The sequence below is a fragment of the Salvelinus namaycush genome, chromosome 4 (genome assembly GCF_016432855.1).
Source record: "Salvelinus namaycush isolate Seneca chromosome 4, SaNama_1.0, whole genome shotgun sequence".
NCBI classification, from domain to species: Eukaryota; Metazoa; Chordata; class Actinopteri; order Salmoniformes; family Salmonidae; genus Salvelinus; species Salvelinus namaycush.
Window position 1 is genome coordinate 23476355 of NC_052310.1, and position 72089 is coordinate 23548443.

At 43.0% G+C, this 72089-nt stretch overlaps 2 protein-coding genes across 6 annotated transcripts; one reads left to right on the plus strand and one right to left on the minus strand.

The window, feature by feature from the left end:
* The first annotated feature begins 9834 nt into the window (after positions 1 to 9834).
* On the plus strand, positions 9835 to 23433 carry coasy (CoA synthase). Of its 4 annotated transcripts, none has more exons than XM_038991520.1 (9): positions 9835 to 10616; positions 11495 to 11709; positions 12226 to 12357; positions 13466 to 13664; positions 13796 to 13860; positions 19817 to 19901; positions 20138 to 20235; positions 20610 to 20756; positions 22740 to 23433. In XM_038991520.1, exons 1-9 carry the CDS (start codon positions 9905 to 9907, stop codon positions 22809 to 22811), a joined length of 1725 nt encoding a protein of 574 aa, XP_038847448.1. In that variant the 5' UTR covers positions 9835 to 9904; the 3' UTR covers positions 22812 to 23433. The 4 variants fall into 4 exon arrangements, with proteins under 4 accessions (XP_038847448.1, XP_038847446.1, XP_038847445.1 ...); XM_038991518.1 differs by having other exon boundaries at positions 9857 to 10616; positions 13466 to 13658; XM_038991517.1 differs by having other exon boundaries at positions 9857 to 10616; positions 13469 to 13664.
* A 4359-nt stretch (positions 23434 to 27792) lies between these two features.
* On the minus strand, positions 27793 to 48420 carry LOC120046354 (myosin light chain kinase, smooth muscle-like). Of its 2 annotated transcripts, XM_038991522.1 has the most exons (15): positions 48328 to 48420; positions 47667 to 47854; positions 42580 to 42615; positions 42219 to 42349; positions 41832 to 41988; positions 40710 to 41021; positions 40411 to 40507; positions 39855 to 40058; positions 39207 to 39424; positions 31702 to 31825; positions 31156 to 31308; positions 30605 to 30734; positions 30212 to 30293; positions 29919 to 30059; positions 27793 to 29380 (listed from the first exon to the last, which is right to left on the minus strand). In XM_038991522.1, exons 2-15 carry the CDS (start codon positions 47827 to 47829, stop codon positions 29181 to 29183), a joined length of 2148 nt encoding a protein of 715 aa, XP_038847450.1. In that variant the 5' UTR covers positions 47830 to 47854; positions 48328 to 48420; the 3' UTR covers positions 27793 to 29180. The 2 variants fall into 2 exon arrangements, with proteins under 2 accessions (XP_038847450.1, XP_038847451.1); XM_038991523.1 differs by lacking the exons at positions 42580 to 42615; positions 48328 to 48420 and having other exon boundaries at positions 47667 to 48120.
* Positions 48421 to 72089: the final 23669 nt, after the last annotated feature.

The following is a 72089-nucleotide window of genomic DNA, read 5'->3' on the forward strand; positions in this document are numbered from 1 at the left end:
CCGACTGGGCACGCAGGGGCATGTGCCCAAGGGCCCTGACCTCCAGGAGGCCCCCAATGATTGTGTTAGTCACTCTCACTCAAACATGGTTAACATTGCATAAATCTTGGCAAAATGTGTAGAATTGCAGCAAATTCACTGTAATACTGCACCTTTTCTCTGCTCCGTGGCAAAATGAGTCTAATTGCATGAAATGTATTCAAAATTGCTAAACCTTTCCCTGCACAATGGCAAAATGGCCACAATTGAAATGTAAATATTTCAACAATTTCAATTTCTCTCCACCGTCAAGAGGGGGGAGGGCACTACAACGTTTTGCCAGCGAGGTGGGCAGCCCCCAAACCAAATATTGGTTAGGGCCCTCAAAAGCCATGTTAAGATCCAAATGAACAACATAACATGGACAGAGGGGGACCTGGGACTTCATCCACAAATCATCTCACAGTAATTGTTGATCTAGGATGTGTCTATAATCTTATTCTTGTTGTAAACTGCAAAACTGATCCGAGAGGAACACTCCTACTCTGAGACAGTTGATACGTAAGGCTCCAGGTTAGATGGAATGTTAACACTTGGCCCCTGGGGTTGAGTGGGGTCATATGGGTATCAAACTTCATGCTAATGAATTTATCTGGAGTAGGAGTGATGAGTTATTGCTGATGTGGACGAGGCAGAGGCTCAAGTGTTTCCACTGTACAAGATATCTGTGGAATGGTTACAGACAATATACAGGTGAGAGGTCAAAAGTATATTATATGCAAATAACAGGATTGGGTTGTGTAGCTGACAGTAGTGGCTCGCTCAATCTTTACATATATCCCTCCTTTTGTCCTCCTAAGGTGTAATCACTGAGTAGAAATGACTAGACAGGTTAATGCCATGTAGTGGAGCCCTTAGTTTCACCTGCCCATTCCTGTCTAAGCAGTGATTACTTCAAGGAGGGAGGAAGGAGTTGCTCAGTAATTTGTATCAAACATCTCAGTTCTCCCAAAGTGCCCCCTTTCAATTCTCTGCATGAACAGGAAATATGGTGGAAACTCCTTTTGGGCCATGCATACGCCAATCTAATGCTTTTACATTTATGGCGAATAGTGAATCATATTATGTACGCCCTTCAGGAGAAGTGAGTGTTTGATGTCATTACACTAAATTGAAATATTGATCATCATAAGTGATTTCTTACAGACATCCCACCAAATGATGTTAAATATATTTCAAAAGGACAAATTAAGAAAGACTACAAATGAAATGCATCACCCACATATGAAACATATTCAATGTCTACATGAACAAATATAGCAATGTGCAGAATAAATTAGCAATTTCAATTGTCATTGATTGACATTTCCCCTCATCCCAAATCACATGTCATGTCTACATCAAGTAGCACTTTTCCATCTAACTGCACCGTAGGTCAGCCCACATGGGACAAGTGAGAGGGATTTTTTTTTTCACACGCTAGATCAAACAATGAAAGTTCAGCAGGATGTCATCCAGAATGTGGAAATTTAAGGCCCTTTGCAAGGGGTCAAAGGTTACAATAGTGCAGAATGGAAAGTATCACCAATAACCAGAGACTGGATGTATTATTAGTGTATTTGTATACTGTTCTGCATATACACAGAAAGAACCGGATGAATTTTTCACCCGTTAGTTGGAATTTCTCTACCCCACACTGTCAGATCGTCAAGTTGTAGTTCATGAATGTCTTTGACAGGAAAGTTGTGGTTAGCTAATGGCCAACTTTCACCAAAATTTAGAAATGTGTTGTTGTATATGTAAGACTTAAAGCATAATAAATGCAAAAAGTAACTAAATGTTTTCTGGTAGGGTCCACTACATCATAGGCCCTGTCCGGGGGAATCATAGGACATGGCCACAGTGTCTCCCTACCCCTCGTATCTCAGCCTCCAGTATTTATGCTGCAAAAGTTTGTGTCAGAGGGCTAGGGTCAATCTGTTATATCTGGAGTATTTCTCCTGTCTCATGCACCCTGTAATTCTCTCTCTCTCTCCCTCACCCTCCCCTCCCAGAGGACCTGAGCCCTGGAACCATGCCTCAGGACTTCCTGGCCTGATGACAACAACCTCTCCCTCAATGTGAGCAAGACAAAGGGGCTGATCGTGGACTTTAGGAAAAGGAGGGCCGAACAGGCCCCCATTAACATCGACGGGGCTGAAGTTGAGCGAGTCGAGAGTTCCAAGTTCCTTGGTGTCCACATCACCAACAAACTATCATGGTCGAAACACACCAACACAGTTGTGAAGAGGGCACGACAAAACCTTTCCCCCTCAGGAGACTGACAATATTTAGCATGGATCCCCAGATCCTCAAAAAGTTCTACAGCTGCACCATCGAGAGCATCCTGAGAGGTTGTATAACCGCCTGGTACTGCAACTGCTGGGCATCTGGCCATAAGGCGCTACAGAGGGTAGTGCGTACGACCCAGTACATTACTGGGGCAAAGCTTCCTGACATCAAGGACCTATATACTAAGCGTTGTCACAGGAAGGGCAAAAAAATTGTCAAAGAGCCCCCACCCCCCCCAGTGTTTTTACACTGCTGCTACTCACTGTTAATTATAAATGCAAAGTCACTTTACAAATGACCTCAACTAACCTGTACCCCCGCACATTGACTCTGTACCGGTACCCCATGTATATAGCCTCGTTATTGTTATGTAATTGTCTTGTGTTACTTATGGATTTAATAAAAAAAATAGACTTTAGTTTATTAAAACTTTTCTTAACTCTATTTCTTGACCTGCATTGTTGGTTCAGGGCTTGTAAGTAAGACCTTCACAGTAAGGTCCACAGCTGTTGTATTCGGCGCATGTGACAAATAAAATTTGATTTGATTTGGCTTGGTTTTTGCTCTGGCATGCACTGTCAACTGTGGGACCTTATATAGACAGGTGTGTGCCTTTCCAAATCATGTCCAATCAATTGAATTTACCACAGGTGGACTCCAATGAAGTTGTAGAAACAGCTCTAGGATGATCAATGGAAACAGGATGCACCTGAGCTCAATTTGAGACTCATTGCAAAGGGGAAGAATCATTATGTAAATAAGGTATTTCTGTTTTTTATTTGTAATTAATTTGCTAAAATGTATAAACACGGTATTCACTTTGTCATCATAGGGTATTGTGTGTAGATTGAGGGAAAATATTAACATAATCGATTTTAGAATAAGGTTGTTAGGTTATAGCATGTGAAAAAGAAAAAGGAGTCTCTGCATGTGAAAAGTAAAAGGAGTCTGTCTGTCTGGTAGAGTAGTGGTTATGGCGTTTGCTCCCCGAACCAGAGTTTGAGAGTTCAAATCTGAGAAGAGTAATTTTTAGAGAGCCATTTTTGATGTTGCGTTTTGTTGGCATGAAAGAGCTATTTTGAGGTGTGTAGGGGGGTAGGGGCTAGTTCCCATCAAATAGAAGGACTGAAGTGACACCTTGTATAGAATGTCCTTTTAATAGAGTTGTGATAACATACTTTGTCGTGGAGTAACAATATAATCCTTGTCTGCAAAAAGCCAATTTTGACCTGGGGGCATGCTTTGTAGACCATTCAAAAGCGTTCCGATACCTTGTCCCCAAGAAAAAACCCACATGTCATGATAGCTTATAGACAGTAGTAGGCAAATGAAGGGACAAAGTTCCAATATTAAGATTTTGGAATAACATTTCTAGGGTCTATTTGCTGGTAATTGGAAACACGTCCCTTTTGAATTTCGTCCCCTGTTCCTAAACACAACCATCCTATAGTGTAGGTTTTGAAGATTCATAATCTATGTTTGTAATCATCAGAAGAAGATTGAGGAACGGTTGGTGGACCCAAGAAGTACAAGCCCCCACACCATTCTCCAACCTCTGAAATGTTGTCTTTGATGTGTGCATTTTGAAGTATCCATTAGCATTTAGTCTCTGTCTGTCTGGTAGAGTAGTGGTTATGGCGGTTGCTCCCCGAACCAGAGTTTGAGAGTTCAAATCTGAGAAGAGTAATTTTTAGAGAGCCATTTTTGATGTTGCGTTTTGTTGGCATGAAAGAGCTATTTTGAGGTGTGTAGGGGGGTAGGGGCTAGTTCCCATCAAATAGAAGGACTGAAGTGACACCTTGTATAGAATGTCCTTTTAATAGAGTTGTGATAACATACTTTGTCGTGGAGTAACAATATAATCCTTGTCTGCAAAAAGCCAATTTTGACCTGGGGGCATGCTTTGTAGACCATTCAAAAGCGTTCCGATACCTTGTCCCCAAGAAAAAAACCACATGTCATGATAGCTTATAGACAGTAGTAGGCAAATGAAGGGACAAAGTTCCAATATTAAGATTTTGGAATAACATTTCTAGGGTCTATTTGCTGGTAATTGGAAACACGTCCCTTTCGAATTTCGTCCCCCGTTCCTAAACACATCCATTCTATAGTGTAGGTTTTGAAGATTCATAATCTATGTTTGTAATCATCAGAAGAAGATTGAGGAACGGTTGGTGGACCCAAGAAGTACAAGCCCCCACACCATTCTCCAACCTCTGAAATGTTGTCTTTGATGTGTGCATTTTGAAGTATCCATTAGCATTTAGTCTCTGTCTGTCTGGTAGAGTAGTGGTTATGGCGTTTGCTCCCCGAACCAGAGTTTGAGAGTTCAAATCTGAGAAGAGTAATTTTTAGAGAGCCATTTTTGATGTTGCGTTTTGTTGGCATGAAAGAGCTATTTTGAGGTGTGTAGGGGGGTAGGGGCTAGTTCCCATCAAATAGAAGGACTGAAAGTGACACCTTGTATAGAATGTCCTTTTAATAGAGTTGTGATAACATACTTTGTCGTGGAGTAACAATATAATCCTTGTCTGCAAAAAGCCAATTTTGACCTGGGGGCATGCTTTGTAGACCATTCAAAAGCGTTCCGATACCTTGTCCCCAAGAAAAAACCCACATGTCATGATAGCTTATAGACAGTAGTAGGCAAATGAAGGGACAAAGTTCCAATATTAAGATTTTGGAATAACATTTCTAGGGTCTATTTGCTGGTAATTGGAAACACGTCCCTTTTGAATTTCGTCCCCTGTTCCTAAACACAACCATCCTATAGTGTAGGTTTTGAAGATTCATAATCTATGTTTGTAATCATCAGAAGAAGATTGAGGAACGGTTGGTGGACCCAAGAAGTACAAGCCCCCACACCATTCTCCAACCTCTGAAATGTTGTCTTTGATGTGTGCATTTTGAAGTATCCATTAGCATTTAGTCTCTGTCTGTCTGGTAGAGTAGTGGTTATGGCGGTTGCTCCCCGAACCAGAGTTTGAGAGTTCAAATCTGAGAAGAGTAATTTTTAGAGAGCCATTTTTGATGTTGCGTTTTGTTGGCATGAAAGAGCTATTTTGAGGTGTGTAGGGGGGTAGGGGCTAGTTCCCATCAAATAGAAGGACTGAAGTGACACCTTGTATAGAATGTCCTTTTAATAGAGTTGTGATAACATACTTTGTCGTGGAGTAACAATATAATCCTTGTCTGCAAAAAGCCAATTTTGACCTGGGGGCATGCTTTGTAGACCATTCAAAAGCGTTCCGATACCTTGTCCCCAAGAAAAAACCCACATGTCATGATAGCTTATAGACAGTAGTAGGCAAATGAAGGGACAAAGTTCCAATATTAAGATTTTGGAATAACATTTCTAGGGTCTATTTGCTGGTAATTGGAAACACGTCCCTTTCGAATTTCGTCCCCCGTTCCTAAACACATCCATTCTATAGTGTAGGTTTTGAAGATTCATAATCTATGCTTGTAGTCATCAGAAGAAGATTAAGGAACGGTTGGTGGACCCAAGAAGTACAAGCCCCCACACCATTCTCCAACCTCTGAAATGTTGTCTTTGATGTGTGCATTTTCATGATCCCCTTAATGCTTAGTCTCTGTCTGTCTGGTAGAGTAGTGGTTATGGTGGTTGCTCCCCGAACCAGAGTTTGAGAGTTCAAATCCCAGAGAAACAGTTAATGTAGCACCTTCTTTCTTGTTGCCTTTGTGGGCCTGAAAGAGCAAACAAGAGGTATGTAGGGGAAAAGGGGCTAGTTCCCATCAAATAGCAAGAATGAAGTGACACCTTGTTTCAAATGTCATTTCAATAGAGTTGTGATATGCTGTGGGGTAACAATACAACCATACTCTGCAAAAGCCAACTTTTACCTGGGGCCATTCTTTGTAGACCATTCAAAGGTGTTCCTAGTCTTGGTCCCCCTGAAGAAAGCCACATGTTAAGATAGTTTAAAAATAGTTGTAGTAGTAGTTATGGTGGTGAATTCCCAAAGGAGAGGTTGTGAGTTAAATTCCTTTCAAGAGCATGCCAACTTGCTTTTGTTGCCTTGACAGAACAATGTTGAGGTGGGGTTCCGGAAGGACATAGACAGCAAGGGAAATTGGATTATAAAATGTTAGGGTACAGCAACTGTTGTTGAGTAGGAGTGCTGATCTATGATCAAACCCACCCCTGTCCATATAATCTTATTCCAGAGACAACTGATTCAGAATGATCAAGGCAAAGCTGATCGTAGAAAAGTGCTCCTCTGTACGCATTTATGAAATGTCTCAGGCTAAGAGTGCTGAACTGGAATCAGTACCCCCCACCCCCCGTCAAAGTAATGTTATTCATTCTACTCACAAATGCTAAACAGATCCTAGTTCAGCACTCCTACTTCAAGCCACCAAGTGAATGTTGGATATTGGGTGCTAAACGTCTTGAACAGTGGTTGAAAAAGTACCCAATTGTCATACTTGAGTAAAAGTAAAGATACCTTAATAGAAAATGTCTCAAGTAAAAGTCACCCAGTAAAATACTAAGTAAATGTCATTGCTAAAAGATACTTAAGTATCAGTGGTAAAAGTATAAATTATTTGACCTTCCATATATTAAGCCAACCAGACAGCACAATTCTCTTGTATTTTTATTTAAGAAATAGCCATGGGAACACTCAGACATAATTTACAAACGAAGCATGTGTTTAGTGAGTCTGCTAGATCAGAGGCAGTAGGGATGACCAGGGATGTTCTCTTGATAAGTGTGTGAATTGGACCATTTTCCTGTCCGGCTTAGCATTCAAAATGCAAAAAGTACTTTTGGGTGCCAGGGAAACTGTATGGAGTAAAAAAAATATTATTTTCTTTAGAAATGTGGTGAAGTAAAATATAATGTTGTAAAGAAACAGAAAGAGTAAAAGTACAGATACAAAAAAAACAGATATAAACGGAATGTAGTGGAGTAGTTTAAATACATTTTTGTTAAGTAATTTACACCACTGGACTTGAAAGGAACACCTCAATTACCTCGACTAACAGGTGCCCCGACACATTGACTCTGTACCGGTACCCCATGTATATAGGCTCGCTGTTTTTATTTTACTGCTGATCTTTAATTATTTGTTACTTTTATTTCTTATTTTTCTTACAACTAAATTGTTGGTTAAGGGCTTAATTTCAGCATTTCACTGCAAGGTCTACACATGTAGTATTCGGCGCATGTGACAAATACAATTTGATTTGTGACACATGAAAACATGTTGTGAACCTGGTGTGACATTATTGAAGCTGTGCTGACACCTAGTGGACATCAAGAGGACCTACACTACACACACATATACACACACACTATAACCTTAAAACAGATAGGATGCTTTACATAAGTTGCTCTTTTTTATTAGACACTAATATATATGTCCAATAAACAGACGTTCAAAAGTCGGAATGTAAAGCAAAAACGACTGGAAAGTTATTCAAAAGCAGGTGTAGTGAATCAAGCATCTTGGGGTTACCTGAAATAGGTCAAAGTATATATTTTAAATGTTCTAATTTATTTAATCTTTATTTAACTAGGCAAGATGAACTCAACAACATCGACAGACACAAGTTACCTGCTATATTTGGGAAACAGGATTAACACAGAGAGAACTTGGCAAAATGCATGTTTCTGTAGTAAGAGTAGGTATATACAGTATCATCGGTAACAATTGTGTACAACCCACCTAGCTAAAAAAATACTGGGACTAGCGGTCATTAGTTACATTTCAACCACAGCGATTCCCTAATTGAGGCGCAACAGAGTTCACCGGCAAATGCAGGAACACCGGAAATAATAACTAAACCAACGAACGAGAAATGGTGGAGGCTAGCAGAACGAAGAGACATTTTTCCGAATAAACGTGGTGAGTGAAAAACGTAATTACATAGCTCACTCCCTACCCGGTATGTCATTCTACTGTTATACGACTGTATGCGTTTTTTGTTGGCAACCTTGATATTTACGGAGTTTTTGGAACGGATTCCTGTTGGAACGTTCCACAAATTATACCCACCCGTAATAAGAAATCATTCGTCTTCATCTGTTTGTTTAGTCGTTATTGATTTACCAGACGTAGCTACCTACGGTTTACTCCTTGGTAAAAGGCCAGGGTGACAGCTTTCCCTTAAATAGGTCGTTATCAATAAAACGCCTCACGATATCTCTCAATATTGGCCACAATTAATTGGATATTTGAGTGATATAAAAGTGAACTATACCTGACAGGTATGAGTGGTTTAGGTTAATTTCCCATCCTTTATTTAAAAAATACATTAGGTCTACTTACCAATATGTTTAACCAATTGTGCGAAGTTTCTACCAGTAGATATAATTGTAAAGTAGAAACTACTTTGCAATTTCTACCGATAGAAACTTTTCACAGTTGGTTGAACATATTGGTAAGTAGACCTAAAGTACTTTTTTCCTCCAACGTAACTTTAAGCCTACCCAGTTTAGTTACCCAACATGATCCCCTTTTCATTGTTTTTAAGTGTTTAATCAAGATTGCAGCTGACAGACATGATAGGATATGTGTCAAATTTTCTAGCAGCATATAAGGGATAGCTTGTTATATAGACGTTATCTTTCAGGGGATAAATTAGATGGCTATATTTGCTCGCCATCTATAGTGCTCAAGACAGTAGTCCGATTTACAACTTTACCAGGAGGAGGATTTACCCATGTAAAGCTCTTTCCAAAAGCTTAATCTCTGAAGCAAGCTAAATGACACATGTTTGCTTAGCTAGCTAGGTACAGTACATGCCAATAGGTAAGGGTAGCCTATCCAATCTGAAAATAGATGATCAATTGATGTTTACTGATCATGAAAAGCATGCAGTTTCTTGCTGTATAACGCTGATGATATAGTTAAATGTGGAATAATAGGAAATGTGTAGTTCTGACTATGCTCTTCAAGAGGTGATGATATTAAAGCCAAATAGATAACATTTGTTTAGCAAACCCTTGAAAACGGCATGTAGTTGTCAACTCTTCATTGACCTGTCAAAGGCTTTCTATACTGTTGATCACTCCCTGCTAATTCAGAGGCTTTTCTCAATTGGCCTCGACCAGGCTGCATGTAACTGGTTTAAAAATTACTTGACAGATAGAACTCAATGTGTATCTACTGATGGTGTTAAATCAGGTTTCCTCAATATTACGAAAGGTGTCCCACAGGGGTCGATTCTAAGTATATGTTGTATATGTTCTCAAGAGTGCATAAAAATAACTCTGATTTAAGTATATGTACTTTGAAAGGTGTCCATATTAGTACCACATATACTTTGAAAGGTGTCCAGCCCTGCTTACAGATATCTGGATAGATAAAAAAATAACTCCTTGATAAAATAAAGGTTAAATAAATACAAATTTCAGCGGCGCTGGGGGTCTCCTTGCTCCCCAGCAGCCAAATCGAACGCTCTGCACGGTTTTGACTTTTTATTGATAACGACCTTTAGCTTAGGTAACCTATACCTATTAATTCGTTTTCTCAATGTTTTTTGTAATGGTGTGACCCTGCCTTTTGCTCTACCCCAGACATTGTGCCAAGCGTGTGTCCCTGCTCCTGTGACACATCTGGCCAACATGTCCATGTTCAGCACGGGCATCCTGGTGCTCACCTCTCCCCTCCACACCCTCCCCCTGCGCATTGCCCCTGTACTCAGCTCGGCTGCCCAGGTGGTGGAGCGCACCCTCTACGTCCATCTCCATCCAGGCCTGAACCTGGGTGTTGGCGGGGGCCAGCCCAGGCCCGTCTTCATCCCGCCCGTGGTGGATCTGTCCAGCCTTATCACCGGGCTCTACAGCAATGCTGCCAATGTGTGCGGCCACCTGGACGTACGAGTGCTCCTCACCAACGTCCGCGCCCAGCCCAACAATGCCTCCAGCCCAGAGACAGGTGGGACAGGGGTAGCATGTAACCCCTTCCCTTCCCCACAGCCCCTCTCCCACTCGCCCGAGGTGGTGCTAACAGACTTCGCCCTGCAGGACCCAGGCCAGTCCCCGCTGGTGGCCCAGTGTCTGCAGAGGTACACGGGCTACTGTTACGTCTGCACGCCCGGCTTGGCCTCGGTGCTGCTCCACCCGCAGCTGCAGAAGCTGGAGGAAGAGGTAGAGAAGGAGGGCCAAAAGGACGACTGGGATAGTAGGTCGGAGCGCATGGAGACTTACAGTGAGGTGGTTGTAGGGGGAACGTTCGACCGCCTCCACGGGGCGCACAAGACGCTGCTGAACATCTCTTGCCTCTTGGCGAACAAGCGGTTCCTTATCGGGGTGTGTGACCAAGAACTTCTAAAAAGTAAGTGGAATGATGAGAAAGAACAATGGTGCTGTGTAACCAAGTTTCTTTGGGCATTATTAGGTCTCCTTGTCTTCTATCCATACACAAGGTATTGTGTTCCTTACCCCATAGCGGGCTATATAATCTGATCTGGATTGGCATTTTTAAAAGGACTTTGGAATTCACTGTGCTCCAGGGTTTTTTTTCTGGATCAAAAAGGGTTTTAGGTGGTGGGCAGGGTGCGCAGACCGTCGGTGGTGCAACATTTGAGGTCCCCCATCTTGACAATGTAGAGACATTTTTGAATATTTAAGGCAATTTCCTGTTATTCAAATTCTTGGAGCTGAGAGAAAATAGTGCCGTTTTAAAGTTAATTTCCTATGCATTTTGCCATGGCAAATTCTGTGTTTTGCTCAAACATAATAACAAAATCAATACTGCTAAATTCATTGTTTTTTGGTATTTTAAATTCTCCCCGGTTGTCTAGTTTTTATTTTGGGGATTGTTCATTCTCATAGATGATATTATTGAAAAACATAGAGATCCATTATCTTTTCTAAATATTTTATCTGTTTTTAGTCATTTTAAGTTAACACTGAAAGTGTTTTCCCATCACAAATGTATAAAGTTTTTTTTATTATATATATTTTTTTACACTTTGGATTTAGGAGACCCGAAAAAAATGCTTAGGCGGCCTGCCCAAGGATTACAATGGCAGAAAATTCCCTGCACTCAACCTTGACATTGAAGAGTGTGGATTTACGGATACGTTTGCACAATAGCGGAATAAAACGTTTGATGTCCCATACCCTGCCATTTTCCTTGCCTCTTATTCTTCGTTCTCTTCTTCCTCTTTCTCCACCCTCTTTTTCTTATCTTTCTCTGCCTGTCCTCAGAGAAGGTGCTAAAGGAGCTAATCGAACCATATGCTCTGCGGGTGCAGCGGCTCCATGAGTTCCTGCAGGACGTCAAGCCCTCGCTGCAGTACGAGATCGTGCCCCTTTCGGACCCCTTTGGACCCTCTGTTATTGATGCCCAGCTGCAATGCATTGTGGTTAGCGAGGAGACCCGCAGGGGAGGCGAGGCTGTGAACAAGAAGCGCCTCGAAAACGTAAGTGCGTTGGGTTTAAATGGTCTTCTCTTGCCAAACTGCGCATGTGCAGGCTGTCAAATCAAAAGCACTCCTTCTATATAATTTAAAACATTTTAGTTTGTCACTTTGAGGTTGGAGTAATAACAACTAAAGATATTTGAACTAAAGATATTGGTTCAAATCCAGGTTGTGACTTTAGATTGAGACAATTAACAAACTACTAAGGAAGAATTCTTCACTTCTCTCATTGACTTCTCAAACCCCAAATTCAGGCCTGGTCTGTTTCGTAAGCGTTCCCGGAAGTCTCGTGATGTTGTGTGTCTGGGTTTAGAAACATACAGTACAACTTGAACAAGCTTCAATGGTGTCTAATAGCTGGCAAAGACAATCCTAGTGTTTTGAGTGGGCCTCTTGATACAGCACAGGCTGAGGGATGGCTGGCTATGTATTGTTTGTGTTACGTCTGGCTGAACATAGCCTATATATTGTCTTTGTTATGTCTGGTGTCTTGTCATCAACTGTCTGCCCTATTAGGGTCTTCCAGGACTGGTACTGCACGAGATCCAGCTGCTGAAGGATGCCCACCACACTGAGATGGAGGAGGAGAAGATCAGCTCCTCCAGCCTCCGCTCACGCCTCCTGGGGACACTCCTCACAGACCCAGAAGTACACACATTCCCCCTCTTCCCTTCCAGCCTGCTCATGGGTGTCACACATAGCATACTAATTTCTACTTGGTATTTGAGACAGAAAGAGATTTTGTGTACCCCTAAGTAGTTTCAGTCGCTGACACCGGCAAAAGATGGGGCTAATTTCAGTATTTTTGATCTCTATGCAAATAACAGGGACTGTGTCCCAAATGGCATCTTATTCCCCAAGTGGCACCTTATTCCCCATTTCAGGGCTACCCAACTGGCGGGATGAATTTCACCCTAAGGTGGTTTTATTTGGCTCCCCAATTTTCTTTTTTGGACATAAAAGACCAGGAAATCAGCCTCTAAGTGATTTTAATTTTGGAAGTCTGTTCCCACGTATTTCCATGCATAATAGAGAGACATGTCATCGTGGACAAATGTAAGCAAGATTTGAAATTATTGTTTTAGTCAAATATCTGTTTGTGCTGCTTGCGGTCTATTTTCAGTTTAATAATTATCTGTAATCGTGTTCCAGCCCCCCGATCATCCACTCAAGAAAAAAATCGACCAGCGGCTTAATTTAGTTGGTGATTCCTGCCCTATATAGTGCACTTATTTTGACTAGGGCTCTGGTCAAAAGTAGTGCACCATATAGGAAAAAAGGGGGCCATTAGGGACGCAGACAGGGCTTTTTCAGAACTGATAGTTACTCCAGCAAGGTTACCAGGGTAGAGAAGGCTATATTCAGGGACTCTGTTTCTCCTCAAGCAGAAGAAACATGCTATTCATCCAGCCTCGCTAACCGCAAATGATCTTTCAGTGGCAATTGCAGTCCCACAATAGACTACTATTCACTAATTGCCAGCGAGTGCTTTGTCAAGCACGTTGTTGGGATGCATCAGGTATCACAAGACCTGATTTTTCACAATTCAGTTTCTCTTTATCTCATTGTAGTCTAATTGGACCTCAGCCTTAAGTTAGTATATGATTTGAATTATGTGTATAGTCAGTATCGTAGATATATGATATGTCAGACATTTAGTGTGATTATTTACCACTTACACACAAGCCCCCATATGACTGCCAATGCATTTTGATGCCCCGTTCACCTTTACCCCTCTTGCCTATCCCCTGTGAAGCAGAACAAGTCCCATCTCCCCCTGGTGCCCTATGTGATTGGCCTGACCGGGAGCAGTGGCAGCGGGAAGAGCTCCATTGCCCAGCAGTTGGAGGCCATGGGTGCGGTCCGCATCGACAGCGACCAGCTGGGCCACGAGACCTACCAGCCGGGGGAAGTTGCCTACAACAGGGTGCTGGAGGAGTTTGGATCAGGTGCGGGTGGGTCTTCCGTCCACATAGCTGACAGAAGCTGTCGTCATATTCTGTATAGTGGAGAATTGATTTAACAGATATAATGTAAGGCTTTAACCAAAGCATCTGTTTCAATGAATGACTCTTATCATTTGCAGATCTTATTAACGAGGACAAAACTATCAACAGACGCGCACTAGGCAGGAAAGTTTTTGGAAACAAGGTAATGTTTGTGTATGGCATGTGTGAAATACAGCCCAATAATATTTGAGAACATAATATTTTATATTTTATACAAATGGCAAGGGATGTAAAAAAAAAAAAGAAAAAAAAAAGGGTTTATTTATTTGTATTTAGCATTTTCTTTTCAAATATCAATGGAATGGACTATATCAGCAGAGATATAGTGCCTTCAGAAATTATTCACACCCCTTGACGTGTCAAAGCTTAACTTTGCGTCACTTGCCAAGACTACCCCATTATGTCAAAGTGAAATTATGTTTTTATACATTTTTATAAATTAATTAAAGATGAAAAGCTGAAATGTCTTGAGTCAATAAGTATTCCACCGCTTTATGGCAAGCCTAAATAAGTTCAGGAGCAAACATTTGCTTAACAGGTCACAAAAGTTGCATGGACTCACTCTCTGTGCAATAGGTGTTTAACATGATTTTTGACTGACTACCTAATCTCTGTAAGGTCCCTCAGTCAAGCAGTGAATTTCAAACACCGATTCAACCACAAATACCAGGGAGGTTTTCCCAATACCTCGCAAAGAAGGGCACCAATTGGTAGATGGGTAAAAAAAAATATATATATATCCCTTTAAGCATGGTGAAGTTATTAATTACACTTTGGATGTAGTATCAATACATTCTGCCACTACAAAGATACAGGTGTCCTTCCAAACTCAGTTGCCGGAGAAGAAACTGCTCAGGGATTTCACCATGACTTTGGTGACTAAAACAGTTAGATTAATGGCTATGATAGGAGAAAATTGAGGATGTTTAATTACATTCTAGTTAGTACACAATACTAGCCTAAATGACCGAGTGAAAAGAAGGAAGTCTGTACAGAATACAAATATTCCAAAACATGCATCCTGTTTGAAATAAGGCACTAAAGTAAAACTGCAAAAAATGTTGCAAAGAAATTAACTGGGGCAAATCCAACACATAACTGAGTACTATATTTTCAAGCTTGGTGGTGGCTGCATCGTGTTATGTCATCGGCAAGAACTAGGGAGAACTAGGGAGTTTTTTTTATGATTAAAAAGAAATGGAATAGGCCTCCCGAGTGGTGCAGGGGTCTAAGGCACCACAGTGCCAGTGCTAGCTGTGCCACTAGAGATTCTGGGTTTGAGTCCAGGCTCTGTCGCAGCTGGCCGCGACCCGGGAGACACATTTGGCCCAGCGTCGTCCGGGCTAGGGGAGGGTTTGGCCGGCAGGCATGTCCTTGTCCCATCGCCCACTAGTGACTCTTGTGGCGGGCCGGGTGCAGTACATGCTGACGCGGTCGCCAGGTGCACAGTGTTTCCTCCGACACATTGGTGTGGCTGGCTTCCGGGTTAAGTGGGCATTGTGTCAAGAAGCAGTGTGGCTTGGTTGGGTTGTGTTTCGAAGGAAGCACGGCTCTCGACCTTCGCCTCTCCCGAGTTCGTACAGGAGTTGCAGCTTGAGACAAGACTAACTACCAATTTGATACCACGAAATTGGGGAGAGAACTGGGTAAAGGAAAAAGAAATGGAATGAAGCTAAGCACAGGCAAAATTCTAGAGGAAAACCTGGTTGTCTGCTTTTCAACAGACACTGGGAGACATTCACCTTTCAGCAGGACAATATCCTAAACCACAAGGCCAAATATACACTGGAGTTGCTTACCAAGATGATATTGAATGTTCCTGAGTGGCCTAGTTAGTTTTGAATTAAATGGCAACACTTGAAAATGGCTCTCTAGCAATGATCAACAACCAACTTGACAGAGCTTGAAGAATTTAAAAGAATAATGTGCAAATATTGTCCCCAAATAAATTTCTCAACCAAAAGAATGTTGTCCATGTCCAACTGCTAGCCATTTAAGTGTCTTTATCGAAAGAATAATAACAATATAGCACAGTGGTACTACAATAATGTAGTTAGCCATTGGGAGTACCCAGCTACAGATGAGATTAGCAAGGTAACGTCAGTTAAGTGACAAAGTATTTGTACAAGGTAAAGTAGCTAGCTATTGTCACTCTTCGTGTTTGTTATTTCCACTCACGAATGCTAGTGTCCGTGCTAGCTAGCTTACAGCAACCTACCTTGCTAGTTAGCTAGCTTGCTCGGTGCCCAGTTGTTTTGTCAGCTAGGGAAAAACTTCAATGATAGCTATGGTTTGTGTATGTTATGGTAGTCATTTCAATGTGTAGTCTTCTGACTACTCCGGGGTGTACGTCGTTAGCCAAGTAAAACTCAACTCCACATCAACGCGGAGTTGACCTGTACTTGTTGGCTATCCGGGGTGTTGCAAATGTTGTGATTTATCATAGCTAACTAGCTAACGTTAGGCCAGACAAAATTGATTCAGTTTAACGGATTTTCCCTCAAAAGTGAGGCGAGGGAGGGGGCGTGAAAATCATTAGGTGGATAAGGAATAACAGTACCACATTGTCCTAGGCTATATGGACAAAATATTCCAATTGACGGATTTTCAAATGTATTATCATTAATACAGAAATTAACATTAATGAACATTATTCACATAGAATATTGCATTCTATTTATTATACATCCTATCATGTTCAAAAATTATTGAAAGGTTATGAATGTATTATCAGTTTATTAATCTACTTAATTGTATAGCCTAACAAATTCAAGAATGATTAACAATAAATAATTGTAATCAAATGTATAATAATGAGTTCATTACCTGAATGTGTCAACAAAATATTCATACAAATATGATTAGGCCTGTCATAGACTAGAGGTCTTGTAGAAAGAGGGTCAATCAAGTTAGGTCTGCCAAATTAATTTAGTATTGGAAAAAAATACATAAATCCAGCCATAAAGTGTAACCTTTAATCATATTTTTTTTTTTAACATGCACAATTAGAAGCATCAAGCTATATAGAGCAAGCGTGACTAATTTCGAGCCCAGTAACTTTGCTCACCGCATCCTCATTCAATTGTCTCTCCTGGCTGCCACGAAAAGCCCCCACCTGCTGATCTACACGAAATGTGTGCGTGCCACTGGCGATGTACTTTGCTAAACATGCTAGCTGTTCTCGGCGGCGCATCATCACTTCAAATGCATTCCGTCGTGGTATCGGTTGGCCTTCTACTACTGGTAGTGCCGGTAAAATGTAAGTTATGAATCGCAAATCACCATAGAGCTGACACCTCGAATTCATCGATAATTTTGACAACTTTGGTTGTCCAAAATACTATCAGCTTGCACTGCGTCTTTGCTGATGGATGCCCTGCTCTCTGGCCAGTCAATTGGTTAAATTGCATTGTTTTGTCTATTCAACGCTTCTAATAGATCTGGAAATGATGCAATAACCATTCATTTAACCGACTATTTGTTTGTATTGAGAGATGTCCCACGTTTAACCTGGACACATAAATAGTAGGACTTTGCGCTGGCATCAGCCATGACGACATGAGAGAAATGAAACATCTACCGGTGCGAGTTGGCTGCAATTAACTAGCTAACAAAGAAGTAACTTAGGCTTGCTAGCTAAACACATATTTCCTCGAATTGTCCTATTTCTATAAGACACCTTGATCTTTGCTAACGTCAGCTAGCAAATAAGAAACCAAACTCTGTCTTCATCTGTTTTTAGTTGTTATTGATTTACCAGATGTAGCTACCTACTGTACCGTTAAGTCCTTTGTAAAGTTCCAGGGGGACAGCTTTCCCTTCAGTAGTTTATCAGTAAAACGTCACAATAAGGTGCAGAGTTATTTGCTTTACCTCCGCTAAAAACATTGACAACTGCCTGCCATTTTCATGGGATTGTAAATAAATGTTTGGTTGTACTGTCATAACCTCTTGAAGAGCATAGTCAGAACTTAATATTTCTCATTATTCCATGCAAAACAATTGCGCACAATTTAGCACTGTCATCGGTTAAACAGCAAGTAACTGCTTTCATGATCAGTAAACATCAAGTGATGTAATTTCAGATATGTGAGGGTAGCCTCACAATATCTCTCAGTATTGGTCACCTGGAGATTTGAGTGATGTGAACTACAGTGCATTCGGGAAGTATTCAGACACCATGACTTTTTCCACATTTTGTTACATTACAGCCTTATTTTAAAATGTATTAAATCGTTTTCCCCCCTCATCAATCTACACACAATACCCCATAATGACAAAGCAAAAACAGGTTTTTATATTTTTTTTGTTTTTAAACTTACATTTTACATTTACATAAGTATTCAGACCCTTCGGCAGCAATTACAGCCTTGAGTCTTCTTGGATATGACGCCACAAGCTTGGCACACCTGTATTTGGGGACTTTCTCCCATTATTCTCTGCAGATCCTCTCAAGCTCTGCCAGGTTGGATGGGGAGCGTCACTACACCGCTATTTTCAGGTCCCTCCAGAGATGTTTGATTGGGTTCAAGTCCGGGCTCGGCTGGGCCACTAAAGGACATTCAGAGACTTGTCCCGAAGCCACACCTGCATTGTCTTTGCTGTGTACTTAGGGTCGTTCTCCTGTTGGAACGTGAACCTTCGCCCCAGTCTGAGGTCCTGAGCGCTCTGGAGCAGGTTTTCGTGAAGGATTTCTCTGTACTTAGCTAGCAAATATATTATTTTAGAATAAGGCTGTAACGTAACAAAATGTTGAAAAAGTCAAGGGGTCTGAATATTTTTCAAATGCACTGCATTTGATCCATTTTGAATTCAGGCTGCAACACACAACATGTGGAAGAAGTCAAGGGGTATGCATACTTTATTTTCTTTCCCGCGATCCTGACTAGTTTCCCAGTCCATGCCTCTGGAAAAACATCCCCACAGCATGATGCTGCCACCACCATGTTTCACCGTAAGGATGGTGCCAGGTTTCCTCCAAATGTGATGCTTGGCATTCAAGCCAAATAGTTTAATCTTGGTTTCATCAGACCATAGAATCTTGTTTCACATGGTCTGAAAGTCTTTAGGTGTCTTTTGGGAAACTCCAAGCCGGCTGTCACGTGCCTTTTACTGAGGAGTCGCTTCCGTCTGGCCACTCTACCATAAAGGCCTGATTGGTGGAGTGCTGCAGAGATGGTTGTCCTTCTGGAAGGTTCTCCCATCTTAACAGAGGTACACTGGAGCTCTGTCAGAGTGACCATCGGGTTCTTGTTAACCCCCCCAAACTTCTTCCATTTAAGAATGATGGAGGCCACTGTGTTCTTGGGGACCTTCAATGCTGCAGAAATATTTTGGTACCCTTCCCCAGTACCCTCTACTAACAATTCCTTCGACCTCATGGCTTGGTTTTTGCTCTGACACGCACATGCACTTTCAACTGTGGGACCGGTGTGTGCCTTTCCAAATCATGTCCAATCAATAGAATTTACCACAGGTGGACTCCAACCAAGTTGTAGAAACATCTCAAGGATGATCAATGCACCTGAGCTCAATTTCGTAGTCTTATAGTAAAGGATCTGAATACTTATGTAAATAAGGTATTTCTGTGTTTTATGTTTAATAAATTAGCAAACATTAATATAAACCTGTTTTCACTTTAACATCATGGGGTATTGTGTGTAGATTGATTTTTATTTATTTAACTTATTTTAGAATAAGGCTGTAACGTAACAAAATGTTGAAAAAGTCAAGGGGTCTAAATACTTTTCAAATGCACTGTATTTGATCCATTTTGAATTCAGGCTGCAACACACAACATACGGAAGAAGTCAAGGGGTATGCATACTTTCTAAAGGCACTTTGTGGTCTTCTTTCCCAAAACATCGGGCCTGAAAATGTGTTGTCAGTTTGGCTCTGTGACTTAATGGCATAGGCTTCTGTTAATCATTATATCAACTGATATCCTCAAACTATGCTTGTATGCTTTTATGATATGTTATCTGTACTTGTTTTGTCTTGTAACATTTTTTATATTTTTATTTTATGCACATTAAGGTTACACTTGTGTAATGAAAGTGCTTTACAAATGTAATAAATTAGTATTACTATTGTTGCAGGAGAGGTTGAAAGCCCTCACTGACATTGTGTGGCCGGAGATAGCTGTACTCGTCAAGGAAAGGATCCAACAGGCCCGAGAGGAAGGTATGTTGCTGATTTGATACGTGTCAAAGTTGTGTGTGTCAGTGTTTGTGTGCGTTCACCTGTGTGTACAGACAGTGGGCTTGTGTTCCCCTGTAGCTCAGTTGGTAGAGCATGGCGCTTGCAACGCCAGAATAGTGGGTTCTGAACATAAAATGTATATACGCATGACTAAGTCGCTTTGAATAAAAGTGTCTTCTAAATGACATGTATTATTAGTATTCTATTATTCCCCCTAGGTAAACAGGTGTGTGTGGTGGACGCGGCTGTGCTGCTGGAGGCCGGCTGGACGGACATCGTGCACGAGGTCTGGGTCGCCGTCATTCCTGAGGAAGAGGTAACCCACATCTGTGCTTTGAACGTCTGAGAATAACCTCATAGATAACTGCGCAAAGGGCACTCTTTCATTTTGATGCCTTACACAACCTGGAATTTAGGCATAGGGTTTCTCTTAACTCCTCAACACAACCTTGTCCTCAATGTCAAAGTGAAAACATACCAGAACATTTTGAATTGAAAATAATAAATAAAATTGTACTTAAACAGTGGTAGTTCAATTCCATGATCATTTTACATTTTAGTCATTTAGCATATGCTCTTATCACAGTAACAGTAAGTAGACCCTTGCATAACATATAATGCTAAAAGACAAAACACTGATCCAGGCACTTTATTTTTTTTATTATCCACCCCAACGCCCCTAACCCCCAGGCGGTGTCTCGGATCACGGCGAGGGACGGCGTCAGCCAAGAGGATGCTGTGCGGCGGCTGCAGAGCCAGTGGCCCAACACGCAGCAGGTGGAGCAGGCCAACGTGGTGCTCTGCACTCTGTGGGAGCCCGAGATCACCCAGAAACAGGTAAGGAAGGAAGGGATAAGGAGACCAGGTTCTTGTTCATTAGGAACCAAAAGGAAGAAAACAAGGAGGGACTGGTCCATTTTCCCATCGCAAAACATTTTGTTACGCTATTTCCTAATGAACATGACCCAGGGCGAAGCCAGACACACTGATGGGGGAAAATGGCTTGATAAAGCACATTTTAAAAGTCCTGAAACTTTTACCATCCACACATAAAGGCTTCTTGCATTTTTATAGGAACAATCATTTTTATATATCTTAGACTGCGTCCAGATTCTCCACCCTTCTAAAGTGGGCACGCCACTTGCACACTTCCAATCATGGATTAAAAAGTATTGGATTGGTGTAAACATTGGCTGGAGAGAGTTTCCACTAAAGCTTACCGTATGCTTCCCAGTCAAAACAGTTTGAACAGTTATGACTAAATTCTGTGACTTTTTGGTGTTCGGCAGTTTTTTTTTTTTTCCCCAGCTGTTCGAGCACACAAATGTATTTCTTGAGGCAAGCCCAAGTTAGATACCCTAAGTCTACATCCCTTCGTCGGTGATTGGTCGACAGTAGTGTTTCTTCAATTAAGTGTTAGTTGTCATTCAACAGACAACTAGTTTTCATGCACATTTTTTTACCTTAAAAATACTGCACTTAGATGTAAAATTGCGACTAAGACCTCGGTAGAAAAATTAATGACAAGAGTTCTTGATTTATCTTTAGATTGATTTCGGACTATTTTGAGGAAGTGTTACTGTATGTTGTTGCTACGGCGTCTCGAGGGGAAAAACTGTAATTTTGCAATTTGTAATTTTTTTTCAAGCAAATGTCTTTTTAAGGCAGGATGCGAGGCACTGATGCTCGCTTCGCGTAGCCGAGTTCTGCTTGGAGAAAACCGAACATAGTATGCGGACGCCTTTAGGGGGTGAGTACTCGGACAAAACGAGTATCGTAACGGATTTATTTTTTGTTGTTTTCCCTGATTGGGAGAAACAGAGTTTTTTTTTTTTTTGCTGCCAGCACGCATCGCTCTCATTTCACTCAGTGCGAAGTACTGTGTACTCTTAAGAACTGTTTAGTTCTGCTATCTGTAAAGAAATTGTCTGTCTAGGTTGTTCCTGCTTCTACGATTGGATAGAACAAAGCTGTATCTCCATTCGCTTGATAATTTTACTGCTCGCTCTTCCATATTATGCTCCGATCACTTAGATTGCTACTGACTGCTGCTACTATGATAAATCAGCAAGCTATCAATGTGGATAATATCTAACAAGCGGAGGGAGGGTAGAAAAAAAGATGAAAGGCTGACGCACGTTCTCAGGGGTTAAAGTTCTCCGTCACTGCGACAGATTTCTGTCAATGATTTTGTGTTTTACATTATTGAAAAAGATTGGAATTGGTCAAACTTGCAGTTTAAGGTACAAAATTATCCTCTTTCCTTAAAAGCATTATGGTCATGACATTTTTACATGGGAGGTTAACTTGGACCTGCAGACAATCGATCTGAGATCGAGATGGGACATTTAATTTGTGTTTTTTAAATTATTGTTTTGCTTTAACCCCTGCGTTCTGACTGAGTGACAGCAAACGCATCTACCCGCTGCAAGTTTGAGAACACACGCAAGTTCGCTGCTCCTGATCTGCGGCTTCCGTGGTTTATATGAAGGTGCAGGGAGACTATTAGGTATTGCAAACCTCTATTTAGGCATTTCAAAACAGTTTTTCCAATTACGAGTATCATCCCTGTGAATTAACGGATACAAATAAGAGTATGGCAAGATCAGCACACCCCTAGTTTCCACCATTGTTAAATCCATGACAGGAAGTGTGGAAGTGCACACTTTGGGAAAAGTGAAGAATCTGGACGCAGCTTACACATTAACGTTTATCAACCAAGTATTTTCATGATATGGCTTTCAGGGAGGATATAAATACCAGTCAATGCATTGCATAAACAAACCCTTTGTCACGTCTTCCTCTGCATTTAAATCCCAGGTACGGAAGGCCTGGGATCTTCTTCAGAAGCGGATCCAACAGAGTCGGGAAGGAGCCAAGCCACCGTCCTGAGTCAGACCTCCGCGCGCACACACACACACACCACAACAGTGAACTGCACACATACCGACTGTAAGCCCTGCAAGGGACGAGGGTGGCTCCAAAACAGCCAGGGTGCAATCATGTTAGGGACGCGTCTGCCTTAAAAAGAGCGCCACAGCGGTTGCTTTGGTGTGCCTGCAAAAGACGCTGGAGCCATACCGGTGAACATTAGAAACAGTTTCAATTTAAACAGTTTCTCCGTCTCAATGCGCATCAGCCAATTAAAATGAATAGAACGCTACAATGTAACTGGTCCCATCAGATAACCTGGCACACCTTAGCCCTATGCTAACCTCACCAGATGACTGATTATTTCCTGGAACAAAATCCCTCATCAGCCTATCAAAGATCTTTAGACTTTATTTCCACCAACCAATAGACATGTTGGTTGTTTAGCAACAAAGTTTAGCAACAAAACCGACAAGTACGGGGCAGAACTTAGATTGTTGACAACATGTAAACTAATTTTGTCCAATATTTATTGAAGTACATTAATACATTTGCACAACTTTGATCCATATTAGCATAGACGTGACATCAGTCAACACCTCAAAACAAGACATTGTATCAAGAACAAGATAAAACTAGCTGAAACGAGCCACCTACAATTCCCCACATGGCAGCTTCTTGTCATTGTTGCTAGATATCTGGCCATCCAGAATCACAACAACACCGACTTCTGCCCCATTGAAGTGTGTGTGCGTTGTTTTCGTGACGTAAGATAACCCGTCTTTGGCATTTCTTAAAATAGGTCAACCCAGGTCACAAAAGGGATATTTTAAACCTACAAATTTCAGGTTTACTTTTGTTCCCGTTGGTCTGTAACAATGTTGTGTGCCAATATTGCAATGATGCATCCTTGACTAGGCTACTTGTACTAACGTTAGACAAAATATTCACGTTTTCACATATGACAAAATCCCAAATTTGGCCTGTCTATTTCAAACACATTCATGTGCTTTCACAACATTAAAGATGTAGGAGGATTATACAACATGTACGTTTATATTCATATATCGTATATAAAAAATAAAAAAAAGTAAAGACGCTATGACTATTTGGTGGTGTGATCCTCTAAGGCTGTAAGCCCAGAGACTGCAAGGTATGAAGGCCATGAGGTCGAATCCCCCTCAGGGCAAGGTTCTAATTTAAGGAAAAAAACGCTCCACTGTTGGGCCTCGAGTCAAATAACGCATATGTGACAAAGTAGATTTATAAAAATGAATATAAAATATAATCAATAGGTTAGCTTTTCAAACTGCGTGCCCGGGGACTGGGAGCGCGCACAGTGTAGGCTACCTGTGATTTCGTTATCTGATCACTTTTTTTTTTTTTCGTGTGTGTGTAAATTCACTAGATATATTCACTGCAGTATTAAGCCTAGCATTGAGCTAATGAATTATGGCCTAATATGCATACACTTATAACTTAGGCTACACATTTCGAGCCTGTCTGTGTTCGTGGTTTTGTTTTCGCAATTACGCACCTGGCATCTTCGCTGGCTCGGCTATTCGTCTTAAATCGTGTGGATTTCCAGGTAAAGCCAAATTACAATTGCTTGTTGGACACTTATTTTGACTTTATATTATTTAATAATAGCCTATTGGAGGAGAGATGTGCTCTTGCTTGCTGAATTAAAAAAAAATATATAAGATAATGTATGCACTCACTACTTTAAGTCGCTCTGCATAAGAGCGTCTGCTAAAATGTAAATGTTAAATAGGCTACAGCTTTAAGAACTGGCGGGGAGTTGGAAAGGCGAGAGAGACATTTGTGTCAGAAGAAGCCCATATTTTCCTGTAGTATCTCAGCACCGATACATCCTGACAAAATACAACTTATGAGTGGCTTGCTAATGTACTTTTCTGGACCTTCTAAACTCTAGAATATACCCATAACTGTTCCAAAGGGTTGCATAATCAGGCCTAGGTCGTATGCAGTTATTTCGGCTAAAACTAAACAGGACATTTGAGCGGTTATTCAAATTTGATCTATAGACCACAGTTGTTTACTCACCTGATAACAATAATTCATTCATCATTGCTTTGTGTTGTAGCATGGGTAGAATCGTTAGGGGAGCTTTGAGCAACGAGGCAAGCAATGACATGCTGTAAAAGATATGCAGGCTAAACGGTGTTTGCTGTTGAATTGGTACATTTCTAAATACACTTTTATATTTTTCAATGCATGTACAATGAAGTATTATTTGCGGTTGTCGCTATGACATTAAACACACTCTGAAAGCACCGAATTGTCTTATGACCTTATTAATATGTCTACAGCGTGCAGTAGGATGTGTTGATCAGACGATTGACAGGTGTGCTGTAGAACGATAAACAATTAACCTTTCCTCTAGTGTGGATGCTTGCGAACGTGAGTTCGAGTCCGGACTCGCGATACATCTTGAAAATAACAACATTGCCGCAATACTGCCATCTGTAGAATGATAACGAGGGACTTTGTTAAGGACGCTCTTATGGAAAAGTATTCGTTCACATCCATCTAGGTAAACATTTGCAATTGGCTGATGCAGAATTTGTTCCAGGAAATAAATACTGTCATCTGGTGTACCAGGTTACCTGATGCGACCAGCTACAATGTAATGTTCTGTCATCTACGATTTTAATTGGCTGATGTAAATTTTGATGCGGAGAATCTGTTTCTAATGTTCGTAAGTATGGCCTCTGTGTGTCTGTCTGATCGACTTTTCACACTCGTTTAAAAATAGTTGTTTCTTTGTTAATTGGGTGGATATAGTGGGAGACGAAACATGGCCAGAGAATTAGGACTCGATTTCAATCCGTATCGCAGAAGATCTGCGGTATAACGCAACTTAAAGGTCATTTCCGATTGTGCCGACATATGCAGCGTTTACCGTGAATGCAGTCTCTGCGAACGCAGGAAAAAACATTGCCTTTAAATTTGATTTGCGCTATACCGCAGATCTTCCGTGATATGGATTGAATCGAGCTCTTAATGTTGCTACTTAGTGAATAAGTTTGAAGATTTGCTGTTTTTTAGATATTAACGAACAAATAAAAGTCCCTCACGACCTGGTTTTATATGGATGTTTAAATCGGACATCAGACAATCCTTGGTATAATATACTCTAAAGACCAAACTGTACTGTAAATACGAATGTTTCAGACACGAGAATGCATAAATCGAGTCAAATAGTGGTGGGCATTTTGACTACGCTTTCTTTTGTAGGGCTTAGGGTCAATCAAGTATTTGTTAATATAGCTTTAAGTAAACAAAAAAAAAAGTGTTGAAGAGTATAGTGAAAAATAATGTTTGGGATGTTTATAAGGAGTTGTGGAATAAAAATGTAGGAGTAATTTTGGGCTGTTTGTAGATTGAGAAAAGATAGATGAAACATGATACAGATTTAACAACATGACACTCTTGTTGGCTATACAGGACAAACAGATCTGGGACCAGTTTAGGAGTGCGTAGATACAGTGCCTTCAAAGTATTCATACCCCTCGACTTATTCCAGATCTTGTGTTAGCTGGTTGAGAGAATGCCTAGAGTGTGCAAAGCTGTCATCAAGGCAAAGTGTTGCTACTTTGAAGAATCTCAAATATAAAAAATATCTTGATTTGTTTAACCCATATGGAATCATGTAGTAACCAAAAAAAAAATATTTCATAGTTGTGATGTCTTCACTATTATTCTACAATGTAGAAAATATTAAAAATAAAAAAAACCTTGAATGAGTAGGTGTCCAAACTTTTGACTGTTACTGTAAGTATTAACACCACTGAGTCAATACATGTTAGAATCACCTTTGGCAGAGATTACAGCTGTGAGTTGTTCTGGGTAAGTCTCTAAGCGCTTTTCACACCCGGATTGTCCAACATTTCCCTTTTTTTCTTTTTTTAAAATTCTTCAAGCTCTGTCAAATTGGTTGTTGATCATTGCTAGACAACCATTTTCATGTCATGCCACAGATTTTCAAGCAGATATAAGTCAAAACTGTAACTTGGCCACTTGGGAACTTTCACTTTCTTCTTGGTAAGCCACTCCAGTATAGATTTGGCCTTACGTTTTAGATTATTACTGCTGAAAGGTGAATTAATCTCCCAGTGTATGGTGGAAAGCAGACTGAACCAGGTTTTATTCTAGGATTTTGCCTGCTTAGCCCCATTCAGTTTCTTTTTTATCCTGAAAAACTCCCCAGTTTTTTTATTATTACAAGCATACCCATAACATGATGCAGCCAACACAATGCTTGAAAATATGGAAAGTGGTACTCATATGTTGGGCAAATCCAATACTACTAACACTTTCTATTCAGGACAAAAAGTGAATTGCATTGCCGTGTTTTTTTGTTGCAGTATTACTTTAGTAACTTGTTGAATGTTTTTGAATATTTTTATTCTGTACAGGCTTCCTTTTTTTTCATTGTCAATTAGGTTAGTATTTCGGAGTAACTACAATGTTGTTGATCCATCCTCAGTTTTCTATCTTATCGCAGCCATTATTTTATAACTGTTTTTAAACTATTGGCCTCGTGGTGAAATCCCTGAGTGGTTTCCTTCCTCTCCGGCAACTTAGTTAGGAAGGACACCTGTATCTTTGTCGTGACTGGGTGTATTGATACACCATCCAAAGTTCAATACACCATCCAAAGGGATATTCAATGTCTGCTTTTCTTTTTAACCCATCTACCGATAAGTGTCATTTGCCAGGCATTGGAAAACCTTCCTAAACCTTCCTGATCTTTGGTTGAATCTGTTTGAAATACACTGCTTGACTGAGGAACCGTACAAAGATACGGTAGTCATTCAAAAATCATGTTAAACACTATAATTGCACACAGTGAGAGTCCATAAAACTTGTGACTTGTTAAGCAAAGTTTTATTCCTGAACTTATTTAGGCTTGCTATAACAAAGGGTTGAATACTTAAGACATTTCAGCTTTTCATTCATTTGTTAACATTTATAAAAACATAATTCCACTAACATTATGGGGTATTTTGAAAGAAATAAACTTAATACATTTTAAATTTGTGCTGTATCAAAATGTGGGAAAAGTCAAGGGGTTTGGTTTAGCATTGTACTTTGCTGGTATTGAAAGTTAGTGTATCAAATTAAGTGTCACAACTGAATCAAAGTGAATGGAAAGTGGTGTGTTTTGAACTTTCTACACCCTCCTTGTGCTTCTAGCTGCGAGAGGCACCATTGAGGAACAGTTTACTGTCTGGAAGTCATGACAAAAGTCAACATGCAATAGTGAATTTACCCATCCTTGTGCACTTGTCATTTCTTAGTTTGCCCTTGCTATACATTTAGCCTTACTGTTACATTTTTAGACCTCAGTTCAGCCCATTGTGTATTCTATTGTTTTTGAGCCACCCTTGACATCCATGGACATTTTAACAATGACCGTATCGCAAGTCTAAAGTGGCCTTCTCATCTCTCCTACATCTTGCAATGACCGGAAGTCATAGGAGATGGGAAAGAAACATGACCGACCGTGCTTCTACACCTGCATTGCTTGCTGTTTGGGGTTTTAGGCTGGGTTTCTGTACAGCACTTTGAGTACAGCACTCTAGATCAGCTGATGTACGAAGGGCTATATAAATAAATTTGATTTTGAGTGGTCAATCTATCCCAGGGTCAAAAAACTGAAAAAGCAACAACAAAGAAATGGCATGAAAACAGGTCTCTCTCTGTACAGTGTCCTAATGAACACCCTTGAATTTGCTTTCACTGGTTCAGTTCTTCCACCTCAGAGCAGTTCACAACAATTATACATTTTTGACCAAGGTCACCTTCTAGATTGCGCTGTAGTTCAATTGCTAATTAAACTATATTTTGCAGTAGCTTGGTAGTAGTTAAGCTAAATTAAAATCTTAATAGTGGTTTCAGCAGTTAATTACTTTTTTTGCCATTTAGCTAACTACTACACACTATTTATTTTGCTAAAATATGGGTGAAGTAGGCAATTTCCTTTTCGACATCAGACCTGTCCAATTCTCACTTGACACATTGTGTAATTTGTCCTATTAAGCACAAAAACATTCTATTAACACGAGTGATCGGTTCTTGAAATTTGTAGCGTAACTTCTTCCAGTGTGAAGTAATTGATAGTTTGGTAAACTATCTTTTCAGAGTAGCTTCCCCAACATTGATTGTAGGCTACATCCCGATTCCGCACCCTTCTCCCAAAGTGTGCACTTCCACACTTCCCGTTATGGATTCAAAACATTGGATTGGTGTTATCATCGGCTACTAGGGAGTTTCCGCCATTGTTAAATCCATAACGTAAAGTGCACACTTTGGAGAAATAGGTGGAGATTAGGGATCCAGATGTTGTTTTGTGTTTTCAGGCTACAGTTCCACGGTAAGTTTGGCCGAGCACAGCGCCTCCCCTAGGTCATTGGTGGCTCTGCACTTGTAAACCCCAGAGTCGGCAGGTCCCAGGTCAGTCAGGACCAGCTCACACGTGCCGTCGTACTCCACGGTGACCCGCGACGACGACTCCACAGGCTCCTCATCCTTAAACCACACCACTTCCGGCTCGGGATAGCCTGTGACGGGGAGAGACCAGGGTTAAAATTACGAGTGAAAGGGCGAGAAGGGTTGAAATGACAAGCAACAGGGCGAGACAATTGTTCAAAGGGCAAGTGACGGGGATAGGGTTAAAATGGTGAGTGACGGGTTCGAAATGACGAGCGACGGAATACTAAGGTTACAATAACAAGCAACATGAGACCAGGGTTAAAATTAAACTGTTGAAGTTCACAAGGGTCACCCTGAGCACACCCTGGCGACAGTGCTCTCATTGATCGTGTGTAGCAAATGGGTTTTGAGCAGGGTTGAGGTCAAATCTAATTGAAGTCGCTCAAATTGGAGGTCAAATCTAATTGAAGTCGCTCAAATTGGAATGATTTGAATTTAAAATTCCAAAATGGAAACACTTTTGAAAATAGCTTCTCCTTTTCCATTTATTGAGAAGTCATTGGAAATTGACATTTTTTTCAATTATTGAATGTTTACTTCCTGAATTGACTTCAATTCGAATTGGCCCCAACCACTGCTCTTGATTAAGCTTCCAACCAAACGTACCCTGGACGTGGCAGGCCAGGCGGGCGGTAGATCCACGGGGCTGGCTGGTGTCCCTTAGGACCTGCTGGAAGCGGGGTTCGCTCTGCAGCTCCTGATCCAGGGTTTGGATGGCCTGCTCTGCCGCCGGGCTCCAGCTAGCCTCTGGGTGGGGGGAGGAGAGAGGGAAAATAATACTGTCATCTTCCAACAAAGGTTAATAAACAGGAGCGTACCACTTTTCAGAAGTTGATTTAACATTAAAAAGGCAAAACACTGACATTGAGCCCTGGATGGTCAATGGATATGTCTCTTACCCTCCCCAGGGCTGCCAGGAGAGTCAGCTCCGTTGGTAAGGTTTGCCATCCTCTGCAGTGCCAGGACAGCCTTGCCTGTTTTCTATAGTTATGGAGAGGGATAAAACACCACATACATCACTGAGAACCAGGCATCTGCCATTTGAATCAATGAGATGCTATTAACAGACCCCTTGTTGGTTCATTCACTGAGTTCGCCTGCTGGCCCAGTCTGTGCTTTAGCTCACTCCTCTCTGTTCATAGTCGTGCCAAAGATGTTTGTATGGCTGGACATGATAACAATTGAAGAGTTGGCTTCAGCACATACCGTATAGGGCCAGGGATGTGTTCATTAGGGCAGAAAATGTTTGAAATGGAATGTGATGTAGAATTAATTTGTGTAAGGTAATATACCTTCCATCTGCGCTTGGCCAAGAAACGTCGAATCTTGTCCTTCTTGAGGACCTTGGTGGGCCGGCGGACCAGAAGGGTAAAAGAGGCCATCCAGGGGTGGGCCAGGGCCTCGTCACACAACAGCCTACACCTGAAGACGGGGTCAGGGTTTGGGGAGGGGCAAGAGCACACCATTATACCATTTCTTGCTTGGTTTCACACTCAGTTACAAGCACAACACAGAATAACCTGCTCCAACTCCAGTAGTATATTGTTAGCCATTTCTTTGGATTTATACTCCACTATATTTACTAAATAGAGGTGACTATTTATCTGTGACTTCACCACACGCCGCAGGTCTCCACACAGAATTTGGGTGCATGTCAGAGGTCGTAACTAAGCAAGTGTCAGTAATGTTTCGCTAAGGAGAACATTTTGGTGGAGTTTAAATCTAGCCTGACAGACTAAACATGCAGGCACGCATGTACACGTGTCCCAAGTGCATAAGACAATATGGATGCCAGCAAGCAGCCATCCAGTCAACCAACATCTTGACAGTAGGACACACAAACCTTGTGTCCTTCTTGAGCAGAGAGGTGATGAAGTCTTTAGCCTGGTCCGAGATGTCCTCGAAGCTTTCCTGGTCAAACTCATAGCAGGCGGCCGTCACCAGGCTCAGAGTCTCTGCGTCACTGTTACCTTGGAAGGGCAACTCACCGCTCAGTCTGGGAGGCAGCAGAGAAGCAGGGTCACATTGCCCATTGTTTGTGTTTATTGAACCATTCGACAGTTTCTATGGGGCACCGTTATATTTTTATAGCCAGCAGATGGAAGTAAAGGCAAGCTTTACACCCATTGCCACAAGATAACTTAGGCTTGACCATGTTCAATGAGGCACAATGTTGCAAACTGTCTGAAAGAAATATATGGTGTACAACAGCCATGTATGTCTCTGTGACATGTAGAGTCAGAAAAAAAACTGCTCTATTCATGGTATTTCTATCTGAAACATTTAGCATGTTGCAACCCAGACATTTTTTTCTACAGTGCACCCTACTGAACACCGGACCCTGGTGTACTTGAATAGAAGCAAGTCGGTGGGCCTGTTCATAACTCACAAGATGAAACAGATGACTCCGATGCTCCACATGTCAGTGGCCAACCCTACCGGCTCGTAGCTGATCACCTCAGGGGCCACAAAATCAGGCGTCCCATGCATCACCATCAGTGGAGTACCAGGCTCTGTATTGGAGAGGAAAACAGTTGAAAAACATGCCGGTCAAGGTTATTACATTGATACCGGCCACATTCCAGGTTCTCTTTATTGCAGTCTCAGGAGACTGCTGTGTCATGTTAATGTGGTATTGTGAGATCTGGTCAATTGCGCAGCAAGCCTGTAATAAAAATGACCTGTAATGTGCCCATTGTGTTCAAGATTTTTCATCCATCTCTGTACAGAGCGGATCAAATCACAATGGAACAAACTCAAAGTGAATTTCACATCTAAATACAGTATACTTTACAGTAAAACAATAAAATACATAGACAATAATACATAAAAGGATGGCAGCAAGCGTCTCAAGAGTTATGCTCTCCCAATGTCCAGTAGTCAAATACAAAAATAAAAATGGGTAGTGGATATCAGAATGAAAAAACGAAAAAGGGTAGTTGGTACTGGATAGCAGGTAGTGTAGGGTCCATGCATGCATCTGCTGACAAGCGATGCTAGCCAGTGCAGCTGCAGGATATGTGGACTACCCTTTCCTGTTTACTAACCTCTGTCCCCCTGCTGATAGTGTGTGCCCAGCAGAGTATGTGAGCGAGGAGCGGAGCGTGCCCAATTTGACTGGAGCGTGGAGCGAGATGACCAAAGGCTGGTGCATAGGCCTTCTTTCCCTCTCCAGTAGCCTCACTTCACAACTGAGCTCAGGGCATGCCCGCCCCAGCATGCATTTGTAGTCTACTTGTGTGCTGCTAATAGCCGCTTGCTTTAGCTACTGTCATGGAGTTTCATAAAGAAATTGATAAAAACACACAGATGCTAAATCAAGGTGACTTACAAAAATGAGGACCAAGAGCAAGAGAGTGAGTGCGGTGCGGGTCTGTGCCCAAACAGTTCGAGCTTCTACTTTTAAACATCCACCTTTCCAGAAATAAGTCTCTCACTGTTGCCGCTTGTTATAGACCCCCCTCAGCCCCCAGCTGTGCCCTGAACACCTTATGTGAATTGATTTCCCCCCATCTATCTTCAGAGTTCGTACTGTTATGTAACCTAAACTGGGATGTGCTTAACACCCCGAACGTCCTACAATCTAAGCTAGATGCCTTCAATCTCACACAAATGATCAAGGAACCTACCAGGTGCAACCCTAAATCCGTAAACATGGGCACCCTCATAGATATCATCCTGACCAACTTGCCCTCCAAATACACCTCTGCTGTCTTCAACCAGGATCTCAGAGATCACTGCCTCATTGCCTGCGTCCGTAATGGGTCCGCGGTCAAACGGCCACCCCTCATCACTGTCAACCGCTCCCTAAAATACTTCAACGAGCATGCCTTTCTAATCGACCTGGCCCGGGTATCCTGGAAGGATATTGACATCACCCTGTCAGTAGAGGATGCCTGGTCGTTCTTTAAAAGTGCTTTCCTCTCCATCTTAAATAAGCATGCCCCATTCAAAAAAAAAATAACTAAGAACAGATATAGCCCCTGGTTCATTCCTGACCTGACTGCTCTTGACCAGCACAAAAACATCCTGTGGCGTACTGCATTAGCATCGAATAGCCCCCTCAATATGCAACTTTTCAGGGAAGTCAGGAACCAATATACACAGTCAGTATGGAAAGCAAAGGCTAACAATTTCAAACAGAAATTTGCATCCTGTAGCACTAATTCCACAATGTTTTGGGACACTGTAAAGTCCATGGAGAATAAGAGCATCCCCTCCCAGCTGCCCACCGCACTGAGGCTAGGAAACACTGTCAGCACCGATAAATCTACGATAATCGAGAATTTCAATAAGCATTTTTCAACGCCCGGCCACCCCTGGCTACCCCTACCCCAGCCAACAGCTCTGCACCCCCTGCAGCAACTTGCTCAAGCCCCCCCCCCCCCCCCCCCCCCCCCCCTCGCTTCTCCAACCAAATCCAGATAGCTGATGTTCTGAAAGAGCTGCAAAATCTGGACCCCTACAAATCAGCTGGGCTAGACAATCTGGACCCTCTCTTTCTAAAAATATCCGCCGCAATTGTTGCAACCCCTATTACTAGCCTGTTCAACCTCTCTTTCGTATCGTCTGAGATCCCTAAAGATTGGAAAGCTGCCACGGTCATCCCCCTCTTCAAAGGGGGAGACACTCTAGACCCAAACTGTTACACACCTATATCCATCCTGCCCTGCCTTTCTAAAGTCTTCGAAAGCCAAGTTTACAAACAGATCACCGACCATTTCGAATCCCACCGTACCTTCTCCGCTATGCAATCTCGTTTCCGAGCTGGTCATGGGTGCACCTCAGCCACGCTCAAGGTCCTAAAAGATATAGCCGCCATCGATAAAAGACATTACTGTGTAGCCGTCTTCATCAACCTGGCCAAGGCTTTCGACGCTGTCAGTCACCGCATTCTTATCGGCAGACTCAATAGCCTTGGTTTCTCAAATGACTGCCTCACCTGGTTCACCAACTACTTCTCAGAGTTCAGTGTTTCAAATCGGAGTGCCTGTTGTCCGGATCTCTGGCAGTCTCTATGGGGGTGCCACAGTGTTCAATTCTCGGGCCGACTCTTTTCTCTGTATACTTCAATGATGTCCCTCTTGCTGCTGGTGATTCTCTGATCCACCTCTACGCAGACGACACCATTCTGTATACATCTGGCCCTTCTTTGGACACTGTGTTAACAAACCTCCAAACGAGCTTCAATGCCATACAACACTCCTTCCGCGGCCTCCAACTTCTCTTAAATGCTAGTAAAACTAAATGCATGCTCTTCAACCGATCACTGCCTGCACCCGCCCGCCCGACTAGCATCACTACTTTGGACGGTTCTGTCTTAGAATATGTGGACAACTACAAATACCTACAGTTGCAGTCGGAAGTTTACATACACTTAGGTTGGAGTCATTAAAACAAATTTTTCAACCACTCCACAAATTTCTTGTCCTAACCGACTTGCCAAAACTATAGTTTGTTAACATCTACTTTGTGCATGACACAAGTCATTTTTCCAACAATTGTTTACAGACAAATTATTTCACTTATAATTCACTGTATCACAATTCCAGTGGGTCAGAAGTTTACATACACTAAGTTGACTGTGCCTTTAAACAGCTTGGAAAATTCCAGAAAATGATGTCATGGCTTTAGAAGCTTCTGATAGGCTAATTGACATCATTTGAGTCAGTTGGAGGTGTACCTGTGGATGTATTTCAAGGCCTACCTTCAAACTCAGTGCCTCTTTGCTTGACATCATGGGAAACTCAAAAGATATCAGCCAAGACCTCAGAAAACAAATGTAGACCTCCACAAGTCTGGTTCATCCCTGGGAGCAATTTCCAAACACCTGAAGGTACCACGTTCATCTGTACAAACAATAGTACGCAAGTATAAACACCATGGAACCACGCAGCCGTCATACCGCTCAGGAAGGAGACGTCTTCTGTCTCCTAGAGATGAACGTACTTTGGTGCGAAAATTGCAAATCAATCCCAGAACAACAGCAAATGACCTTGTGAAGATGCTGGAGGAAACAGGTACAAGACTGTCTATATCCACAGTAAAACGAGTCCTATATCGACATAACCTGAAAGGCCGCTCAGCAAGGAAGAAGCCACTGCTCCAAAACCTCCATAAAAAGCCAGACTACGGTTTGCAACTGCACATGGGGACAAAGATCGTACTTTTGGAGAAATGTCCTCTGGTCTGATGAAACAAAAATAGAACTGTTTGGCCATAATGACCATTGTTATGTTTGGAGGAAAAAGGAGGATGCTTGCAAGCTGAAGAACACCATTCCAACTGTGAAGCATGGGGGTGGCAGCATCATGTTGTGGGGGTGCTTTGCTGCAGGAGGGACTGGTGCACTTCACAAAATAGATGGCATCATGAGCTGGGGAAATGATGTGGATATATTGAATCAACATCTCAAGACATCAGTCAGGAAGTTAAAGCTTAGTCGCAAATGGGTCTTCCAAATGGACAATGACCCCAAGCATACTTCCAAAGTTGTGGCATAATGGCTTAAGGACAACAAAGTCAAGGTATTGGAGTGGCCATCACAAAGCCCTGACCTCAATCCCATAGAAAATGTGTGGGCAGAACTGAAAAAGCGTGTGCGAGCAAGGAGGCCTACAAACCTAACTCAGTTACACCAGCTCTGTCAGGAGGAATGGGCCAAAATTCAACTAACTTATTGTGGGAAGCTTGTGGAAGGCTACCCAACACGTTTGAGCCAAGTTAAACAATTTAAAGGCAATGCTAGCAAATACTAATTGAGTGTATGTTAAGTTCTGACCCACTGGGAATGTGATGAAAGAAATAAAAGCTGAAATAAATCATTCTCTCTGCTATTATTCGGACATTTCACATTCTTAAAATAAAGTGGTGATCCTAACTGACCTAAGACAGGACATTTTTACTAGGATTAAATGTCAGTGCCGAAGTGGTGTGCAAGCACCACTCCATGAGCGAGGATAGGGATTTCCAACCGCTCAACTCTGCTCACATGCTCTGGTGCCCAGTGGAGGCTGATGGAAGGAGCTATAGAAGGACGGGCTCATTGGAATGGAATAAATGGAGTGTATCGAACACAAACTTATGGAAACCACATTTGACGCATTTCCATTCATTCCATCCCAGCCATTACAATGAGTCTGTCATATAGCTCCTCCCACCAGCCTCCTCTGCGTGTGTCCATTTCATGGGCAAGCTGTTGTCAAAAAATTGCTGTCCAGCTATTTTACAAATCTTGATACAGTGCATTCGGAAAGCATTCAGACCCCTTCACTTTTTCCACATTTTGTTACATTACAGCCTTATTCTATAATGGTTTAAATAAAACAAATGTTCCTCAATCCACACACAATACCCCATAATGAAAACAGAGTGAGAGCAAACTGAAAACAGGTTTTGGGGAATGTTTGCAAATTTATTACAAATAAAAACAGAAAACCTTCATTTACATAAGTACTCAGACCCTTTGCTATGAGTCTCAAAATTGAGCTCAGGTGCATCCTGTATCCATTGATCATCCTTGAGCTGTTTCTACAAATCCATCTATGGTAAATTTAATTGATTGGACATGATTTGGAGAGGCACACACCTGTCTATGTAAAGGTCCCACAGTTGACAGTGCGTGTCAGAGCAAAAACCAAGTCACGAGGTCGAAGGAATTGACCGTAGAGCTCCGAGACAGGATTGTGTTGCTGCACAGATCTGGGGAAGGGTACCAAACAATGTCTGCAACATTGACGGTCCCCAAGAACACAGTGGCCTCCATTCTTAAATTGAATAAGTTTAGAACCACCAAGACTCTTCTCTGTGCAGTTTCCTTCCTCTCTGGCAACTGAGTTAGGAAGGATGCCTGTATGTTTGTAGTGACTGGGTGTATTGACACACCATCCAAAGTGTAATTAATAACTTCATCATGCTCAATGTCATATTTTGTATTTTTACCCATCTACCAATAAGTGCCCTTCTTTGCGAGGCATTGGAAAACCTGGTTAAATCTGTGGTTGAAATTCACTGCTCGACTGAGGGACCACATTTTTACTCCTGCACTTACTTAGGCTTGCCATTAGAAAGGGGTTGAATACTTATTGACTCAAGACATTTCAGCTTTTCATTTTTAATGACACTGAACAAATATAAATGCAACATGGAACAATTTTAAAGATTTTACTGAGTTACAGTTCATATAAGGAAATCAGTCAATTGAAATACATTTATTAGGCCCTAATCTATGGATTTCACATGACTGGGAATATAGATATGCATCTGATGGTCACAGATATGTTAAAAATGTAGGGGCGTCAGTATCTGGTGTGGCCTGTGGAATGTTGTCCCACTCCTCTTCAATGGCTGTGTGAAGTTGCTGGATATTGGCGCGAACTGGAACACGCTGCCGTACATGTTGATCCAGAGCATCCCAAACATGCTCAATTGGTGACATGTCTGGTAAGTATGCAGGCCATGGAAGAACTATGACATTTTCAGCATGCGACAGATCTTTGCGACATGGGGCTGTGCATTATCATGCTGAAACATGAGGTGATGGATGAATGGCACGACAATTGGCCTCAGGATCTCGTCACGGTATCTCTGTGCATTCAAATTGACATTTATAAAATGTAATTGCGTTCATTGTCCGTAGTTTATGCCTGCCCATGCCATAACCCCACCACCACCATGGGGCACTCTTTTCACAATGTTGACATCAGCAAACCGCTCGCCCACACGTCTGCCATCTGCCCGGTACAGTTGAAAGAGCACACTTCTCCAGCGTGCCAGTGGACATTGAAGGTGAGCATTTGCCCACTCAAGTCAGTTACGATGCCGAACTGCAGTCAGGTCAAGACCCTAGTGAGGACGACGAGCACGCAGATGAGCTTCCCTGAGGCTGTTTCTGACAGCTTGTGCAGAAATTCTTCAGTTGTGCAAACCCCAAGTTTCATCAGCTGTCCGGGTGGCTGGTCTCAGATGATCCCGCTGATGAAGAAGCCGGATGTGGAGTTCCTGGGCTGGTATGGTTACATGTGGTCTGCGGTTATGAGGTCGGTTAGACGTACTGCCAAATTCTCTAAAACAACGTTGGAAGCGGCTTATGGTAGAGAAACAAACATTCAATTCTCTGGCAACAGCTCTAGTGGACATTCCTTCAGTTAGCATGCCAGTTGAACGCTCCCTCAAATCTTGATACATCTGTGGCATTGTGTTGTGTGGCAAAACTGCACATTTTAGAGTGACCTTTTATTGTCCTCACTGCAAGGTGCACCTGTGTAATGATTATGTTGTTTAACCATTTCGTGATATGCCACACCTGTCAGGTGGGTGGAATATCTTGGCAAAGGAGAAATGCTCACTAACAGGGATGTTAACAAATTGTGCACAAAAAAAGAAATACGCTTTTTGTGCATATGGAACCTTTCTGGGAAGTTTTATTTCAGCTCATGAAACATGGGACCAACACTGTACATGTGATGTTTATATTTTGGTTTAGTGTCATTTTTTAAAAACATAATTCCACTTTGACATTATGGGGTATTGTATGTAGGCCAGTGACAAAAAACACCATGTAATCCATTTTAAATTCAGACTGTAAGACAACAAAATATGGAAAAAGTCAAGGGGTGTGATACTTCCTGAAGGCACTGTAGGTCTGTTCTGCGCAATATTTATTTTGACCTGATTCTGAACGTTCCACAACGTTGTGCCCACAACATTGTGCCCTACTGCACATGGCCCTTGTATCTGCAGGACACTATGAAGACCCTTTTTACACTACTGGGTTGAGCTCAGCCAAGCTGTACTGTGCAAACAAAATATCTGAGCCAGGAAAGTAGCAAAATAATGTTCGGGTCAGCACGATAGTTTGAAAACACTATTAGTCTCTACTCCAAACACACTCACCCAGCTTGGCTGCCAGGCCAAAGTCGATGATCTTAATCCGCGTGCCCGTGGTGTCCACACACACAATGTTTTCTGGCTTGAGGTCCAAGTGGACAATGTTCTGCCGGTGGATGTACTGCATGCCCTCCAGGAGCTGTTGCATGTAGCGTGCGCTGGTAGGCTCCGTGTGCTCAAAGTTGTCGTCCACGATGCGCTCAAACAGTTCCCCGCCGGCAATGCTAGAGATATAGAAGGTATAAGGAAGACCAAGGTCCTCATGTCAAACCAATCCATAGATCCTGTAGCTCTAGAGGATTGCATAGGCCTCAATGATACAAGCCCGTTATTAGACTGATCCCTTGCATATGCACGTTCAATGTAAACAATGTAGATCTCTCAACAGCCATGCAGCCTGGTCCCAGATCGGTTTGTGTGGTTTTGCCAAGTCCAAACTTGGCAATGACAACAACCATAGGAGATCTAGGTACCAGGCTACAAGCAGTGGCCCTCAATCCTATCTCCAGGAAAGTGCAGAAGAGAAGAGAAACACACTATAAACATGCACACATATTGACATGCACACATTATATTGTAATGGAAACTCAGTAAAGACATCAATGTAATTGTACTCCTAGAATAATCTTAATGACTGGAACTGGCTGTGCTTACTACTCCATCACCATGATGATTTCGGAGCGGGTGTCATAGGCCCCGAGGCACTGCACCAGCTTGGGGTGGTGGAGACAGTTCATTAGCTCGATCTCCCTGCGCGCCAAAGCCTTCGCCTTGGAGCTATGGGCCCGGTAGAACTTCCCTGCACACACCTGACCTGTCTCCTTGTGACTCAGCCTGAACACCTGGCCAAACTTCCCCCTGTTGAGGTTCCAATAGGCAGTTAGCGGGGTTGTGTTCATTAGGACACACAGTAGCAAAACGTTTTCAAGTGTCTTAAAATGTGTCGCCACAGAAAATGAAAATCGACAAGTTCATGGTCATATTCACAAGACACCAAACAGAAGAAAACTAAACAAAACTGGGAGGGAATACCTGAACTTGTCCAATGAGAACACTCATTGTCGCTTTTCGTTTGCTATGATGAGCACAAATTAATACAACCCAGATAGTACTTCAGTTTCGGACAGTTTTGTTCCGTTTCATGCCAACTGAACACAACCCAGTTCAGCAACGAGTCAATATACTGAGTGAGTGACCATCTAATGCTTACACTCCCAGCTTCTCATGCACATTGTAATGATCCTTGACTTTGTGCGTGGTGTCAATGGTGACAGTCACATACGATTGGGATTCCTCTTTTGGCTCTCCTTCAAAAGCACAGAATCAAGATTAGTCAACAAGAACTACTGTACAGTATATGTGTAGTTGAATTCAACAGAATGTAGATACGAGACATTTAAAGGAAAAACCAATAGACAGAGACAACCAATCAGATCAACAACTGTTTTAAGATCTAAACTTGTAGTAATCATCGAAGTCACTGTTTGGCGAAAATCAATATCCACCAACCTCTGGTGTCCATCTTGACACAGTCCGACACCTCACTCGGCTCACTGACACCTGCCAAATTGTAGGCCCGAACGCGAAAGCGGTACTCCCCCAGGGGCTCCAGGACCGAGCGGATCCGGTACGAGGTGTTCTTGCAACGGGTCGTCACCTCAGTCCAGTCCTCAGGCTTCTCAGTGCCTTCTCGTCTCACCTCCACCGCGTAGCCTGTGACGGCAGTGCCCCCGTCGTAGCTGGGCCCCGACCATGACAGGACCAGGGAGCAGGAGGAGAGCTGGGAGACCATGGGACTAGATGCCGGAGGGTGAGGCCGGTCTGAGAAGACAGGGAGACAAACACAGAGCCTGTGAGATTACATTTGCTTCCTTTTGAAAGCACTGATCTGACATGCCTGGTGTGGTGGATTTGGATTCCTAAGGAAGGATACCATTTGAAAGCATTGGAACAGGATCCAAGGTAGATGTGGTATAGAATTGGAACAGGGCCCAAGTTAGATGTGGTTTCCTAATACTTTACTTAACTCATTAGTTCAGTCATGTTAGAGCAGTGATGATACCTCAATGTAGGAAAGAAGGCAGGAAGCCATTTAAAACTATTGGAAGAGGGCCCATGGTCAACTTTAGATGGAAGCAATTGAGCTCCGAGAGACCAAATGCATAACTCTTTTGACGTAGTCGAGGTCAGCAGCTGTGAACTTTTCCTGCTTCACCCTGAACAAGACTGTTCAAGATGAAGACACATTCCCCGAACCGTAGGGTTCGTTGACATTGAGTTTACTAGCAGGACTATTCTTGGAATTGTTACGTGCGAGTAACCATCTCGTCTTGCTCTGTGGCTCTCCAGGAGCAGAATCGAGGCTCATTGGTATTATGTTGTGGTAATGCAATCTATCAGCAATAATTGTCAATTGGGATAAGGCAGGATCGCATTCATTAGTGTACACTGTAGCAAAATGTTTTGCAACAAAAAACTAAAACAGAGAGGGACAGAGAGGGACTAGCTGGATTTCAGCAAGTCCCTCTCTGTTTCAGTACATTTTCTTTCATTTGGTGCCTAGTGAATATGATCCTAGTTTATTGAACGGTTGAAACTTTAGTGATCATGAACACGCCCCAGGATACTCACCGATAACACTGAGGGTGACTGTGTGCTGAGCCAAGCCCCTGCGATTCCGCACCAATATAGTGTATGTACCCGCATCGTCCGGACAAGCCTGAGATATCTCCACACTGCTGTCAGTGTCACTGCTCTCTACACGAGTCCTCGGCCTGCCTGCAACCACCTGCATCGAGGGAGAAGAGACAGAATAAACCTATTCTTGGACTAAAATGCACTTGAGATTGGTGTTTAATCCAGGACTAGACTTAATCCGGTAAACTGGTCCCAGATGTTTTGAGAAGTAAAACATTTAACTTAATCTGTGAAAAGTTGTACATTTATTTAAAGTATCAACAATAGATATGATAAAGCCATACAGCCTTATTTCTGACCCCAAGCCAATTCAACCCAGACCTGCTCTCTGTTGTAGATCCAGCAGGAAGCCACAGGAACACTGCAGCTCCTGAAGGCACAGTGGAGTCTGGCCTGCCCTCCCACCCGCACCTCCAGCTGCTCTTGGGGGTCAAGAAACTCCAGCAGGGGACCTGGAAGAGGCAGAGACAACGAGTGGTTAACATCACATCACTGAGCTCAACTCTTTTTGCAAAGCATGCAAACTGCCGGTTTGAAGCATATTTCAAGTTGGGTAAAGTTTGACTTGCTCTTGGTACTTTAAGTGTTCAATGAAACACATGCGAATAGGAGGGCCTTTGTCTTGATACTTGTTATTCTAAATCTGAGTGGAGGACAAGCAGTTGTTAATGGACCAACTCACCCTTTTCAGGGGAGACTCGTCTCTTTGAGGTGATATCTGAAAAGAAAAGTGTCACATTACATAGGTGATTGACTATGGGAAGATAGCAATTCATATTATAACTTTTTTTGTGGGGGGGTGGAAGATCCCAATTGCCTACTTCTCGCATCCTCTCTCCTGTCTCATCGTCTCCTTCTTTGGGATTTGGTTGGCGGATCACATCCAAATTTTAGGTGCACACATCTAGGGCTGTTACGGTGACTTATTAGTGTCACACCGTTTAGTCACGGTAACTAGGCTTCTCCAAGCGCTGATGCTACTGATGGTCATTAGTAGCCTACCAAACTTGCTATCTGCCTGGTACTCAGCACTCTATTGTCCCTCTCATCACTCTGACATCAATGCAAATGTAAATTGAACATCTCACTGGACACGTTGCGCAGCAATTCAATAGGCTATGCAATTGTGTGAGAAAACAGACTGAAGGGCCTCTATTAAAAAGAAGATCCCATCAGCTTTTTATAAGCTAGGCCTACTATATTTATTTCACAACTTTCCTAATATTAAGCACATTGCTTCTCTTTACAACAGGAGTATAGCCTACCTGGATGGCATGAAAATGAACCATGGGAAAAGCGTCCTCTATTCACTATTTAAGTGCATAGATGAAGTAAAAATGTTTCTCCTGCCCCTGTTTCGAGACAGGTCCATGATAATGGTCCATTCTAAATCAAAACTAATTTCACACACATATTATTTAGTATATGTAAAGACAAGATTACATCAAGAATAGTCTGATGGGTGACAATATTAGCCTATCACTTGCGAATCAAATCAAATGTCATTTGTCACATGCGCCGAATACAACCTTACAGTGAAATGCTTACTTACAAGCCCTTAACCAACAATGCAGTTTTAAGAAGAAAAAAAAGTAAAAGTAGGTGTTCCTTTTGTCCAGGTGGGAAAGGGCAGTGTGGAGTGCAATAGAGATTGCATCATCTGTGGATCTGTTGGGGCGGTATGCAAATTGGAGTGGATCTAGAGTTTCTGGGATAATGGTGTTTATGTGAGCCGTGACCAGCCTTTCAAAGCACTTCAAGGCTACAGACGTGAGTGCTACGTGTCGGTAGTCATTTAGGCAGGTTACCTTGATGTTCTTGTGCACAGGGACTATGGTGATCTGCTCGAAACATGTTGGTATTACAGACTTGGTCAGGGACAGGTTGAAAATGTCAGTGAAGACACCTGCCAGTTGGTCAGCGCATGCTCAGAGCACACATCCTGGTAATCCGTCTGGCCCTGCGGCCTTGTGAATGTTGACCTGTTTGAAGGTCTTACATCGGCTACAGAGAGCGTGATCACACAGTCGTCTGGAACAGCTGATGCTCTCATGCATGCTTCAGTGTTGCTTGCTTCGAAGCGAGCATAGAAGTTATTTAGCTCGTCTGGTAGGCTCGTGTCACTGGGCAGCTCGCGGCTGTGCTTACCATTGTAGTCCATAAAAGTTTGCAAACCCTGCCATATCCGACGAGCGTCGGAGCCGGTATAGTACGATTCAATCTTAGCCCTGTATTGACGCTTTGCCTGTTTGATGGTTCGTCTGAGGGCATAGCGGGATTTCTTATAAGCGTCCAGATTAGTGTCCCGCTCCTTGAAAGCGGCAGCTCTAGCCTTTAGCTCAGTGCGGATGTTGCCTGTTTTCCATGGCTTCTGGTTGGGATATGTTGGGATATGCCAGTGACTGATGTGGTGTACGCCTCAATGCTATCGGAAGATTCCCAGAACATATTCCAGTCTGTGCTAGCAAAACAATCCTGTAGCATCTACGTCATCTGACCACTTCCTTTTTTTTTTCTTTTTTTTTTTTTTTTTTAATCCCATTTTCTCCCCAATTTTCGTGGTATCCAATCGCTAGTAATTACTATCTTGTCTCATCGCTACAACTCCCGTACGGGCTCGGGAGAGACGAAGGTCGAAAGCCATGCGTCCTCCGAAGCACAACCCAACCAAGCCGCACTGCTTCTTAACACAGCGCGCCTCCAACCCGGAAGCCAGCCACACCAATGTGTCGGAGGAAACACCGTGTACCTGGCCCCCTTGGTTAGCGCGCACTGCGCCCGGCCCGCCACAGGAGTCGCTGGAGCGCGATGAGACAAGGATATCCCTACCGGCCAAACCCTCCCTAACCCGGACGACGCTATGCCAATTGTGCGTCGCCCCACGGACCTCCCGGTCGCGGCCGGCTGCGACAGAGCCTGGGCGCGAACCCAGAGACTCTGGTGGCGCAGTTAGCACTGCGATGCAGTGCCCTAGACCACTGCGCCACCCGGGAGGCCCTCTGACCACTTCCTTATTGAGTGAGTCACTGGTACTTCCTGCTTTAGTTTTTGCTTGTAAGCAGGAATCAGGAGGATAGAGTCATGGTCAGATTTGCCAAATGGAGAGCGAGGGAGAGCTTTGTACGCGTCTCTGTGTGTGGAGTAAAGGTGGTCTAGAGTTTTTTTCCCCTCTGGTTGCACATTTAACATGCTGGTAGAAATTAGGTCAAACAGATTTAAGTTTCCCTGCATTAAAGTCCGTGGCCACTAGGAGCGCCACCTCTGGATGAGCATTTTCTTGTTTGCTTATGGCCTTATACAGCTCGTTGAGTGCCGTCTTAGTGCTCAGCTTAAAGCACGAAACAGCGCATGCTTTTTATCCCAAATTTTTCAAATCAAAGTCACACACTCATGTAGCCTAGCCCGTAGGCCTATATTTTTTGATAAAGTTTGTATTTGTTATTTATTTTTATTTTACCTTTACCACGTCAGTTAAGAACAAATTCTTATTTTCAATGACGGCCTAGGAACAGTGGGTTAACTGCCTTGTTCAGGGGCAGAACGACAGATGTTAACCTTGTCAGCTCGGGGATTCGGGATTCAATCTTGCAACCTTTCGGTTACAAGTCCAAGTCTAACCACTAGGCTACCTGCTGGCCCGTATCACATCTAAAGTGGCTAATCAACTTCTTAAAATGAAGGACATTAATCCATTTTACAACGGGTGTAGAGCCTAACTGCCATACATACACAACGCATGAATTTCAAGTTTGGGGAAGATCATTTTCACCATAAAAATGCACCTTTATAATAAAAGCATTACATGCATAATCACATTTGTGGTCACTTTTGAGAATGGTGTTTACCTGCAAATGGAACATTTGCGCTTATAGCCTACTGCCCTGTGCGCGTTGCTGTGCTTATAATGTGAAAAAATTGCCTAATAGTTTATCAACATTTTAAGCTAAACGTTCTTATCTGTTGCCTCAGCCTCATTGCTTAAAAGGTTTTTTGATGCTAGTGATTGTATTAATTTAGGATCTATCCAGTGGCGATTTTAGCATGTCCATTTTGATGGGGCCAACTCACCCCAAAAATTGTGATGAATGCCATCAAAGCCACTACACAACAGTAAACAATACATTAATTGCACTATCAAGGTGACAAACGGTGCCCACAAACTGTTAGGGCCTACATAAAGTCCCAACAGCAGTCTCAACACCTTACCACTGCTACACCTGGCTATCAGCTGAGCCTTGTCTGGCAGCGAAACAATTCATTCAGCCTCATTTACTGCCTTTAAAAAAACATAGCGGATATGGCTGACTTGCTTAAACAAATATGTTTTTTACTGATAATTGAGATGTACAAACTATGGCTTAAGGGGACGACGAGTGGATAAGAGGCAATCCGTAATTTTGATTAAGACATTAATGAGCGAGCTAGGACAGACATGGTCAATATAACTATTTGTTCAGCACTTTTTAAATGTACAACGACAGAATTCTGAACGTGGGCCGTTCTTACAGTATTCTCCCTGTACACCAAGTCAGAACCATAGGATAAATAAAGGGGGCATATAAGCAGACAATGAAAGCTTTTAAAATATTTGATGATGACATTTGTCTAAAATAGGCTATAGGCTAAATGTGCACCACCAAGTCGGAACAGTAGGTGAAATTAAGAGGTGAAAATATACCTGTCACGCTGGTATAAAGGATTTGGAGACAGGCGCAGGAATACATCATCTGGGTTTTTAATACACCCAAAATAAACACATATACAAAACACTGGGATGTACCCAAACAAAAGAGCGCGGGTAAACCTCGTAGAACGACACGGGAGGAGACCCGTAATACACAATGCACAAAAGACGCAGCACAGGCTGAGACACCGCATACTGTAGGTACTCACATGACCAATGGTCAGAACAGTAGGCTAAGTTATGAGGGGAAAAGGGACCAAATTATTAGGGTGACTAATTTGGCTACTAACTGCTTACTACACAACATACACTTAGTATTACTTTCTTAGCTGCAGTATACATATCTCCCTGGCATATTACATAATTTATGCAGCAGCATACAAGACATTTTTTTGTACAGTCGGAGCTTGTCGGAGCTTGTTTTTCCCCCCCCGAGTTCCCAGTTGTCTTGAACTCACTGAAGTCAGAGATTTCCCAGTTCCGAGTTTCCAGTCATTTTGAACGCGGCAGAAGATTTAAATATAAGGCAGCTTTGCTGGCTTGAACCTCTGAAGAGGTGTTATTTATTTTACGTCACCAATATTTTGGCAATAGGCTCATGCATTCAACATGTAATACTTATAACTGGAAATATTAGAAAATGTTATAAGTGGTTCAGTTGTATAGATACACAAATGCCTTTGAACATGTTGATATTGTCAAATCAACAAAACAAAAAAGAGCCTTCTGGCCATACAGCAAGGTAGGATAATAACAACAAACATCCAGAACTAGTCTAGGGGCTTGCTTACCTCGAGAGTCAGGCAAACACCTCTGAATCATATGCTAATTAGGTTTCGGATGATCAGTGAGGGTCAGTTGCTTGTTCTTCAGGGCAAAGAGTTCAATCACTGAGATTCACATAGGACCAATGCCCCAAAACGTCCACATAACTACAAAATGATGACTAAAATAATTACTACCATTGCTACGATAAAGCACTATGCTATTTTTAAAGAAGGTCTGAGTCCCGTTCTTCAAGAGCCAGAAATATTTGATTGATGACAACAGTAAACTATTTAAAATAGTTCAAACTGAGTCCTTACCTGTTGATATGGTTCCCTGCTTGCTGCTACCCCCCTGAGCAGTGTCCCTGTCCTCCAGCTCATTCTTGATCCCCTTCAACACAAACTGAGGGGCGGCAGGCTTAAAATTCATCCGAAAAGTGGACACGAAAGTCTTCTTGGGGCCCATGCTGGCCTTGTCCATCTTTGCCAGGTGAAAATGGCCAAATCTGAAGAGGCAACCATTCAATGTTAAGCAGACACGACAAGGTTTCCGATTCGCTGTCTGTCAACGACCCCTTTTTCGCCCTCTCCTCTTATTGGCTGTCTCCTTTTATTTCTTCTTGATTTCTTTCTCTCTCACACTCTTATCTCTTTCACTTTCCATCTCTCTGCAAAGCGATGTGTCAAACTCTCATATGTTCCCTTTGGTTCACAATTCACACCTCATCTGGCATTGCTTTCACACTGGCTACAGCCACTAGCTAGCTCTCTACCCCACCACAGGAAACCACTATATTTATCAGGTTCAATTATATGGCTGGCCAGTGGCCCGCCTCCCCCTCCCACAACACAACAGACAGAGAGAGAACATACTCACACACACACACACACACACACACACACAACAAAAACAAAGAGAGATACAGAGAGATAGAGAAAGAGAGATATGGAGAGAAATGAACAGAGAGAGTTCACCTACTTGGTTATGTCCTTCACCAAACACAGTCACCAAACGCCTCTGCTAAGCACACCTAGCCAACTGTCACAATAAATCACATACACACAGAACACACACCACAAACAAAAAACAGCCTCGTCGTTCTCCTCTGTGGCATGTTTGTTTGGCAATCTCTACGCCACTAATGACATCACAGGAATCTAGGAGAGCAAGTAGGACAGCTTTTATATTTGTCTAACCCACTGTGTCAAACCACACTACAAATAATAATCTCCAATCTAGCTGAATGAATCTTACAGTTAGGGATTTCTCACAGAGATAGAATGTTGTGGATAGAATAGGTGATATACGTTCACTTGAATATGTTCACTTGCTTTTGGAAATCCCATGCAGGCTTGCTGTTTCTGAGAGTGTCTTGTTGTGTCTGTCATTCAAGGTGTGTTCCATGGTTCCAGGGTTTACAGCAGTTTCGCCAGATTGGGCGGTTTTACAAACAACTGGGAAGTTTTACAAGCATTTGTTTTGTCGTTGGGCTGGCAAAAGTGTAACTTTTTTGTGCATTGGGCAGGAAAGTGTCAATAGTATCTGGCAACGCTGGTTCACAGTTGTAGTACAGAATGTCTCTCTGCCTGCTAGCTGGGGCCATTGCTAGGCCCATCTTCTCTCATGCATATGTAAAGGACTGTGTGAAGAAGCTGACTCGCCACTCTCGTCATTGGAAGGCACATTGTTTACTTCCCCTTATAAATGGTTTGGAGCGTTCATATTTTATATTTAGTTTATGCGACAAAACAAGCAGGTATAGTGTAGAGAATCATTGTACAATCAAAATTGCTCTGAAATATCTTTTACATAACCAAAAATATTTTATTTTCAGCTCTTTGAAGCTGGTGTACAAAACCGAAAGTATAAGCCAAAACTAAATTAAAGAACAGGGAGCATAGAAATACTGCCCATAGAAGAGATCAAACAATTTTTAGATGTTAAATGAGAATTACAGATCTATAACACACATTTCAATGTGAATTTGGTCAGCTTGCCTGGAAACATTTTGCCACTTTAATGTTTGGTCAAGTCACATTTTGGCCATTTCAGTTTCATATTTGAATGCGGTAATTTAGGTCTACCCATTTGCAATCCTCCAAGTCCATGTGATGTGCAGGTGCAAATGGACACTCGCTACACCGATGAGAAATATATTTCACCTTTCTTTGTAGTCCCATGTATGTCATTCGTGTGTAATGGGAGCGTGCGCAGGTGCGCGGCTCATTAGTAATACGCCTACATTTTTCAGCCTGTTGACCTACAGAGCTATTATGAAGCGTATATTCCTTTATTAAGTGTTCCTGTTTTGAGATTGAGCCAGGAATGTTTAAAATGTCTACTTAGCCGGGATATGTACATTTGGGTGAATAGAGCTCCATGGGGTATGTACCTGTTTCAACAGTGTTCTTTAGTTATCCTCTAGCTCATGTATGTGAGCTATGTGGAGAGGCTGTCCATAGCCTGAAGGTACTGTATACCCCAACTTGCTGTAGTTGGTTTGGCAGGGCAGGCCTGATTTGAGTTTTAGGTTTTGATATCAGATTATCAAAACAAATTATATGAGAGTCAGATTCATGTCAGGCCCGCTGATTAGGCAGGATTAGGCGGCCGCCTGTGGCGGCAGATTGACGAGGGCGGCCTTTCCTGAGCTAAACTGACCCAACATGCACCTCCAACAACATGTAAAACCTCACAATTCTGCCCTAAATCAATGGCAATTTCTCTCAACCAGAGGCATAAGGGTATTTTTAGTTAGGTGAGTGTTGATGCCGCCCGGTGATAAGCAGTGCCCACTTTGTAAAAGGCAGGGGCGCCTCTCCAGGGTGCTGTCAGAGAAACACATCTCTGCGGCGCTCCACCAACGTTCTGTCAAAAACATTATCTAACGTAATCCATGTAGCAGATGGAGGATATGGTAGAAAGAGTATGTGGCCTTTTCTGTAGCCTACAGGCTGGAGATAAAATGTATGACAATGTAATGTATAAGGGCACAAGGCGAGAGCCAGATGCAGACACAGGGGGCAGATAGTTAGGAGTCTTAGATGTTTATTAATCCAAAAAGGGATAGGCAAGAGAATGGTCGTGTACAGGCAAAAGGTCAAAACCAGTTCAGAGTCCAGTAGGTACCGAAGGGCAGGCAGGCTCGAGGTCAGGGCAGGCGGGAATGGAGTCCAGAAAACAGGCAAGGGTCAAAACCGGGAGGACTAGCAAAGAGAAGAGGAAAAAGGAGTACAGGAAAAAACACACTGGTTGACTTGACAAACATACAGGACAAACTTGCACAGAGAGACAGGAAACACAGGGATAAATACATTGGGGAAAATAAGTGACACCTGGAGGGGGTGGAGACAATCACAAGGACAGGTGAAACAGATCAGGGTGTGACAGTAATGAGACGGATACTTTTTAAATCATGCAGGTTTCTCCGATCAAATAGCCTAACCTAAATTGCGACCAATCAAATAAAAAATGCATTGTTATGTTAACAACATATCCTAAAAACAGGACAGGTCAAAGTAAAATGGACAATATGGAATGGACAATCACAACTGTTGTCACCCCATTGTCATGATTAGTGGTTTCAAGTTTGTACCCGTCAGTTTTTGACAAGCTGATCATAGCGAAGAAGAAAATTCAAAACAAATGCAATCTGAAAAGCATAATAGAATATTGCACCATATCAAAGAAAAATAAATAACAATTTGCAAAACTGCCACATCCCACAAATTGAAATACATGTAAAAAAGAAGGATGCTATTACACATTTGCATTTAAAGTATAACTTTTTTAATGTATATAAACGTATGTATATAAATGTATATAAAGTGCATATAAATGTAACAATTCAAAACGAATACAATCTGAACAACATAATAATAGAATATTGCACCATATCAAAGATAAATAAAAAACAATGATGCAAAACTGCGGCATCCCACTTTAAACATTAAACTGGTCCCTCTTTTCTCTCTCTTCTTTATTGCCATGTTATAACCAGCAGCATACAGCAATGCTGACCATATTTTGCTTTTATGAAAGATTTGCATTCAGAAATGCAAGCTGCCTCACTTTCGAGGGGCTGATGCGGTTTCTTCTCTCAGTAATTATTTGTCCCGTTTTCGAGAAGACCCTCATTGATGGAACGGATGTGGCCACTATGCAGAGTCTCCCTGTTATGACTTTAATATGCCGTGGGTAGACAGAGGCCTTGTTCTTCCACCAGCTCAGAGGATCTGCAGATCTTTGGAGTAGGGGCTCCTCCATATAGGATCGGACCTCCATTATGGCATCTGCTGAGGGATTCCTTTGTGCTGCATCCCCAGTTGCTCTCTCTTCAAACAGCATTCAAACAGCAGACGTTTGTGGCACTACTGCTGGTGCTTCTGCTCCATCTGATCCCTCATCTTCCTGTTGCCCTGGTGCCTGAGCCAGCTGACTGCTGGGGCTGTCCCTCCCTGCTGCTGAGGTTATTATTTGAAGAGCCTCATCAATCGCTCTGGCATCACTGAAGGCTAACTTCTTAAACCTGGGGTCAAGTGCAGCGGTTTCTGATAGCACGTGATTATATTCCATTCTGTGGAACTTTCTGTCCATTGATGAACATAGGGTGTCCATCAACTCTGTCACATGTCCTGTGGTTACATTTGCTTCTCTCTGGCGGCTGGCTGTGATTCGCTGCAGACCCTTACACAGGAGTATCATTTTTAAGGCTGTCACATAGCTGAAAAGAGAGAACAGTAACTTATTAGTTCAGGTTCATGTTTTGTCTACTGATACTACATTCTCATCTACTGCTCATATACATATATAATACTGGATTAAATAATGATGTAGTAATAACTGCTTACTGTACCTCTCTCCACTGATCTCCACAGTGACCTGCTCGAAGCGTTCCAGGACTGCACACCTCCTCCACCACCTCCCATTCCTCTTGGGTCAGAGCATCAACAGGTGCATTGACAATGGCCAGGGTAGAGATGATGGCATCCTTTGACTCAAGAAACCGCTTCAACATATAAAATTTAGAATTCCACCTTGTAGTGCAGTTTTGTTTAGGCCTCAGCTCAGGCATCCCCATCTGGCGTTGTGTAGACTTTAGTTTTTCAGCACCTACTGTGCTCCTGTGGAAGTATTCCCCAGCTGCTTTCACTTTGTCCACAGTGGGCTTCATCGCCTTCAGAGCATCTCTTATAATCAGGTTGATTGTGTGGGCAAGACATGGATGATGGGTCCATTTTAACATTTTCATGGCTTTGGTTATGTTAGCTGCATTGTCACTAACACAACAGACCACTTTTCCACCTACTTGCCATTCTCTGGCCACTCTCAACAGTTCCTCTGCCAAGTTCTCTGAGGTGTGTCTGTCACTGAACTCAAAGCAGTCCAGAAGACAGCTAGACATAAAAAAAATCTTCAATAAAGTGACATGTAACCGACATGTAAGAAGTGGTTACCCTTGATGTCCAGCAGTCAGTGGTAAGGCAAACTGCAGTAGCTTTTTGGACTCTTTACCGCACTGAAGCCTGTGAGCTCTCGTACAGTTGTGGAATAAGTGATTTTGAAAGTGTTTTCCTGCTTGGAATTGTGTACATTGGATTTAGACTATTGCTATAATTTCTAAAATCTCTGTCCTCTACGATCGAAAATGGCTGGAAATCGGTGGCAATCATTTCAGCCAATGCAACATCAATTTGGCCTTGTTTTGCTGCAGACATAGACTTTGGCATAAACTGGTCCATAGAAGACTGCGTTGCTGTGGGTCGCGGAGTAGGCCTACTTGATTGAGTGGATACATCTGCCACGTGTGGAGGTGCTGGCTCCACCACTATCACTAGCAGGCCCGCTAGTTTCTCGAAGCTCCGCTACAGCTAGCTTCACAGTTAGGTGCACAGTTTGTATATGCCGGTGTAGGTTGTGCTTAGAACCGGCTTTATATGAGATTTTGTTTTGGCAAATTCTACACTGTGCTGTAACATTATTGGATGCATTATTAAAATGCTACTGTGCTTCCAACTCATTTTCCAGCTGTTGTTTTCCGTTACAGAATACGGACTCCAACAATGGAGGCAGCAGGAAAACAAAATATCTCCCAGATGGTCGACGAGCCCCTGCTCGTCATCACCATGACAAGCTGGCACAACTGGGGATGGCTATGGAAGTGGTTCGTTGCCTCCCGGATAAATATTACGGAACCCCATCTAAATGCCGTGTCTTCCTACTTCAGTGCTCCCTCTACTTCACGCACCAGATGGGAGCCCCCACCACCGAGAGGTCCAAGTTTCCCACGGTTATTTCTCTGCTGATTGGGCGGGTGTTGGAATGGGCCACTGCTGTCTGGGAGAGGAGCTAGATTCATATGAGGGGCTCATTGCTCTGTTCAAATGCATCTTTGATCACCCGTAGGGCAGAGAGGGGGGTGAGCGCCTACTCCAATTACGGCAGGGGGACCAGACGGCCGCTGAGTACGCGCTCACCTTCCGGACAGTAGCAGCACAGGGCTCTACGCTAACTTTTTTCCCAAGGAGTACATGTGCTCCTAAATGAAAAAATGTATGAGCACACAAAGAAATGTAGGAGCACAGTGAAAAATGGAACCGAATTTATTAACAAACAATTTATTACATACATATTTATACTGCGTGTGTGAGTGTGTGCGCGTGTACTAAGGGACACACATCTGTGGAACAGCACATACCACCAAAATCACACATTGACCAAAGCCTACAAGACGCAAAGTATATCAGTTGTCCAGCTGCTTTTGTATGTTGGCCGTCTGGCACGCTTAGAGGTCAGCCAGCGGTCCACAGCAGGAGTGGGATCGAACTCCTCGACAGAAGGCCCCTCCAGGCTGATCCTCATCAGGTCTTCGGTGGTGGAGACCCCAAAGCAGCTTCTTGTCGAATTCTTAATCCGGTTCTGCGCAGAGAAGCCTCGCTCACACTGGGCGGCTGAAATGGGCAGCACCAGCATAAGCTGCACCAACTCCAGTATGTTCTTGGGAAAATATCTCTTTAAATTTCATTTAAACTCTTACCATTAACTTATCAAAACCAACCATAGGATACCATACATAACCACTCAGGACTGTTAGTCTACCTTGTAATCGTGCCTGTAGGGGTCCTTTGTCAACATGGTCTCCCACAAGCCACTGTAGGACTTGTCCTTGAAATTGAAGCTGACCAGGATTTTCAGCCCCTGCCACTCATCCTGGATTGCAGCCAGGTTGCACCCCGATCTGCAGGATTGAACAGCGCAAGTGAGTTTGCAAATATGCAAATATAACATTGTCTCATATGGCAATGCAGTGTCAAATACATTCTTAGCTCTCTAGAGGCTCCTTGAAATGCCTCATCAGGTCTGCCACACCATCATCGCCAAAGGTGAGAAGGCTGGCCTGGTCTTCTGGCCATGTGTCAGGGTTTAGCACTCTGAAAGACTCCACTGGGATCTGGACACCCTCATCTTTCAGCAAACCACCAAACCTGGCTTTGAAATCATCCACGCCGATGTTGATGGCCGCCTCAATGTGCTGCTTCAGCTGGGGATTGGTGAGGTCCGTGAAGCCTTTCAGATCCCCCTTCAGTGTTATTCCCTTTAACAGAAATAACACACACACACAGAGACACACACACCAACACACTATGAAATGTCTGGCCATTTGTCTGTCTCCCATTAAAAAAAATGTAAAGACTTCTCCACTGCATTTCCCTCCTTATCCTCAAATCGTTCTATTGGGCAACGAATACATTGATTCTCACACTGAGAATCTGTCTTAATCATCGATTTCTCTTACATCCTAACAAGCTCTCATCCTAACACACCTGGAATCTCCTCTCATCACCCTGCTGCTGAGCAAGCATGGTCTGGATCTTCTCCAGCATGCCTCCTGCCTTTGCCCTAAGCGTTAGTGCGTCCCGTCTGGTCACTGTCTTCCTCAACTCTGATGTGGCTTGGGGGAGGATCAGGTCATTCCTTTGCAGGGTGTGGCAAAGTGAGGATAGCTCTTTAAACATGTCTGAAAGAAAATGTCAGAATACACAAAAGAGTGCATTCTCCATTTCCCGCTTTACCTGTTAAGTAGTGAGTAAATAAACGGTCACCTGTCAATTACTTGATTCTTAAAGTTAATTTGAGTCTTTAACCTATTTTTTAAAACTAGTGTGGTATTACATTTCCTGTGTAAAACTGACCTTCTTTGCCCGCCCTTGAACTTCCACTGTTGTTGATGCTATGGCCAGGTGCTCCATGTGCTGCAGAACAACGGAGTACTGGCCTTCGTCAGTGGCAAGGTCCTTGTCTTGTCCATGCCGTAGGAACACTTTGAGGGCTCTGTGGACATGGGGGATCCAGCGAGTTCTCTTGACGCTAGACGGTGTTCAAATATCCACACCGAGCTCTTGTCCGAGAACATAGAGCTCTCGTTTGGATTTTCCGCTGAAGTGATACGTCTTCCATATCAGATTCAGAAGATCGTACACGACAGACGCCTTTGGCTCTTTCTTCTGGATGGTCAGTATTGCCAGCTCTAGTCTGTGAAAGTCAGAACAGAATCTTCCAAACAATTCACTGTCTCCTTCCCCCCCTGTCTCTTGTGCCAACAGAAAACAATAATTCTGTGGTATTTATCATTCCAGCACTTAGCGCTCGCACACAGACACACACACACACACAGTATTGTTTAACATTCTCTGCTAGCAAATAAAACTAAATCATAGAGAATTTATTGGTTACAAACCTATGTGGCATACTGTCGATTGGGATTATATGTCCCCCTGCCTCTCTCTGCAGGTGGGCAATCCTTCCCCCACGGTGGCCCATGTTTATGGAGGCACCATCTGCCCCGAAGGAGATGCACTTCTTCATCCACGACCCTTCATCCTCATCTGGGCAAACAGCACGAAATGCGGCCTTGGTGGCATCCAAAACACCTTGAATGACAACACAAAAAAACTATTATACAAAAGTACTTCTGACAAACTAAATTCTCTCCATTATGAATAATGATTCAACTTTACACAAGAATAAAGCCTATAAAGAGGAACAACTTACCAATGGCATGAGAGTGCTCAAGGGTCTGTTGTCCGACCAGGAGATTGACTGGCTTCCCATCCTCCAACAAGCGTACGTAGACAATCTCGCATTCGGTGTTGGATATATCAGTGTCTTTGTCTATTAGAACGGCAATACACTTTGCGGCTTTCAGCTTCGCTGACAGGCTCTCTCTCATTATGTCAGCAATTTGACCGATCATCTCTGTACATCTTACATCATTGTCGTATGTGGGATTAATGTCAACTCCGTTTTTGTGGTGGAGTCTGATAAGCGGCCCAAATTTTATGATTCGCAAGGAATCGCAAGGAAGTATGCAATGAAGTATGCAATGTTTATCTTTATTTTCAGCTGCCTCCTCTTCTCCTCCTCAGACAGCAGCACTTGCCTCCTCAAGGCTGCTGACACCGTGCCTGATGGTTTCTCCTGTCTCAACAGGTACAGATCTCTGCGTTGGATATGCCGCCGCGAGATGTTATGTTTCGCTACGCTATCTCTTTTCAGATGAGGGTTTCCTGACACGAAGGACGAGTTGTCCGCCTGTTTCTGCCCTCTACAACATTTGCAGAACATGATGTTGTTTTAGAACTCTAGCCATGGGAATATTTTGAGCCAATTCGCATTGAATTTATATGTTCTCCCTCCACCGGCTACAGTGGACGTTGAAGTGACAGCGGGGGTCACGGTAGCGTCGCTAATGTTGTTCTCAGCATCCCTAACGTTAGCCGCCATGTCAACGTTAGCCGCCTCAGGTAAATCTTGTGAAGAGGCTTCATTAGTTGAACCTTGCGAATCCCCCTCGCCGGATTCCTCTTTCTCCTCGTCTCTTTTTCGCTTAAAATAAAATTGAATGGGCTTCATTTTTAGCGATGTCTGCACGTTAACTTATAGCCTATACAGATACTATTTTCCAGTGTTGTTCACCTTTCTCTCTCTGACTGGACTGCGTCATCACAGAAAACTCTACTGTGGTTGGCACATGCCGCTTGTGGAATGTGGGACTTGTAGTTTTTAAACAATTAGCAGTGGGGGAAAAATAGATTACGGTAGGTTGTAATCTTTAATCGCACACTGTGCTCGTAAATAATTTTCCGGTTCGCACATTTAGGGGCAAATGCGAGTGAAATACTTGCAATGTAGAGCCCTGCAGTATCCAGCGGATGGAACGAGCCTGCACTTCATACGCTATTCAGAAGAGGTCGAGAACCTCTCCTTGGACGCACTCATTGTGATGGCCATCCGTCTGGATAACCTACTTCAGGAGCGTCAGTACTCTCCTCGCTTCTCTCCCTCCCTCAGTGAACACTCGATCAGAGCCTGAACCCATGGAGGTGGGGGTCACACACTTCCACGTGGCGGAGCGACGCAGACAGCTAGGGCGCTGTCTGTATTGTGGTCAAGGAGGGCTCCAGCGGTGTCCGGCACTTCCTAATCCGGGATCCACAAGAGCAGAGGGACGGTCACGTGATCTTCCACCTCTTGGGGCAGGAGTGAGTATTCCATCTTCATCACTTTCTGCAAAGCTTTTTTTGGTGTCTATCACACTAGTTGACTGTCCCTAATGTACTGTGTCTATAGCGTTAGTGGATTCTGGTGCCGCGGGGAACTGTATACACCAGACAATTGCCTCACTTAATTCGTAGGGCTAGGCGTCCCGTCAGCGGGACACCTGTCGACAACTTCCGATGAAATTGGAGGGCGCGCAATTCAAATAAATAATCATACAAATTATGGATATTAAACATTTAGGTACATACAAGTGTCTTATATCGGTTAAAAGCTTAGTCTTGTTCATCTAACGTCATTGTCCGATTTTATAATAGGCTTTACAGCAAAAGCACACCATGCGATTGTTTGAGGACGGCTCCCCACATAAAAATATTTTTCAACCAGCACAAGCTTTATGAAATCACAAATAGCGATAAAATATTCACTTACTTTTTGAACATCTTCCTCTGATTTGCAATCCAAAGGGTCCCAGCTACAACATGCGTGGTCATTTTGTTAGATAAAATCCTTCTTTATATCCCAAAAAGTCTGTTTAGTTGGCGTCATCGATTTGAGTAATCCACTCATTCAACATGCAGAGAAAGGAATCTAAAAAGCGACCGCTAAACTTTGTTAAAACAAGTCAAAATATGTTTCTATGTAATCCTCAGGTACCCTAAACTGCAATTAAACTATAATATTTCATACGGAAAGAAGTATGTTCAATAGAAAAGCAAAATAAGCAGGTGCGCGTCCTCTTCATCGCACACTGACTGCCAGTACCAAAACTTTAAATTCTTCCTTGTTTGGGAAGAAACAAGCCTGAAACCTTGAACAAAGACTGTTGACATCTAGTGGAAGCCATAGGAATTTCAATCTGGGAGCTGGAATATGACCCATAGAAAACCCATGGATTTTCTCCTATAGTCTCATGCATTATTTCTACAAACTTAAAGGGTTTTCTATCCAATGGTACCAATTATATGCATATCAAGGCTTCTGGGCCTGAGTAACAGGCAGTTTACTTTGGGCACGTCAGTCAGACAGGAAGTGGAGGAAAGTAGACCTCATACCCGCTCTCCTCTCCTTTCCCGGTTCAAGCCCTCGATAATCGGCCACTAGGATCCAGAACCATCACCCAACCACTCACCCTCACTGTGGAGTCCATTCATCAGGAGAACATCTCCTTCATCACCAGTTCACTAGATCATCCTTGGCCTCTTGGCTTCAACGCCATAAACCCACCATCTCATGGTCGATGATGAGAATCGCAGACTTGTCATCCGAATGCCGGAGGACCTGCTTCCCCATCTGCTGTGGTTCCACGTCAGTTGAGAGTCCTGTGGTTGCCCTCCAGCCAAACATCCCGGAGGAATATCAGGATCTGAGGGAGGTATTCTCCAACACCCGTGCCACCTGTCTTCCTCCTCATCGCCCCTGGGTCTGTACCATCAACCTGCTGGCAGGGTCTGCGCTTCCGCTGAGACCCAAGCCACGGAGGATTACATCCAAGCGGTGCTCCAACAAGGTTTCATCCGCACGTCTACTTCTGTGTCGGCTGGTTTCTTGTTCGTGGCCAAGAAGGATGGAGGGTTACATCCATGTATTGATTACAGAGGACTCGATGACATCACCACGAAGTACCGTTAACCTCTCCCGTTGGTGCCGGCAGCCATCGAACAGCACTGCGGGGCCCGGTTCTTTACCAAACTGGCCCTGCGGAGTGCATACAATCTCATCCGCATCTGGGAGGGGGATGAATGGAAGACTGCGTTTAGTATGATGTCTGGCATTTGGCTTAGCCAATGCTCCGTCAGTGTTCCAGGCATTCATTAACGAGGTGTTCAGAGACATGCTCGGACGCCAGGTGGTCGTGTATATCGATCCTGGAGGATCACATCACTCACGTTCGAGCAGTCCTGGAACGCCTCCTGGCTAACCACGTGTTCGTCAAGGCTGAGAGTGACACTTTCATCTGAAGGCTGTCTCCTTAGGCTACCAAATCAGCCCGCAGGGAGTGAGGAGGGATGACAAGAAGGTAGATGCCAACTTCTACCTCCGTTTCATCAGGAATTTCAGCTCCGTCACCGCCTCTCTCCTCAAGGGTGGTCCCCGTAGGTTGGTGTGGATCCCAGCAGCTAAAGAGACCTTACGTCTACTCTAGGGACGTTTCACCTCCACCCCATTGCTCAAACACCCAGATCCCACAATATCGTTTGTGGTGGAGGTGGACGCTTCAGAGGTGAGCGTGGGGGCAATTCTGTCTCAGAAATTGTATCCATGTGCATATTACTCTAACTGTCCCCTGCAGAGAGGAATTACGACTTCAGTGATTGAGAGCTCTTGGCAGTGAAGTTGTCATTAGAGGAATGGATACACTGGCTGGAGGGCACCAAGAAACCATTCGTCATCCTCACCGACCATTGGAACCTGGAGTACATGCGGACAGCGAGGAGGCTGAATCCTCGCCAAGCAAGGTGAGCCCTTTTCTTCAAGGTTTGACTCCCTCTGACCTATCGCCCAGGTTAAAAAAACACCAAGGCCGATGTCCCATCTCTACGATTCAGGAGAGGGTACTGTCCAGAATTCACCTATAATCCCATCCTCCCGAGTCGCAGCTCCTGTGGTCTGGGATGTAGATGTGGACGTTCGCCAGGCTTTGGAGAGGGAGCACGCACCCACTAACTGTCCTCCTGAGCACATCTACAGTTGAAGTCAGAAGTTTACATACACCTTAGCCAAACACATTTAAACTCAGTTTTTCACAATTCCTGACATTTAATCCTAGTAAAAATTCCCTGTCTTTGGTCAGTTAGTATCACCACTATATTTTAAGAATGTGAAATGTCAGAATAATAGTAGAGAGAAGAATTTATTTCAGCTTTTATTTCTTTCATCACATTCCCAGTGGGTCAGAAGTTTACATACACTCTTGGGTCAAACGTTTCGGGTAGTCTTCAACAAGCTTCCCACAATAAGTTGGGTGAATTCTGGCCCATTCCTCCTGACAGAGCTGGTGTAACTGAGTCAGGTTTGTAGGCCTCCTTGCTCGCACACGCTTTTTCAGTTCTGCCCACACATTTTCTACAGGATTGAGGTCAGGGCTTTGTGATGGCCACTTGTGATGGCCACTTTACTTTGTCCTTAAGCCATTTTGCCACAACTTTGGAAGTATGCTTGGGGTCATTGTCCATTTGGAAGTCCCATTTGCGACCAAGCTTTAACTTCCTGACTGATGTCTTGAGATGTTGCTTCAATATATCCACATAATTTTCCTCCTCATGATGCCTTCTATTTTGGGAAGTGCACCAGTCCCTCCTGCAGCAAAGCACCCCCACAACATGATGCTGCCACCCCTGTGCTTCACGGATGGTGTTCTTCGGCTTGCAAGCATCCCCCTTTTTCCTCCAAACATAACGATGGTCATTATGGCCAAACAGTTCTATTTTTGTTTCATCAGACTAGAGGACATTTCTCCAAAAGTACGATCTTTGTCCCCATGTGCAGTTGCAAACCGTAGTCTGGCTTTTTTATGGCGGTTTTGGAGCAGTGGCTTCTTCCTTGCTGAGCGGCCTTTCAGGTTATGTCGATATAGGACTCGTTTGACTGTGGATATAGCTACTTTTGTACCTGTTTCCTCCAGCATCTTCACAAGGGACTTTGCTCTTCTGGGATTGATTTGCACTTCTCGCACCAAAGTGCGTTCATCTCTAGGAGACAAAACACGTCTCCTTCCTGAGCGGTATGACGGCTGCGTGGTCCCATGGTGTTTATACTTGCGTACTATTGTTTGTACAGATGAACGTGGTACTTTCAGGCGTTTGGAAAATGCTCCCAAGGATGAGCCAGACTTGTGGAGGTCTACAATTTTTTTTTTTTTTCTGAGGTCTTGGTTGATTAAAAAAAATATTGGGCGGGTTCCCATGATGTCAAGCAAAGAGGCACTGAATTTGAAGGTAGGCCTTGAAATATATCCAGAGCTACCCCTCCAATTGACTCAAATTATATCAATTAGCCTATCAGAAGCTTCTAAAGCCATCGCATCATTTTCTGGAATTTTCCAAGCTGTTTAATAGCACAGTCAACTTAGTGTATGTGAACTTCTGACCCACTGGAATTGTGATACAGTGAAATAATCTGTCTGTAAACAATTGTTGGAAAAATTACTTGTGTCATGCACAAAGTAGCTGTCCTAACCGACTTGCCAAAACTATAGTTTGTTAACAAGAAATTTGTGGAGTGGTTGAAAAACGAGTTTTAATGACTCCAACCTAAGTGTATGTAGACTTCAACTGTACGTTCCCACTGGGATAAGGGATCGGTTGCTGACCTGGGCACACACAGCTATCGTTGCTGGACATCCAGGTATTTCTCGCAATACCTTACCTCTGAAAAGTATTGGTGGCCCACCTTGGCGCAGGATGTCACTCGCTACGCCAACTCCTGTTCCGCTCCAGCAGGGAAACTCCTTCCCGTGCCTCAACGTCTATAACGGCAGTCGTAATCCTCCTCGAGACGGATCGGACCAATACGCAGAGTGGCTAGTTTCCATAGTGATTTAATAATTAACAAAAACAATATACGATACAAAATAACTACCGTGACAGTCCTGTGTGGCGGAACACTGACACAAGAACAAACACCCACAAAACACACGTGAAACCCCGGCTGCCTTAGTATGATTCTCAATCAGGGACAACGATTGACAGCTGCCTCTGATTGAGAATCATACCAGGCCGAACACAAAACCCCAACATAGAAAATCACACATAGACAGCCCACCCCAACTCACGCCCTGACCAACTAAATAAATACAAGAAAAAGGAAAAACAGGTCAGGAACGTGACAACGTCTCTGGTCCCATCTTTCCATTGTCTTTGTTACTGATCTCCCCTCTAATGGTTTCACCACCATTTTGGTGGTTGTGGAAAGATATTTTAAATCCTGTCGTTTTAATCCCTCTTTCTGGTCTCCCTACTGCTCTCCAGGTCACTGAGGCACTATTCCAGCAGGTCTACTGGCATTATGGCTTTCTGGAGGACATCGTCTCCGACCGTGGCCACCAATTCACATAATGGGTATTGAGAGCCTTTATGGAAAAGCTGGGGGTCACGGTCATCCTCACTTCCGGGTATAGGCCTCAGTCCAACGGGCAGGTGGCGAGGATGAACCAGGAGCTGGGGAGGTTCCTGAGGAGTCACTGTCAGGACCGGCAGGGAGAGTACCACCCTGGGGATCGTGTCTGGCTCTCTACCAAGAACCTCCCACTCCGCCTGCCCTGCAAGAAGCTGAGCCCCTGGGTTTGTGGGGCCGTTCAACGTACTCCGGAGGGTCAACGAGGTGATGTATAGGTTACAGCTTCCCAGTGACTACTGTATCTCCCTTCTCAGGCCAGTGGTTCCTGGTCCCCTAGCTGATGCTGTCCCCCACAGCACCCCTCCGCACCCTCTGGACATCGGGGGGTCCAGCCTATGCCATCAGATCTCTACTGGACTCCCGACGTCATGGGGGTCGGCTCCAGTACCTGGTGTACTGGGAGGTGTATGGCCCAGAGGAGCGTTGTTGGGTTCCAGTGGAGGACGTTCTGGATCCCAACATTTGTGATTTCCATTACCGACCGGGCCGTCCCTCTAGTCGGCGTTGCGCCGTGCAATCGGGGGGGGGGGGGAGGGGGGATTGTGTACTGTCACGTCTACTCCCGCTCCTCCCCTCCAGCGTTCGACGTTGCCGGTATACTAACCACCGGTCCTGGGATCAATCATCACGCACACCTGGCATCAATCATTACGCGCACCTGCACTCTAATGAGGTACACCTGGACTCCATTACCTCACTTATCTCCACTTTATGTGGCACTCCATTAGGTTCTTTCCCAAGTCAGTATTGTTCCTGTGTTTATACTGTTATGTTTCGTTCCATGTTTTATTCAACGTTTCACCTGCACCTCGACTCTCAGCGTCTCCGTTACACTTACAACCCAGTAAGCACGAGCTGATGTCTTTCTTTTGGTCCAGACCAGACATCTTTTTTTTGTTTTACAAATGGTAGGCTTACCACATAGATGGGCATTCATAAAAATTTTTGGTGTAGTTCAGACTGGCCTTGATTTCCACATCCATTGACATTGGTTTTTGGTCCGCACCAAATCTGAACCAATCATAGACATCTGTTTGCTTCAAGTTTTGTACGGTCTGGACCAGCCTTGATTTGGCCCAAATATAGATAAATAGAAAAGACATAATTTATAGACTTTTTTATTTTCTATTTTCATTCAGAACCAAAAATGTGCCTGATTTCAACATCCGGAAAATACGTATTATAGACATCTTTTCAAAGTCATTTTGCTTACTGAAATTATTCCAGTTTTGCGGGGTGGTATTTTTTGTCTCTCCTAGGGTGGCAGAACAGCAAGGACCGGCCCTGGTCTGATTATCAATGTAAATATGTTGTAGATGTTATGTAAATATTCTGACTTACTACAACTTAACCTGGAACCACTTTTACACTTAATAAAATGAACTCTATTTAGCACTTGATCCTGCTGCCTCCTGATACTACTCCAACAAACAGTCCCTACGACAGATCGATGTTTATCAGTCGGAGAACCCCATAGCATTAAAATACTGAGGGAGTGGTCTCCCTCAGTCTCATACATTATAGTGGTAATTTGCATTTCATTGGGAGTCACTAGGTCAAATATGTGATACTGCAGGTATAGGCTCATTTTTACTGGATACCTCATAGTATCAATCTCTTTATAAACTTTGTTCTCTCCAACCAGCAGTCAGTGAATTATTTGAATTTATTTGGAGAAAAAAAAGTGAACCTCTACAATGATCGGTAATAGTTACCATAGTTACTCATGGAATAATGTTGTCAACAACTTTTAAATAAATAATGGCGGGTTGGAATTTACAGTAATAACAAAATCATCATGCATTATTACAAATGGATTAAAGAGCAACGAGAGGACAAGAAGGAAAAATAGCATGACACTGGGCTACACACTTAAAGAGTTGGTGAGGCTGGTGGTAAAGTTCAGAAGCATCTGAAATGGTTTAGCAGGCAAGCCATGTGGGCTAGTGAAGAAGCATGGTGATTGATGGGCCATGAGAAGGCTGTGTGAGTTAAATCATTTCAAGATCGCCACGCGTGTTACTCTTTGATCTCTTGTGAAGAAAAGTTAGTACACCATGAAATCAGGAAGATAGAACGGTTTTGAAAGCCATGATGTGTTTTGAGTGTCACTAAATTGATTAAAACTACACAGTAGGCAAAAGGTTGCAATGACATCTTCATGGTCAAGTTGTATACTGATTGTTAGAGGATATTTTGTCTGACTTTTTAGCAACCACAACATATTTCTTCATCTGGTTTTAACCTGGATATCTGACGAGAACATAGTATGACATCTTGATATTATCACAAAAAAATATTCTCAAAAGCTGGAGAGAGGATTCAGCATGGCCTATCCATAATGTAGAATTGGAAATCCTATGGTTATTTAGAATTGATTTATTAATTTATTGAGAAAAGATGCACTGAGTACAAACCAGGGGATTCCACTTGTTTCCAATGGATGGAATACACACAATACAGACAAAATAATGATTCTAACCTGATCTATTCTATGGACCTCATTGGTTGCGTTTACACAGGATGCCCAAATCTGATGTTTGGACCAATTATTGTTAAAAGATCTGATTGGTCATCAAAAGACCAATAATAATTGGGCAAAAGATCAGAATTGGGCTGCCTGTGAAAACGCAGCCATAGAGATCATGGTAATTGTCAGAATTACATAAAGGGGATAAAATCAGCATTCAAAGCCCCACGCCTTCCTGGTTCTACACACTAATCGTTATCAGAAGGAAATCGCTCAGTTTTGACGAATTCCTAGGAATTCCAAACAGGAAAAGCACAGATGGGGAAGCTCAATGTTTTTTTTCTCTGAGTGTGTATTCCAAATATGTTAACGATTCTTCATCCTGTTTCCACACGTTCCATATACATATTTCAGTGGGACAGGGACCTTGAAATTCCTCAACAAGCATGTAAAGTGCGAAGCTGTACCTAGACACTGATCTTGGGTCAATTTTGCATTTCCCCCACTAATGGTTAAGGTTAAGTTGGGGGAGGGGAAGCTGATCCTAGATCTGTATCTAGTGGAATCTTCACCCCGGAGCCAACAAGCATCAATGTTTCTGAGAGTGAGGCTATTGCCATTAAAAAGACGCTGAAAAGACGTCACGTTAAAAAAAGTCACGTTCATTTTCAGTTCTAAGTGAAAGTTGAAAATACATATTTTACGTATGTTGAAAAGATGACATTTAAAAACATGTATTTGTCTGACATTGAAGACAAGTTAATTTTCAGTTCTAAGTGAAAGTTGAAAAGTCATCATATATGAACGTTGAAAATAAGTCTTTTTTGGTCGTTATTTCTATGGCTACATTTCAACCATACATAATTTCACTTACATCTATATGTACATTGAAAAGTCATTATGTTACATTCATACATTTTATTTTCAAATAAAATATACAATTAGAGTAAAATGGAGAACAGTTATTATTGCTACCATCTGTCACTTGCACTTACCTTAGCCTTTTCAAAAGCTTTAGAATTGGCAGTGAACATGTTCAAAGTTTTCTGACACCACCAACTGAACTCTTTAACTTCTCAGTAAGGGTTACAGAAACATTTTGCTTCCTACACTCTAAAAAGAAAAAGGTTCCTGGAGTGTCCTTTAGGGGTTCTTCAAATTAAAACTGTGGGAGTGCATGACTGTGATATGTAGTTGTTTAGCTACCTTAGTTGTATGCACTGTAAGTGGCTCTGGATAAGTGTCTGCTAAATGACCAAATTGTAAATGTAAAAATGAACACTTGCAAAGCACCCTGGGTATTATTCCAATGAGCTCTGCCCCCAAACCAGACCAAATTTGGCAGGTCCGGATTAACCTAATGTAGCACGGGTAAAAGAAACGCCTGAAACTAAATTACCCACATTCTGGTCAAATGTCGGGGAAGGTTCTCTTCTGTACTGTTCAACCAATCCAGTAAATGTGGAGGAGGAGTTAAGATGGAGTGTCGCCTTGTTACTATTCAGGATGGAAACAACTTCAGAAAGCAAGATAGCAAGCGTGCCATAGCTAGCTGCTGGCCAGATATTAGCTAGCGTTATCTCGCATTAATGGAATCTCCGCAAAAGACGACATCAACAAAATTGGTATGTGGTGTCTGTTGACTTTGTGTCAAGAATTTCATCTCAAAGAAAAACAGGCAATATTATATTATATCAAGTTATATCTTTCATCTTTTCACACATCCAAAAGCGGAAGTCGTTTCATAGTCTCTCTTCCTTTTCCACTGAAAACCATATGTCTCCAATTTTTGCCAAATGCTGAGGCTGGGTCCGGACTGGACCAAATTTGAACCAATCATAGTCTATGTTTGGGCTAAATAAAGACTGTTGATTTCAAAGTCTGTAGACATTGAAATCAAGGCCATGGCGGACGGAACAAACATAAACCAATAGTCAATGTTCATGGATGTCCTGCGGCAGTCAGTGCTCACTGGGGTATATCATTTGGCCAAATCAAATAATTTTTGGGGCCAAACCTAGGCCGGTCCAGAACAGACTAAAAATCTAAGTCTGTGGACTTTGAAATCAAGGCTAGGGCGGACGAAACAAATATCAACCACTAATGCTCACTGGGGGTACGTCATTGTCTTTTTGTCTATCAAAAGTAGGCTATAACTCAAGTCAACTATTGTCTGATGAGTTCCATTTGTGAAAAGATAGAATGTTAGGCCAGGGTTTCCCAAACTCTGTCCTCGAGACCCCAAGGGGTGCATGTTTTGGTTTTTGCCCTAAAACTACACAGCTGGTTGAAATGCTCAAAGCTTGACGATTAGTTGATTATTTGAATCAACTGTGTAGTGCTAGGGCAAAAACCAAAACGTGCACCCTTTGGGGTCCCGAGGACCGAGTTTGGGAAACCCTGCTTTAGGCGATAGTAGGATAGCGCCCTCTTCTTCGGAAGTGACTTAGTTTTATCACGACCACTTAATTCGAGACACAGGTCCTTTTAAGTCAACATTGAGGGAAAGGACAGAAGTGGAATTTGTGATTTTAGGTCATAAGTCATTGACAAGTTGCCAACCATTACACAAACCACTCCCAAACCAAACATGAAGCTCAAACTCTTTAAGGAATGAGCCAGTGAAAAATTGTGGGACCGTGAGGTCTGATTTAAGATGTTTATGTTAAAGGGTCCTATGATAATCCATCATTTGAAGACTGTGAGAACTAAAAATGCTTCTATTCTAGTTTGGTTTGCGAAGTATAGGATATGTTAGACTTGTGAGAGATCCAGTATCCACAATAATCCTTTTTATCTTGTCACTGTGTCGTGCCTGAATTCCATTGTCAGGCAAATTAGTACATGTAGATATGCTAAGTACAGTCAGGTCCAAAATAATGGCAACCTTGATAAAGATGAGCAAAAAAGGCTGTATAAAATAAACAATACAAATACTGAACCCTATTGTATGAAGAAAAAAAAATCGAATCATATTATTTTATACTAATACAACTACTCAGAGAAATACCTTTTTTTGTTGTAAAAAAACACATTTAAAAAAAGATAGGGGTCAAAATGATTGGCACTCCTGTTATCAATACTCCGGCGCCCTCGGCACTGAGCCTTTTTCTAAAATGTTTTATGAGATTGGTGAACACGTTTGGTGGGATCTTAGACTATTCCTCCATACAGCATCTTTCCAGAACATTGATATCCTCTGTCTGCGCTTATAGACTGCCTTCTTCAATTGTATTAATTTATTTTAGACAGTCTTTTTTGCTCATCTAGGCAACCTGCCTAAATGACTACAGACCCGTAGCACTCATGTCCGTAGCCATGAAGTGCTTTGAAAGGCTGGTATTGGCTCACATCAACACCATTATCCCAGAAACCCTAGACCCACTCCAATTTGCATACTGCCCAAACAGATCCACAGATGATGCAATCTCTATTGCACTCCACACTGCCCTTTCCCACCTGGACAAAAGGAACACTTATGTGAGAATGCTATTCATTGACTACAGCTCAGCGTTCAACACCATAGTACCCTCAAAGCTCATCACTAAGCTAAGGATTCTGGGACTAAACACCTCCCTCTGCAACTGGATCCTGGACTTCCTAACGGGCCACTCCCAGGTGGTGAAGGTAGGTAGCAACACATCTGCCACGCTGATCCTCAACATTGGAGCCCCCCAGGGGTGCGTGCTCAGTCCCCTCCTGTACTCCCTGTTCACCCACAACTGCATGGCCAGGCACGACTCCAACACCATCATTAAGTTTTCAGACGACACAACAGTGTCACAGACAACGACGAGACAGCCTATAGGGAGGAGGTCAGGGACCTAGCCGGGTGGTGCCAGAATAACAAACTATCCCTCAACGCAACCAAGACTAAGGAGATGATTGTGGACTACAGGAAAAGGAGGACCGAGCACGCCCCCATTCTCATCGACGGGGCTGTAGTGGAGCAGGTTGAGAGCTTCAAGTTCCTTGGTGTCCACATTACCAACAAACTAACATGGTCCAAGCACACCAAGACAGTCGTGAAGAGGGCACGACAAAGCCTATTCCCCCTCAGGAAACTAATAAGATTTGGCATGGGTCCTGAGATCCTCAAAAGGTTCTACAGCTGCAACGTCGAGAGCATCCTGACCGGTTGCATCACTGCCTGGTACGGCAATTGTTCAGCCTCCGACCGCAAGGCACTACAGAGGGTAGTGCATACGGCCCAGTACATCACTGGGGCTAAGCTGCCTGCCATCCAGGACCTCTACACCAGGCGGTGTCAGAGGAAGGCCCTAAAAATTGTCAAAAACCCCAGCCACCCCAGTCAAAGATTGTTCTCTCTGCTACCGCATGGCAAGCGTTACCGGAGTGCCAAGTCTAGGACAAAAAGGCTTCTCAACAGTTTTTACCCCCAAGCCATAAGACTCCTGAACAGGTAATCAAATGGCTACCCCAACCGCTCTTTTTTACGCTGCTGTTACTCTCTGTTGATCATATATGCATAGTCACTTTAACTATACATTCATGTACACATGCACATACTACCTCAATTGGCACGACCAGCCAGTGCTCCCGCACATTGGCTAACCGGGCTATCTGCATTGTGTCCAGCCAACCCCTCTTTACGCTACTGCTACTCTCTGTTCATCATATATGCATAGTCACTTTAACCATATCTACATGTACATACTACCTCAATCAGCCTGACTAACCGGTGTCTGTATTTAGCCTCGCTACTGTTTTTCACTGTCTTTTTACTGTTGTTTTTATTTCTTTACTTAACTATTGTTCACCCAACACCTTTTTTGCACTATTGGTTAGTAAGCATTTCACTGTAAGGTGAAACATTTTTGATTTGATCTTTATCAAGGGTAGCAATCATTTTGGACCTGATGGTATGTTATCTTATACTCACACACGCATGAACACACATTCACACACAGATATGTAATGGCTCATGTAAAATAATACAATTGTGAAAAGTACTTCTGGAAAATGGTTTAAAAATCTTGTCACCCAATTCAAAAAGCAATGAGTAGTCACATTGAAATATACATTTCAGCAATTGATGCAGTGCTCATCAGTCAGTCATAAGTACTATTGTATGTACTCATTATACTGTAAGTCACTTTGGAGAAAAGTGTTGACTAAATGGCATATACACTATATATATATACAGTATATATACAAAAATATGTGGACACCCCTTCAAATTAGTGGATTCTGATATTTCAACCACACCCATTGCTGACAGGTGTATAAAATTGAGCACACAGCCATGCAATCTCCATAAACAAACATTTGCAGTAGAATGGCCTTACTGTAGGGCTCAGTGACTTTCAACGTGGCACCGTCATAGTATGCCACCTTTCCAACAAGTCAGTTCGTCAAATGTTCGCCCTGCTAGAGCTGCCCCGGTCAACTGTAAGTGCTGTTATTGTGAAGTGGAAATGTCTAGGAGCAACAACGGCTCAGCCGCGAAGTGGTAGGCCACAAAAGCTCACAGAACAGGACCACCAAGTGCTGAAGCGCATAGCTCGTAAAAATCATCTGTCCTCGGTTGCAACACTCGCTACCGAGTTCCAAACTGCCTCTGGAAGCAACGTCAGCACAAGAACTGTTCGTCGGGAGCTTCATGAAATGCATTTCCATGGCCGGGCAGCCACACACAAGCCTAAGATCACCATGCGCAATGCCAAGCGTCTGCTGGCGTGGTGTTAAGCTCGCCGCCATTGGACTCTGGAGCAGTGGAAACGAGTTCTCTGGAGTGATGAATCACGCTTCACCATCGAGCAGTCCGACAGACAAATCTGGGTTAGGCCAATGCCAGGATAACACTACCTGCCCGAATGTACAGTTGATGTCGGAAGTTTACATACACCTTAGCAAAATACATTTAAACTCGGTTTTTCACAATTCCTGACATTTAATCTTAGTAAAAATTCCCTCTTAGGTCAGTTAGGATCACCACTTTATTTTAAGAATGTGAAATGTCAGAATAATAGTAGAGAGAATTATTTATTTCAGCTTTTATTTTTTTTCGTCACATTCCCAGTGGGTCAGAAGTTTACATACACTCAATTAGTATTTGGTAGCATTGCCTTTATATTGTTTAACTTGTCAAACGTTTCAGGTAGCCTTCCACAAGCTTCCCACAATAGGTTGGGTGAATTTTGGCCCATTCCTCCTGACAAAGCTGGTGTAACTGAGTCAAGTTCGTAGGCCTCCTTGCTCGCACATGCTTTTTCAGTTCTGCCCACAAATTTTCTATAGGATTGAGGTCAGGGCTTTGTGATGGCCACTCCAAGAACCTTGACTTTGTTGTCAATTTTGTAAGCCATTTTCCCACAACTTTGGAAGTATGTTTGGGGTCATTATCCATTTGGAAGACCCATTTGCGACCAAGCTTTAACTTTCTGACTGATGTCTTGAGATGTTGCTTCAATATATCCACATACTTTTACTGCCTCATGATGCCATCTATTTTGTGAAGTGCACCAGTCTCTCCTGCAGCAAAGCACCCCCACAACATGATGCTGCCATTATGGCCAAACAGTTCTATTTTTGTTTCATCAGACCAGAGGACATTTCTCCAAAAAGTACAATC

Excerpts from the sequence above, each read along its gene's own strand:
- coasy (XM_038991520.1), top strand. The coding sequence starts at position 9,905 with ATGTCCATGTTCAGCACGGGCATCCTGGTGCTCACCTCTCCCCTCCAC. Across the intron at positions 10,617-11,494 it reads TGACCAAGAACTTCTAAAAA|AGAAGGTGCTAAAGGAGCTA; the intron begins GTAAGTGGAATG and ends GCCTGTCCTCAG. Across the intron at positions 12,358-13,465 it reads CACTCCTCACAGACCCAGAA|CAGAACAAGTCCCATCTCCC; the intron begins GTACACACATTC and ends TCCCCTGTGAAG.
- LOC120046354 (XM_038991522.1), bottom strand. The coding sequence starts at position 47,829 with ATGGACAAGGCCAGCATGGGCCCCAAGAAGACTTTCGTGTCCACTTTT. Across the intron at positions 42,350-42,579 it reads ACGAGTCTCCCCTGAAAAGG|GTCCCCTGCTGGAGTTTCTT; the intron begins GTGAGTTGGTCC and ends TGCCTCTTCCAG. Across the intron at positions 31,309-31,701 it reads GGAGTCATCTGTTTCATCTT|ACTGAGCGGTGAGTTGCCCT; the intron begins GTGAGTTATGAA and ends GCTGCCTCCCAG.